Source organism: Neopelma chrysocephalum, unplaced genomic scaffold, assembly GCF_003984885.1.
Source record: "Neopelma chrysocephalum unplaced genomic scaffold, ASM398488v2 Primary Assembly neopelma1_23b, whole genome shotgun sequence".
Classification (NCBI taxonomy): domain Eukaryota; kingdom Metazoa; phylum Chordata; class Aves; order Passeriformes; family Pipridae; genus Neopelma; species Neopelma chrysocephalum.
Window position 1 is genome coordinate 6,267,935 of NW_020897692.1, and position 72,089 is coordinate 6,340,023.

The window sequence follows — 72,089 nt, forward strand, 5'->3', positions numbered from 1 at the left end:
AACACCAAATTAAATGTTTTTGGGGTAGGACATGTGTGTGAAATTTTAGCCCTGTTGACCTTGGCAGGGTCGCTGTAAGAAATCAGTACAAAATTAGTGGCATTTGTTGTTCTGAAAGGCCATCAGACACAAAGACGAAGGCAAAGGCAGGCAGAGGGAGAAGCAGCCTGCTGATGCAGGGCCCCATCCTGGAGATCATGCCAGTGATCCTGCTGCTCTCTGCAAGTTTGGCTGCAGGGTGCTTGCTGGGTAGTGGTGAAATGAGGGGGTGGATGTGTGGCACAGTCAGTCCTACGCTTCACAGTTCCTCAATTGCAGCTGCCATCAGTGGGTGTTTATAGCACCAGGCACCCCACACCCAAACCTGCAAAGTGCTGCAGGAGCTCATAGGTGCTGACAGCTCTTGACACCTCCCGGGAAGTGCTCAGACACAGACAGGACTGGCCAGACACACCACTCACACATGGCATCTCGCCTGTCAGCTACTGACACCGACTTCTAACTTTAACAGATTTTTTATTTCATGGATGGACAGACAGCTCTCCACTTCACCCAGCACATTCATTTTCCTTCTTCCATAGCCTTTGTATTTTAGTGAAAAGCCTTAAATAGCACCTGTGTATATCATGCTTTTCTGCTGACCCATATTCTTAGCACACGTTCAAACCCTGTTGGCAGCAGCTCCAGGTTCAGCTTATTAAGTCCTTCCTGGGTAGCTGGGGAAGCAGAATTAGTTACTTGGGACAAGAACCAGGCATTAGGAGCAAGGAAAGCAAATGTAAAGGACATCCTCCTTCCTGGCAGTGTTGGTGCTGAGCTCCATATATTGTTTCTCTCCTGCTAACGACCTGCAAGGCAGAGCCCCTTGTAGGCATGAACCTGGATTCTGATTTAAAGGCTGTGTGTTCTGCTAGAGATAGGCAAAGGCTTAGGGCTGGTGATGATTTATGAATCCTGATGCTGGATTTTGAGGTTCTTGGCTCTTGAGGTGGCATCCAGAAGCAGAGACAAGGTGATGAGTTCTCTGCACCTTGAATAAAATCCATTTGGGATCTTCCCCTCTTCCTACCTCCTCCCCTCTTGCACAGTATCCTCAGGACAAGCACTTGGGATGGTGAAGATCCCAAGTAAAAATCCCTTTTCTCTGAATCACCACTCCTTCCTCTTAAAACTGGTCACTCTTCAAAACCAGATATGAAATCTATATAAATTTTACTTTCTCCTAGCATGGGGGCATGTGAGTGTCAGTCCTTGCTCCAAGAGGCTCTTTTTTTAGACAAGATTCAAGGGCAGGGTAATCCCTATGAAGGTGGGAAAATGTCGATTTGAACTTCCGCAGGCAGGAGAGGAAACTGAACCTGTATTTGCCGCAGCTAGAGTAAGTACCTTCACCATACAGCTAGGAGGAAAATAATATGGCTCTGTTATTTCTATCCCCACTTTGTGGTAAGAAACCATTTTCTAGCCTGGACCACCTGGAAAATACATAATTTGTGGATGTCACTGGGCTTAAGCATGTGATAAGGGCTGAGTTGCTAAACTGTGGTAAGGTACTCAGGTACTTAAAGATCCTAGAGAACATAGCTGTAAGAAATGTAGCAAAAGATTTTAGGCATCCGCAGGCTCTTACTCCTGTACTGGGTTACCAGAATTTGCCTATATCCTTTTCCAGACTTGAGCCTTGCCCTATTCACAGCACAGTAATAAGCACAGTAATAGGCTTCCACCACCTATCAGTTTTATTAAGTCTACTGAAGTTGTTGAATTAAATTTTGCCCTCAAAGCCACTATGGCATAATAAATGCTTATGTTGTAAACTGGTAAGCCCAGAGTGTATGATCCTTCCAAGGGCAAAATATTTTCTTTTCAGTCTGATACATCGTCTTGAAGTGTATAAACCTAGAGGGCAATCCCATATTTCGACAAACAAGAGATGGGCAAGACTTTTTTTTTTGGTTCTCCAATGAAAAAAGATGCTCAAATATAGACCTCAGAAAGAAGTTAGGCAGCACTGTAGTTGCATATAGGAAAAAGAAGGCCAGTCTTTCAGAAACACAATAACAATGAGCAGACCAGAATGGATCCATTAGCAGCACGAATCCATTACACTTCCTTAAGTATTTCTAAAAGAAATATTTAAAAGCAGAGAGGAAGCAGACCATTAGACACTAAAAATCCTGTGGAATCATTTAGTTGAGCTGGCCAGCTGCTCTGTAGTTACCAAATCATCTTTTTATAAACTGGAGAGGAAATAATAGAGCACTGCAAACACTTCTTTTAAGTGACCCTGCTCTGATGTTGCAGAGATAAAATATATACATTCATCCCTCAATTTAAGGAGTCCAGGGAAAATCTATTCTGGCTTAGCTCTGCTAAGAGATACTGCATAGGGATACATTTTAATTTTTAATGAGAGATTAGACCAGACAATTAATCTCTGTCTTTAATGATGAAGATGTGGATAATATTGCCAGGTTACTACTGTATATCACTGACGTTGGAAGAAAGTTACTATGACAGCAAAAGGTAATGGTGTATTTCTTCCTGGTCAAATGCTTACAGGAAAATGCTTTGCTGACTTGCTGGTCACAATTAGAACTTGCACAGGGAAAATCAAAGTTCTGCTGAACTTCAGGAGTCTCAGCATTTACTCCGAAGCTTCAGATTTTGAAGGAAGAAAGGACAAAAAAAAAGATAATAACATTTTCTTTTTTTGGAAAGAGACAAAGGTTCATTAAACTCTGGGAAAGAGATTAAGTACTTGTTGTGAAGCCAGAACTGTAGTAGAACACTGATAATTTTCTTTTCTTTTTTTTTTTTCACACATTCACTTCCAATCCAAATAAATCTTTCTCTTCTATTAGATACTTTTCTCTCAGGAGTTACTAAACACTTTGAGACTTGGAGGGAAGGTGACTGCTCTGCTCCTGCCTTTTCCCACTTTTTATACAGTGGTGCTATAGGGCTTCAGAAGTCCCTTACCCTCCTCTTGGAGCAGTCCCCCAGTTCAAGCACTCCAGAGACTACCAGAAGTGTCTGTGCCAAGTACTCAGTTCCTCTGCTGAGATGCTGTGGGCATTCAAGGCAGGGCTGAAGACATAGCAGAGCATGGAGGAGATGCCATACTGCCCCCCAGGAGTGCTAAAACACTGCCAAGGACCTGAACACTCTCCAGAGCAGCCAAGTACCCAGAGGGCATAAGTGTAATCCATAACCATATTGGTCACTTCCCTCCCACACCACTCCTTGCCTCCCACACACACTGTGCTGTGGTTTGTGTTCATGCAAAGTGACATTAGGCTCAGACACTTTCTTAATATCTAAATCTCTGAGTCGGACACACAGACTTGTCTGTCATTTCCTAAGCTCTGCCATGGATGGTTATAACTGTCAGTAATTGGCATCTGCCAAGAAGCTCCCTGAGACAGGGACATCAATAGACTTTTGCTGAGGCTTCTATTTTGTACCAAATACCCCAATGAAGCAGCTCAGCTACATAAAACCCCAATATGTTGGGGTTTTTAGAGAAGCCTCCAACACACTGACGGGTACATAGGAACAGTTATGAGCCCCAGCAAGCCAAACACATGCAATTATAAAGTAACTGCAAGGGTGAATAATACATCACACATCACCGTTTGAACATATGGACTCTCAGATTCTATGTAATGAGCAATAGTCTGTGTATTTCTGGGATCTCATAAAGCATGGGGAGTAGGTTATATATTCATATAGTGTGATGTGGCAATCCCTCAGCTTATATGGCCCGCCAAAAACACAGGAGCTGCTGCAGCCCTGCAGTGATACTGCCGGATGTGACGCTGGTTAGAATTGGACAACTGAAATAAATAACCAATTTTAGGTCTTTGTGCATTAAGTCCCTGAGCCCATTCTAGAAACAGCAGTGATAAACACCAGCTCCATGTGGTGTCTAACCAAAAACTGGCACAGGCTGCATCTCCTCTAGTGAAACAGGCCCAGAATACAGGCACAAGGAGTTTCATGCTTTTCTTGGCATTGTCAGACAGATAGTATGGGCCCTGAAAAGGTTTTGATGTGGATTGAATGCGCTCTTCCAGAAAGTGGCCAGGGTCACGGATTGACACAGGTCTAACTATTCTCATGGCTGGTCCCTGTGAGGGCAAAGAATTTCATTACTCTGAGTTATGCACCTGGCATTCCACACACGTGGGACTAAAGCATGGGAGCATCAGCATGGTTCAGCCCTGGAGCTCCTCCATCTCCACCTGCGCTTGCCTGATGAGCTACGCTGCCCTAAGTTAGGCTGCTCCACCAGCACGACGAAGGGCATTGCCTCATCTTGCTAACATCCCAGCAGCCACAACATTATCCTGTGGGGATTTCTAGACTCAAACACACACAGCACCAAACAGCTAAATCTGTCCTAACCCCATGTCTGCAGCCCCACCTTGGCACAGGAAAGCAGGGACAATGAACAGCAATGTCTTCAGCAGCTGTTTTTCTAGAAGGGGGAGTGTTTCTCTGTGGGTTGCTCATGCTGAGCATAAGACATGCACCTCTGTGTCATGCATGGGCAGAGTGACAGCTGTGACAGCTGTGACCCAACCGCTCGGATCTCCCCATGGTAAGTAGGTCCTCGGATTCAGGACTAGGAAGGCCAAGGTCTGGTGCCTCAGCACTAGGAGCAGGTGGGCTTTCCAATGGATACAGAGTTTGCTGCTACAAATGGTAACTTCAAATATCCATTCTATGGGGATTTCTAACCCTTTTCATTCATCCTTAGCACAAATGGCTCCCAGGTTTAAACCTCCCATCTTGCATATTTCTGTGCTGAAAATGAAAATCAACGAAAAGGTTTTGCTTCCATTTTGATTTGGAGAGCTTTCTAAATTTTGTAATTTAATTTTTATATATGAATAGAGCATAACAATGATTTTAATTATAGACAAGATGACATATGGTAACATAATAATTGTTAAGTGTTACTGTAACTGGTATTTGCTTTGGTAATTGGTATTTTAATTGGCAATTGCTGTTCCAAATGGCCATCGGGATAATTCTTACTAGTGACCGGTAATTAAAATAGAAATTTTTAATTGGTATTCTAATTGGTTTGGTAATTCATATTTGGTTTTCTCATTGGTAACAGAAAGAAGTGGTCATTTGTAACAGATAATTAGTTTGGTTATTGATTTAGCAATTGGCATTGTAGAAAGCACAAAACAAGTGATCAAAATACACTAATTTAATAAAAAATGTAAAATATGTAACATTTTGAAATTAAATTTAGTTTATAAAACTGGTAATCAATTGATTTCAAACCAAAAAGCTCTTACTAAAATGTTTAAAAAAAATTGCCTAATTTTAAGAACTTGTTTTTAATAACAGAAATTTATGGACATCAATAAGGTCCTTTCAATGTTTCAAGTTCAGCAAATAGTTATTTTCCATTAAATAAGTATTCTCTTGGAGAATTTGTGATTCGCTGAAGTCTACCATTCTGTGGCATCTAAACCTGCTACAGAGCTGGTCTGCCGCTTGCCTGCTGCCCTTCTGGGATAATATAGCATGGTCAAGCACCTCCCCAGGTACACAGGCAATTTTGTAGCCACTTACATCACTCACAATCCCATGGGATCAGCACAGCTGGCTCTGAAGAAAGTCCTAAGTGTTGCTGAACCAAGTTTACAGGGGTAACGTATGAGGGGTCTTCTCTCCTTTTATTAAGAAGTCTTGGTATGTGTGTGATCACATAGCGGCAGATCAGCCCCATGACTCACCTAGTCCTGCTGAAACCCAGACCCAATTGTACCCACTTGACATACCTAGGACATGGTCCCTGAAGGAGCATTTCCTTGTTATCCTGCTTCAAAACACCCTGTTTGAACAATCATCTGAAAATCACATCACCCTGCAGACACAGCAGAACTTTCCCCAAGATTGCTCTTCAACCAGGACATTTAATGCTGTAGGAAGTCAGATATGGTAAAAGCAGATGGGTCATCAAACAGGTTGTTCCTAATTTCCCATATATACGTCATGATCGTTTTCAAAACTGGAGGTCCTTTGTTTTTCATTCTGCAATACAAGAAATTCATACTGCGATGCTCTGGGTGGGAAACCATGTGACTTTTTTTAAAAAAAAGGGCTTTGGAGTGCTGCTGTGCTAATATCATCCATATAAAGACAGCAAGACTAAAATCTAAAGAGAAGAGTAACTAAAATTGCTCACTAGAGCCTTTGATGCAAAAAAAATACTTGGTTGCTTATATAACGGATGGTACAAATATTCACAGAAAAATATCCAGAACTGCCAGCACTATTTCTGTGCTATTATGGCCTTTGGAAAACTATTGATTTGCTTTCAGATGCATCAAGTTGAGCATCCAATGCACATCCTTCCTCTCCAAAATGCTTTGCCCAAAGATGTTTGAATATCTGGCTCATTAGACTGTGTGCTTCCATGATCAGCATAGAGATCCAAGACAGAAAATACCCTTTTGGTCATCCAACCCAACCCTTGGCACTGTGGAATTGTTCCCTCTCCCTCCTATACACTTTTGACCATTTTATTCAGCCCGGTTATAACTTACTCAGATAATGGATTCCCCTGGAAAACTGCTCACCACCAGTGGCCACCATTATTATGAATTGGGACTGGGATTACATCCAGTTATAAAAAGGGAGATTTCAATGTGACATGTACAAAAGGAAAACAGAGGAAGCAGCCAAAAGAAAGCTAAGAACTGATTACAAAGAACCTGTGTTTCAAAGTAAAAGATCCACTGCTTAACAAGAGAGTATAATTTTTGAGACTGCATCTCTTTCAGACAATTAGAAGGTAATCTGGACCTTTAACTACAAGACAGAAATTCCTCAGAGTTGGGTGAGTTTTTTCCATCAACCAAATGTCCTTTAGCTGGTAGCTGGAATTTTGATGAGAGTTCAGTTGTTAAGACTGACATTTTGAGGGTCTGACCTTCAAACCGTAAAGTTCTGCTTGCAGTTCCACCTACATGGATTCCAAGAAAGATTTCCTTCTGTCTCCTCTACTTCAAATAATAATAAGGACAGGGAATTATTTTTAAGAAGCTCCTTACAAACTGAAATATAAGGGTGCATTTCAAACATCATTTTTGAGACCACCACTGTCCTTCTTAAATTATTTTCAAACTCCATGAGGGTTTCAGCAAAACAATTCAAAATGCTTGTCTCCACTTACCAGTAATTCAAGGCTGATTTGTGAATCTGTCCTAGTTAGAACAGCTGGGACCAATTCATCACTGGATGGGTGTAACCTATAGCCTTCCATGCCATTTCCCAGAAACTGTTATCAATAGAGCATTTACACCCTCTGCCCAGAGCAGCCTGACTCCTCAGGCTATAAAGTAGGCGTTAAGAGGCCTGCGAGACAGGAAGATGTTCCTGTCCTCATGCCCTTTTATGGAATTCCCCGCTCTGAGGGAAGGACTGAGTATTCCTGCCTGAACTGGAGAATATATAAACTTGGAGTTTTGGAACCTTTTTACCACTTGTGGGATCCAGAGGAAGACTGCAGCTCACCGCTCTCAACCAGACTGAGACCACCACCCTCAACTGGACTGCAATCACCACTTTTGACCAGACTGCAGCAGCTCTCTCACCAGCAGGTTTTTCCCCTCTCTCTTTACTTTGGACTTGGGGGGGGGGGGCCCAAGGAACACCACTTTGTTCATGCCCCAGGGTGCCGGGTTATACATTTGGGTTTTGTGGGTTAAAACCAATTGTCTGTCTGTAAAATCGTACTTATTGTATTATTTTATTAAATTGTTATTCTGACTTATAATCTCTCTTTTGAGTTGAGTTCATTTCCCCTGCTGGTTAACTTTTAAACCAGCACAGAATCCTTATGTAATGTTCATGGATTTTATAGTGTGCAATTACATTTTTCAAATGCTTCTCTTTTCTCATATTCTTTTCCTAAGTCTTTAATTTAGCCAAACAAAACCTGTTTATTTCTGATTTGAAAATTGATTAATGCAAATAAAGCCTGGCTGACATTTGCAAGTAATTTGCAAATGCCCCTATAGCCTTCAATCCCTACTCTTACCTCTACAGAAACCACATTTATGAGTGTTTCTGTGTGATTGATTGTGTGTTGGATATACTTTGAGATACATCAAGAATACATGACATATTGCTTCTGGTCAATATGTGTGCCACGTGTTAATTGTTATTCACCTGTAAGAGTTTTGGCTATGTCTATATTGGAGCCCACAGCAGAGACTCCTTCAAAATCAATGATGAAGATACCTGGAGAACTTCCTACACAGCAAAGACACTGGCTGGGGTCAAAAACATGCAGTAGCCACCCTATGCACTCCAATGCCTAATAAAGCTCATGTGCACTATTCTGGTTCCATTCTGTACTGATATGTTGTATTGCTTTTTGATCCAGCACAAGTATTAGTATGGGCAAACCATACCACACTCCTTTGCAGGGCTAGGCTTGTCCTTCATCAATGTACAGGGAGTGTGGGAGGATTTGTTACCTTATTTCTGTCATATAAGTCTTATTAAAAACCCCAGCATTAAAGACCTAAGTTTCTACCTTCCCCCATCTCTCAAGTTCTGAATTAACCTCTCCCCCAGCACAACAAAATGCTCATCTTTTGTCCTTTTGCATATAGTTTTTAAGCCATTTAAAGCTTGAAGTTAATCTTAAAGCTGGTGTTCCTCATCTCCCTCTGGATGGAGACACCTTCCATGCTAGCAGCAGTGCTGGTCAATGATTGCCAATGTTACCAATTTTTTTTTTTTTCCATTTTCCTTCAGTCCTCCCAAAAGAAACTGCAGGAGAAATACAGGACATTTTGGATTGAATCCTGCCTTACATGTTTGATAGTTTCAGCACCAGGTAAAAGCTCACAAGGTTATCCATGTTCCATGGCTAGGCTTTGCAAATGAAGATTTGGAAAGGGCTCTACCCACATTTGCTATAAGTGCGCTGGTGGCTAAAAAGGCCAATACGAGATAGACAAGTCTGGTTGCAAAAGGCACAGCAGAAGAACTCCTTGGGTGGTATATTCTGCAAGACACAATCCCTTCTGTGTTGTCTTTTCTCCTCGAGAGTGATCCTGCGTGTGTTCTCAAAAGAAGCAGCAGCGTTATAGATGGTGTGTCTCCAGACCTCCCGATTGGAGGCCAGAGTAGACCAGTGACGAAGATCAATATGGCCAAGGCTGAGATGTTGTTTCAGGGAGTCCTTGTACCTTCTCTTCGGGGCTCCTCTCTTGTGGCAGCCAGTGGCAAGTTCACCATAAAGCAAGATCTTAGGGAGGTAGTAGTCCTTCATCCTTTAGATGTGTCCTGCCCAGCTCAGCTGCGTTTTCAGCAACATGGCCTCAACAGTTGTAACTGCTGCCTGCTCTAGAACAGACGTATTAGTCCCATAATCTGACCAGTGGATGTTTAGGATTGTACGGAGCCACAAGGTTATATCACCAAGTTAACCTTCACTTCTCCTGCAAAATGCAGTAACCTTATGACTCTGGAGAAGGTGGCTCAACAGCAACTTTGGCCTAAGGATCACGAGTCTTCAAGTGCACTTCCATTGCAGGCAGCAATGCAGCATGAGGATATCACACAGGTATAAGCACATTAGCTCAGGTACTGGAAGTTGATTTATTGCAGAGGCACTGAGCTCTACATGTACTAATTCAAGTTGCTTCTCAGCTAACAGCTGTGTCCTTGAAGTAATTGCTATGACTTCTACCTGTTGTTTTCTAGAGTCTCAATACAAAAAAAGCCAAAGTGGAATCAGCTCTAGATTAAGACACCTATGTTTTGGTACGTACATGCAGGTGTTTAGGTGTTAACCATAGGTGTCCAAGCCCTAGGGCAACTCAGCAGAGAGGTAGTCAGTGCAGTCAGTTGAATTTGGAGAGTATTTCAATTAGCTCCAACTGACAAACATAGAGCTTGAGCAGGTGTTCAAAACTGGATGCATCTGAAGTGTCTGGACACCTGAAATGCCTGCCCTGGAGCAGCTGGTGTGATCAGGACCTTCAGAAGATCCATGCACTTCTGAAAGGGTGGCTGTAGGCAAAATGGGATACACCAAAAATTTAAATACCGGATTGCACCTGAGGTGTGTTGTTATCTGTGTTCAGTAGTGGGTCACCCGAGTCACTTGCCATGATCCCTTGATTGTACTGAGTGGATCTTCACAAACTACCATGGGTGTTCACAGACTACCATGGGAGGTCACCACCTACAAATAGTCAGTTACATTTAGATGTCTTAATATGGAGGTGGTCACTACTCCCAGTACGTGATTATGAAGTACATCATAGTGATGACCCTAAAGGATAGATGTACACTTCAGCCTGTACTGAGGGACCAGACCATAGTAATTTCCTGTTCTGGTCCACAGCAGTATCTCAGTACACAAATAAAGGTACCCCATTCTTCCCCCTGCCTTCCCCCTCGGGCCCCCAAGATCTTTACCAACCTCACCTCTGCAAATACTCACATAGTTTTAGGCTGTACTATAGAGAAAAATTACTCCTCTGTTCCTGCCCTTAATGTATTGGGTCCTTTCCCCCACCTCCCAGTATCTAAAATTTCCCTTTCCTTCCTGATGAGGTCAGGAAAGTTTTGCTTTATGCCCTTCACATGTAACAGCCTAGCCCCCAAACAGAAGAGATGAGAGGCAAATGAGAGTACAACATCCACTAGGAAGTGGGTAGGGGTGAAAAAGGACATAAGTCACCAAAACAGTGATGCAACGCTTCCAATTAGACTGTCTTTGCCAGTGAGGCTCAGGGAGGATGGTCAGTTGTTGGTGGCTTGTTTTCTTTCTTGCCTTTCTTCAGTGTGAGACAGCGGGTGACAAGGCAGCTGGTGTGCTGTGACAGCTGCTTATCATGCTGTTCATAATCACCCCATTGATACCTTGAGCTGCCTCTGGCTGTTTGTTTTATCCACCTGTTGCCTTTGGTCTGAGCTCCTAAACCCCGTATTAAAGGGCTGCTACTTTTCAGTGTGCTCTCTCCAACCCTGCCACGGGGATCCCATGTGCTATCACATGATAAGCAAAAATGAAGCACCCAATTATTTTAGGAGCAGTGCTGCAGAAGTTGGCGAAAAGGTTTAAGCTAAGTAAAGTTGGATTTCTGTTGGAAAGATTTGTCACTGGAAATATTTTTTTATGGTCCTGCGGCTCATTACTGATGTACTATTTCACCATCTCTCACTGCACTAATGTCAATGGATTGAAAAAAAGTAAGGAGAAAAGAATAAATCTATTATGGTTTTGTATGCATTTTTTTTAAGTTTGTATGTCCATATATTCCCAATGTGGGGCTCTGGAACATTTGGAATCATCAGATCTGTAGACACTTTCTAAACATTGCCAACTCAATGGACAGATTGATTACACTTGGGACAGGCAATCACATTATAAAATGTCGTGTTTCATAAAAATAAGACTTCCTCCTACTTCAGCCAAGTTTTCCAGAGCATACGATCCAAAATCATGCAATAAAAGCAGTTACTGTTTCCTGCAAGAGACGCTGGCTCCAGTGGTCTTGCTGCCTGTATTGCACTTTCCAGTTTATCACAAAGGGAAGTGGCAAGAGCTGGAGGGTTTTTTTATATAATGTGAAGCTTCACAGTGACTTTAGACATAGTTTAAATAAAACAATGAGGAAATTGATATTCAGAAAATACTGAGGACTCAACAGAAATGCTCTAGTTTGCCTCAGACAATAAAATCTGAACCTTTCCGTGGAGGGTTTGCTGGTGCCAGCATACACACATTTATCAGAACATCATGTTCCTGAAGAATTTGACCTTGACTGTGGTTCTCCCTGGGTAACAGAGGCCTACAGAAATGAAATCTAAAATAATTAATAATACAGAAGCACAGAAACTCTAGATTGAAAGGGTTTTCTGGAGGTTATCTGGTCCAGTCCCCATTCAAAGCAGACATTATAGAAGGTAGCTCTGGGCTTTCACTAGGCAACTTCTGAGTATCTACATGCTCATTCTCTCTCTCAATATATATATATGTATACATATATTTCATGTGAATTTCCCTTGCTCCAACTTTGCCTTTTTTAATCACTTGTTAAAAAAGACTGAAAAATCATTATCTCTTCTGAGGCAGATAAAGATTACCTGCCTGCTAGCCTGAAGAACCTTTCAGACCTGATAGTTTGTTTCAAGCAAGTATGATGGAATATACCAATCTCCAATAGATTTCTACAAGTTTGATGAAAACTGTTGTGTGGGCAGATGAGAGAGACCATTGTCAGTACCCCCATTGACAAAAAGCTTCAATTTGAAGTCAATTGTTACTAGATACCTGAGGATCCACATGGTACAAAGGCATTCAGAATGTCCCTGCTAAAAGAAAAGATGTGTTCAGATGGCTAGCATTGTATTAGTCATCAGAGAATCCAACCACAGGCTACAAATCCATAGGGAACTAGGCTTCATTAGTTCTACTACTCATGAAATGCCTTAGGTTTTTTACCTTTACTCTTATGCTTCAGTTGAGTGGTCATAAATTCCTACAAGCAAAAAAAAGCTCCTTCATATAATCTCCCTTTATATATCATCCTTCTCTTACATGAGGAAAAGAATGGCTAAGAATAGCTGGTCAGATGATTTACTATTACAATTTTCTGTGGGTATATGGGATTTCTGGATGTCACTCAGCTGCCCTTAACAATAGCAAGGACACAATTGTTTCCATAGTAATACCCATTCTAAAGGAGTGAAGGTGTGTGTGTTGGGGGGGGACAGTACAAAGCAAATGGGAGGCACAGTTACACAGGCTTGCATAAAGGACAAAAATCAGGCACAAGAGAATTTGATTTCTTGCTATAGAAATTCCTTTTTTAAGGTCGTTCGATTACACTGAAAGCAGCAGAAAACTGACTTAGCAAGTGTGCAGGCTAAGACTCTTTCACATTTTAGACAATGAGAATAGGTGAGAAAGCTTTATGTCTTTTGTCACTCTTCTGTCTTGAATAACTTAACCACAACTGCACCAGTCCCAATGAGAGAAGACATCTCTGGTCTGTGGGGACAGAGTAATACACCTCACAATACTGTTTCATTTCTTACTCTGTGCAATAGACAAGTATGGTCCCGTAGGCTAGCCTGCTAAATAACCCAATGGGCTAAAATAGATGGTCTCTCTGTGTTGCTCTTAAAAAGAGTTAACAAAATAACAATTTCCTGGCAAACAAGCTAAATGTGCCTTACACCTTTTCATCTAAAACCACCATCTGAACAGAGAAATTCTGCTGCTGCAGCATCTGTCAGGGCTTTTCTGTTGCATTCTAGTATTCTTGGTCACTCCAAAGGAAACAAACATTGCAGAAACAAAGAAAAGCCAACTCTGAAGTAAACAAAGCACTTCTGCCTCTTTCTTCTATGGTTTAATAGAAAAAGCTCATCACATGGTCTCCCAGCTGCAGCAGAAGCACTCAAGAAGGTTTTAATAAAAATAGCTTTTATAAATGGCTGAGGGAGGTGGGGAAATTGAAGAATTTATCCATGATTCCATATATCCAAGATGGCTCCTGGTGCTGGTGTTAAAAGCTCTGCTATTGACTCAACTGGTTATATGACTCTGAGCTGGAGCCAATACAGACGAGCAGAAGATAAGCTCAGGCCTCAGAAATAGGAAAAGAAAATTGTATCATAGATAATAAAATAGTCCCTAAATGGCCCTGTTGTTTTCTAATATTTTGTTATATCAGCTGTGAATCTAAATATTCAGTAGCTACGAAAAAAAACACATTTCATTTCTAAATCTCCTCCCCAGGTTGGAGTTCAGATGTCAGCTTTCCCTAGCCAACCACAAAGGACACTTTCAAGTCAGTGCTCTCTTAGGGACATATAATTTTCTTGATTTTCCATGTGATAAAACACATACTGTGTCCCTTAATCTTTTTAGTGAATTTATTCTGGAAGTCAACTCCCCCTTCTCATCCACAAAATGATGTGAGAAAATCTAACTCTTCTTAACAGGGCTGCAAGATGGGATTGTGCCAAAACACAATTACAGGAAGGTTTCCTTGGAAGAAACCCTGTTCCACCAGCTGTTGGTCCCGTTTTTTTCCTTGAGTTAATGCTGCAAGGCAAACTGCATGGATTGATCCCAGGCTGATCTGTGTCCAGAATCTCACTGCCATTAAAGCGAAATTATTTTCCAGTGGATCCAGAGACAGTGTGGGGATGTGAACAGTTAATGGCATTCAGTTCCCCCTTGCCCTAGTAGAGACAATGTTGAATAGGCTTGAGCTTTGTGATTTGGGTTTTGTTGTTTAAACAAGCAGTTGTAAAGCACATGCATGCACCCCCTCTGCTTTACAGAGCTCAAAGTGCACTTTGTCACACAAGTGCCACAAGATTTAAGGTGAATATTCTGAAGTAACAAAACCTGATCTCGCAGTCACTCTTTGGCCAAAGTGTTTTATTAAGTAAAAACAAGTACACAACATCACATTTTATGCTGAGTACTATATGCCACTATAATGCATAATTTGTGGGGTAGGAAGGGATAGCATTAGCAATCTTTGACCATATGAACAAAAGTAGCCACAATAATTGTAATAATTGTGGAAAAGGCATAGAAAAACTGGCAGAGGCAAAAGAAATAGCCAGACTGTCTCTTGAGGACCTGACTGGGATATAGCCTGAGGACTGGCACTGGAAGATGAAAGAGAAATTTATATTTTTCTCTTTTGGAGTGGCTGCATGTTTCTCCTGAAATACAGGGGTAAGTGGGTTCTCCAAACTCACTATGCTTCCCTGTGCAGGACAAACCGATGGGAAGACCCAGCCTGGGGACAGAAGGGGAACCCTTAAGTACCGCTGCACCTGTGCACTGAGCAGAGTGTGCTACGGCAGGGAAAAGATCTACTGCAGTCCTCTGCAACCCGTGGGGAGGGATGAGGAAGTAGATGATGAGTTACTAGATCCCTTTTCCTTCTGCAGCAGTAACAGAGTGGTGCACCTTTCCCTGGGATAGCACTTAAACATTACTACATTCAGTGTGTTTTATCCTAGCTGAGGTTTATAGTCATTATGATAGCAACTGAGCTCTTTCCCTCACTCTCCAATAATGGCCTCATTTTATTAAGTGCCATACAAACACATACACAGAAACAGTGCCTCCTCCACACAGCTACATCTCCGAACAAACTTGAGTTAGAAAATGTGCAGTTCTTATCCAAATTTGTAATTGTTTCTCTTTCCTGGAACTGAACATGTATGCCATACAGACTGATATATACTGTCCCTATTTGAAAACTGACATGATGGGTTGTTTTCATATCTAGCAGGAACAAGGAAAATGTGAACAAAAGTCAAGAGAGAAAACAAATCTGTATATTTCCATGAAAGAACCAATCTATTTTAGAGTCATCTTAGGCTGTGTTTTTAGTTGGGCTTTGTTTGTTTATTTGTTGGTTTCTTTTGCCATACTGATGAATGATATTGATTTGCATTGCACAGAAGTTGCAGATACAATGCTATGTCTATTTCCATTAAACGTAGCACTCAGAGCACCCAACATCACTTGGAGACTTTCCTGACTTTGATGCCTCTGTACACTAGCAAAGGTAGAGCACTAGGAAAAAGCTTTGTCATCTTGTTTTTCTCAGTTCCTTCCCTTCACCACAAAGTTTTGTTTATTTATTTATTTTAGGAACCCACTTTTTTTTATACTTTGCTATGCATATTTATAAGGAAAAGATTATCTGTGTCTTCATTATTGCTCAATGACGAAAAAACATGTTAACGAAGGAAAGTGACTTTCAGTCAGCTCATAAAGTTCTATGCAGTTGAACTGAAACTGTAAAGTGTATGGTTTAATGAAAGAAGGTGAGAATATTAAAAAAAACACTAATGAGAGTGTTTCTGTGCATTGAAAGTTCATTTAGGAGCAGAGCAGTGATTTCCTTTGTGTTATAAAAATGCAATGCATAAGGTCCAAAGGCAGCATACCCAAGGTCAAAGAAGCCTATCCTCTCTAACACAGTATATTCACTCTCCTCCCCAACAACCTCCTTCTTCCACCTGTAGCAGTATTTTGTAATTTTCAAATGGTGGAGAGAAAATAAACTCATGTGTCTCAGCCAGCTTTTATCTCTGGAGGAACATGCAAAAATGCCACAGCAGGTGCTTGAAGCTGTATGCACATTAGTGGAGCAACTCATGAAACTTGACCTAGAGCTGCAGCCACAGATTCTAATTGCAGAAAAAGAGACTCCAAAATCATGATCTTTAAAATGCTCATGAGATTACTGCCATTTGCTCTGGAGACTTGCGATGAAGAGTGAGTCAATACCAAGCCACACTGAGCAGAGCATGCAGTGCCGAATGGTTCAAAGCACAGAGCCAATTAGAGCCACTGAAGCCAGAAGGTGCTGCTCCAAATGGGAGCACTGTGTCATGGATTCACACTGAATGCAGCAGCTTCTGTGCAGTGAGCCAGAGCCGAGACTCAAGCATCAGAGAGAGACAAAAAGGAAGGAGGAGGAGAAGACAGTGGACTTCAGCCCAAAGTTACATTTCTAAGACTCCTTCCCCAGGCATCAGCAAATGTGTGACAGGCAACCGACGTCAGATCAGCAATTCCCCACCTCTGAATCTAGAAAAGCCTATGTTTTAAAACAGAGGTTTCTCCATAGCAAGTGCTCACCAATATTCTGGCTCTTCTTCTTTTCTGTCATCTTTGTCAGGAATTAGTGGAAAGAATGTGACATAGCACAGTATCATCGCCATCAGAGCAAAAGAAAAAACCTCGTTAGTACCCTGCAGTGCCACCCACAACAGAATAGGCAAAATATCACAAAAAATCAATAGAGCAGAAGATTAAGCTCAACTGCATTCTGTATGGTATGGCTACTAACACCTGTCAGCAGTAAACTGAGAATTTTTTTTTAAGAGGCATTCATAACTTTGTTACGTTTTTCTCTCCTTAATTCGTTGAGTTCATAACCTAAATTACATAGAACAGCAACTAAATTGGTTCATCGTTGCTCAACTCTAATTTAAAAGCACAAAGCAAAAAGCTGAAAAGAATAATATTTGAGGAGCTGGATAGCTTCGGGGGATAGTTAATAATGGGATAGAGAGACTGGAATGCCTGCATCACTGGTTTTAATTTGGTTCAGGGCAATAGTGACACAAAGTCATTACTGTATGAGAGCTGTTCATTTTCCTGTGTGAGATAAGGCGGTGGTCTTGGCCTATTCCTAGCTGGAGGACATCTGCTTTACAAAACCTGGCAGCACATCTCCCAGTCTCAGCAGCTGGCAGAGACAAAGAGACAAGGTCAGACTTGGGGAAGGAGTAGGACTACTGTACTACCTGAGCAACAGGCTGAAATGTGTGGTAGGGACACTGCTATGTCTCATTAGTGAAACAGTGACTGTCCCCTGGCAGCTCAACCCTTTCAGAAAAGACCAACATTTGACTAAACATGGAGTTGGATAATTAGCAAAGGCCCTGGGTAACCCGCTCACTTTCATGGGTTCTGTCATTCCCTGAAATGATTTTTTAATTTGCTCAGTGGCAGTAAAGCTAGTCCTGGACAATGACATTTCTGATTGGATTTTTATTGTTATTATTTGCAATGTGTTAGTGCCTGCAGGTCACAGACAGGATTATGACTTTGTTGTGATAGGTGCTCACAAACCACTAGAAAGAGACAGTTCTCACTTTGATGACCTCACAGTTTAAACAGAAAAGCCTGAGAGTGATGGAAGAAAGAAGGTATTATCGTCCTCATTTTACAGTGGGGAAGCACTAGCACAGAAAGACAAACAGCAGAACATCCTGAGGGTCTGAGCTCATGGTGCTCTTCCTGAACTCAGTAAAAAGTGCGGGTGTTCAACAGTAATGAAAAAAGGGGGCCAACATCACATAACAAGTAAGGAACAGAATCAGGATTTCATGGGTCCCAACCTGATCTTGCTTGTTTGACAGCTTGCAGAGAAAATGTAGAAAAGCTGAAAAATCATGTTGCCTTAAGAGTACTTGTCTGTGCTGCAGTAGCACCTGAACATTTTAGGTCCTCAGGCTCTATGGTTTAGGAAGAGAAGGCTACCAAAGGAAATGGTCAAGCTTTAAGGTCTTGGTTTTCAATCCTTTGTTCTCCTGGTCCAAAAGAATTTCTATCATGGCCCTCAAGGCGTACAGGGGCAGAACTATACTTGTGGTGAAGACACTCCTCAACTTTCTCCAGACGCTGTATGCCTGTGAAATGGTGGAAGGGTTTGTGTGCACCCATGGTGCTCATTGCTATCCTGGCAGTAAAGTTTCCTAAACTGGACAGATAAAGATGAGCTCTTGGGACAAAGAGACAGTCTTCTAAATTAGGAACTGGACATAAGACCAAATCTTGTCTCTCATTTGAAAATTATTCAAGAAACTGCCACATAAACTTTGTGAAAATCCAGTTGCCTGTGGGCCAGACACTGGATAAGTGTTAGAAGACAGTGTACTTCCAAGTGCATCATTTGCATCTTGTTTGATAGTTTTCTCTACCTATGGATGAAGGGGCAAAAGTGAGCAAAACCTCTAAGTCTACATGAGGCAGCAGCAGGAAACACTCTTGAAAAGAAGTGATGGAGAAATCCTGAAAGCAGCCATGGTGCTCCAGGGTCTGTAAAACTAGAAAGCAAATGACCTCTCTGAGATAACCAAAGCATAACCTAATTATTGTATGGATTTTTGCTAGGTAAATCATCAAGGGCACTCATTAGGCACCTCTGATCAACCTAAATAGATAAATAAAATGCTTAATGGATGGAAAACAACATTCATAAAGTGGCAAAGGTAATTTTTCATAAAAATATAAAATAAAAGTATTTGGAATACAATCTGAGAGGGCAAGAATTTGTGATTTAGAAAGAGTATAGGATCAGCTAGATTATCTCATCTGTTACCCCCTTGTCTCTTCTTCCTGAAATAAGAACTGAAGGAAATCCCAGTTGCTGTATGTTGTGGTTTAACCCTAGCCAGCAACTAAGCACCACACAGCTGCTCACTTACTCTATGCCCCCATAGGGATGGGGAAGAGAACTGGGGGAGGGGGGAGGAAAGCAAAATTCATGGGTAGAGATAAAGAGAGTTTAATGGCACAGAAAAGGAATGGGGAGGAAATTAAAATATATGAAACAAGTGATGCATAATAATAGTAATAGTAGTAGTAATAATAATATGAGTATACAAAACAAGTGATACACAATGCAATTGCTCACCACCTGATGCCCAGCCAGTCCCTGAGCAGTGACCCCAGGCAGCTTTCACCCCAGTTTGCAAACTGAGCATGTCGCCACACAGGATCCCTTTGTCCAGTTTTGGTCAGCTGTCCTGGCTGTGTCTCCTCCCATCTTCTTGTCCCTCCCAGTCTACTTACTGGTGGGGAGGTGTGAGAAGCTGAAAATTCCCTGACTTTTGAGTAAACACTGCTTAGCAAAAATTAAAACATTAGTGTGCTATCAACACGATTCTCAGATTAAATCCAAAACACAGCAGTGTACCAGCTATTAGGAAGAAAACTGACTTTATCCCAGTTCAAACTGGGAGACAATAGTACTCGGGGTGGTCAGCGGATACCTGACAGATGCATTGCTTTGAAATATATTAACTAGGAGCAACCAAAAAAAAGGGTGAACTTCTGCTCTCAGGGTTTATGTCTATCCGCATCTTTTACTACAGACCTCATCTTTGTTAAAGAATGGTTTTCTCTTGACCGGTAGCAAGGCTTAAAGTGCAAGACAAGACTGCAAGTAGCCCTCTACTATTTCAAGCATTTTGTAATTATGCACTTTAAAAAGGCAGCCGTGATGTGTTCTGGAATTCCATCATACGGTTGAGAGCCCAGCAAAATTCAGATATTCTAGTTTAACTAGGTGTTTGTAATTTAAAGTTTTGCTCCAAATCAGAATAGAAGAATTCTTTACCTTGAGAAAGTTGTGGAGAACCTTAATTTCAGATTGATGGTAATAAGTGACAGCTTTTCAAATTTCTGTATTATTTTGTAATATATAATATAAAAGGAAATATTTTGAAACCAAAACTCATTTTGAAGGAAGAAATTGAAATGTTTAGCTTGGAAATGTCACAGCGAGATGTTCCCACACTGTTGGAACATCCCTTCACCACTTACTCTTTTTTAAATTACATTTCCAGTGCAACTGACACAAGTTTGAAAAGCAGTTCGATTTTGACAGGGTTGCATTTTCCAGTGGAAAGCTGTTCTTTCAGAGGTTTTCCAACCAGCTCTGTTAGGAACAGGTGTCACAGGATTGCAACAAGCTTTCCTTTGCCAAATTGCTAAATTGCAAGCAGGATCCTGGAAGAGGGGCTGCGGTGGGCACGGCATGAGGGGTCACAGGATGCCCCACAGTGAAGAAGGTTGAGAACTCGGTGCTTGAATCGCCTCTGGCTACCCATACGTCATGTCTCCTGTGGAAGTGTTATAACTGTAGTCTGAACTGGCAGTAGCAACTGTAGGGGATTTTAGGGGGGAAAAAACCCTCAGTGTGTGGGCATGGTGACATGTTCAACACTACAATTTTCCTCTCTACCATACAAGTTTAGAAGTGATGGAAAGAAGGATTATGCTGAGACTGGAGTAACTCCAAGTTAAGGATGGGGATCATTAGGAAGTCACGAATGTGGAGGCAGGATGAGCAGTTAACACATGCCCTTATATTCTCTCTGAGAGCTGATTTTAGTCTGGTGATGTCCACTCGATGTGACTTGCCTTTGCAGAGGCAATGTGTCCCTCCATGACTGTGGAAGAGATGTTTAACTCGGTAGGTTCACATTAAAAGCAAAAGTATCTAAGTCTTTCAAAGAATTAAAAAAAGAAAAAGTTGTAGTCCTCTGAGGAGGAGAGGTCAGTACTTTCTGAAATACACAGCCAAAGAGAAATCTGATCTGATTTAATGCAGTCTTAAACAAAGTTCTTTCTACACACCACTTCTGAATGACCAAACAGACGGACTAATACCAGAAACTCAAGCTGGGCACAAATGAGTTAGCCTTTTTTCCCCCTCCACTTTTCTCACAGGGTGTGCCAATTGAAATTATCTCCTTTCTTGTTAATTTAACGATTACCATCAGAAAGAGCCAGTGGTGGAAAAATTATAGGCAGTAATTATGATCTTGCAGACTCGCTATGGGACTCAATGCAGGGAAAACACTGAATTGTGAGAATGAGGCTGTACTCCTCAGCAGATGCACTCCTGAGCATCTTCTGGATGGAGTCCTGAGATTTTGGCTGCCTCAGATCTTGGGGGCCCAGCTTGAGAAGCCTTCAAGAGGAAGAGTCAATGTCAGCTGGCAGGGACATCTTGAGTTGGACACCCCTAAAAAATACAGCCACCCAAAACCTTTAACCCTCACTTGGGAAGACCTGAGTGCTTTTTTTTTTCCTGAGAAGCAAGGAATATGGCATATTCTTCTCCATGGGTGGATGGACCAGTTAACGTCTTTAGACACTATGTCAAATGATAAATATTTATCATCTTTCTGTATTAATTCGTGTGAAGACAAATACATATTTATGACACTGCAGAGGCAAAAGCACACGGAGCAAAGCCAGTTGGATATTACACTCTTTAGGAACTGGCTGTTGAATAAAGCTCAGCTTGCCGGTTGTGCCCATTCCCTGTTCGCCTTTGGAGGTATCTCGCCCCTCAGCACTTCTGAGGGTTGCCATGACGGCTGTCGCATGAGCCCCAGAACACCCAAGGCGGGACACAAGGATAGTGAGGAAAAGGGAAATAAACGATGGCAGAACTCTGGTGTTTCACAGGAAGAACTGGGACGGAGAAGGGACGCCCCACGCGGTCAGCCACGGCCGCCAACCCACCCATTCCCTGGGTGCGCCAACCCCGAAGCCCGGGGCGAGCGCGGAGCCGGCCCGGCTCTCCCAGGCCACGCCGGCGGGTGGCCCGGCCGGGCCCCCCGGGGGGGGAAGCGCTGTCCGCCCCCGCGGGCCAGAGGAGGCGCTGCCTTCCACATTGGTCCGGGGCCCGGCGCGCCGCCTCCCCCGGCCCGGTTACCCGCGGCCAGCGGTGGGGCCGCCGCGGCGGAGCGCCAGCAGGACGGGGCTCACGGCCGGTCATCGCCCACGGCCGGCCGGGGCCGCGGGGCACGGCCCGACACAGGCCGAGGCCCGCTCTGCGCCGCCCGCCCCCGCGGTGTCCCTCGGTGTCCCCGTGTCCCTCCCCTGGGGAGAAGTTTGGCCGCCGCCGCCCGTCCGCCCCGGCGCTGCCCGCGCGTGCGGGGCGCCTCCGCCGCTGCCAGGGCCGGGACAAAAGGCACACACTGACACGTGATGGGCGCCGGGCTTCATAAATGGGACCGGAGCGGGGCGGAAAGCGGGGGACGCAGCGGCGGCGTGTGCCGGAGTCGCGCCGGGCGCCCGGCGGCTCCCGCGCTGCCTCCCCGCGCCGAGGCGGCGGCGGCGGCGGGCGGAGGCGGAGGAGGAGGAGGGGGCGGGCGGCACATGGAGCGGCGGCGGCGGCGGCGGCGGCAGGGTGGTGGAGCCCGGCGTGCCGCCTGATCCGGGAGAGCGAGGGCGACGGTGGTCGGAAAGGAGGCGCCGAGGGGAGGGAAGGGAAGAAAGGGAGGCAGCCGGGGGGAGAAGTCTCCCACCTCCTCCTTCCCCTCACCGGCACCGCCTCCTCGGCGCTCCCCAGTGCCGGGGTGGCCGGGCGGGGCGGCGCTCACGCTCCCTGCCTGGGGGTCGGCGCGGCCGGAGCGGGCGGGGGACGCGGCCGGTGCCGTGCAGAGGGTAAGGACGGCGCGGGGAGGGGGGGCAGGAAAGACCCGCGAGTGCCCCGCGGTCTGGGGCCAGGGACCCGTTGTCCCCCTCAAAGTTTGTTGGCGGCGTGGGTAGGACGGGGATGACACCGCCTGCCCCGACGGCGGAGCGGGCGGAGGGGAGACAGCTGCCTGCGGAGCATCTCTCCCCAGGATCTGCCGCCGAGTCCCGCGGCGATCGCGACCTCCGCTGCGGCGGGGGCAGGGCAGAGCGCGGGTTTCGCCCCTACCCCAGGCATGGCCCTGCGCCGCCGCCTCAGGCTGCTGGGACCAGTTGGAGGGTGCCCCGGGACCACCCGGGGAAAGCTGGTGGTCCGAGGAGAGGGGTTTGGTTTCGCGAGCCCGACCGAAGGAGGGGGGACCCGGCGGCCGAGGGGAGCCCTTCAGCGGGCGGGGGTGCGGGAAGCTGGTGGCGTTATGGTTAACACGCGTCTATTCTTCTGTGCGCGGAGCCGGCAGCCTCCCGGGCTCCCACAGGACCTTATCTGACATCGGAGGTTTCTCCTCTCATCCTGACCCACTGGTGCTTTACAGCGGGTGGTATTCAGCCCAGCTTTCATGTGCACTTTTCCTCCCTAAACTCTACCTTTGACGCTGTAACCGAAATAAAAGGCGGTTCGTAATTTTGTGCGCAATGATGTTCCCCTTAAAAGGTGTCACTTAGGAGTCCAGCATCCTCAGAATATCCCGGTAGGATTTTTTGGTTGGTTGGTTGATTGGTTTTTGTCTGAAATTCGGAGCTATGGTGGGGAGACAGCCGAAAAACAGTGAGCCTTTTAAACTTCACGCAGCGTTTGTCATGTGAAATCTTCAGCTGTTGAGACATAATTTTGAGCCAGATGGGCTTATTTTAAATGGGCATCTTTTTGTCTCAAAGGCATCTGCAAATCTCCATTGAGAACACCCCTGGATGAGGTATGTACCAAGCCTTTGGTAGGAGAGAGCTCATTACTGTGATTGCAGTTTGATTAAGTAAAATGGTGTCAGAAGATGAAGTCCGTAGTTTTCCTTCTTTATCTAAAATTATCATCAGTGTTATTTTCCGTGTGGCAGCAAATGATGAGATTAACAGTTTTGGCACATGTTTTTTTTTTCTTTCAGAAGATAAAGGGACATCTATAACATAGAGCCAGATAGCAAAATACTCCTTGAGTATCTGCAAGTTTTTAAAAAAACACATAGTGTGGCTTTTTTAACCTGCTAAAGGTGTAGTAATGTTTCTTTTTTTTTTCCTAGATGTATCATCTTGTTTTCATTGTTATTGTTCACCCTTTCTTAAAGGAATATAACATTCTCTGCTGGGGGTGGCACTGCTGTTAACATGTACCAGGATCACTCAAAGAATCAAAGTGATGCTGAGTATGATATTTAATAACAAAATGTGCAACACTGCAAAAATTACTTGGGTGTGCTTAATTCTTTTCTCATTACACCTCATATCAGCCACCAGCATGGGTTTTCCCTTCCCAAGAAAGGAAAAAAACCTCTGTGACTGTAATAGGAATATTTATTATGCAGGCTTAGAGTTTATTAAATCAGTTGTAAAAGAAATGAATGTAGCATTTTTAAATGGTTCAGAACATGAATGTGTAATTCCTGATTTGCTTGAGGTTAAAATTAGTTTTGTAGCAACCAGTAGCAGCTTTGCTTTATTTTCTGTTGGTCTTTGGAATAAGAAGCAGAACCATTTGAATAAAACCATTTTAAAGCAAAATTGATAAATGCAATAATTGTTTGACTGAGCCAGGCATCTGTTGCCAGGAGGGGAAAAAAAAATGTTGACTAGGTAAGGAAACCGACTTATTTGCTGTGAATTTAGCTTGCCAACCATTCTATGACACCTAAACCCACAGTAATCAAATCAAAATACCTATAAAACTCAAGGTGGAGGTGGAAGCAGGTTACAATATTGCGAGGATGAGCTGGTGGATGCCTTTGATCCTGGCTGTTGTTCTTTGGTGAATGATGTTAGCTCAGTTTCATAAAAGACCCCATTAAAAGCTTTCATGCTCTATTTAGGGAATGGCAGTTCTTAGCCAATACAAGCCTTTCTTTCCCTTCCCCTGTTCACAAGTTTCTGATTGGGAAGTGGAAGTTTAGAAAGAAATAACTTTTTCTTTCTTTCTTTTTTAAGCCATTTCTGACTATCAGTCTTTAATGTGGTGGTCTCAAAGTGCTTGCAGACTGTCATCCCACTGGGAATTTTGGTGCTGAAAGTGTTACGCACTAGAGAGGGAGAGGTGGCATGGTTTTCAGTTCTGTTGAGTAGAGGTAGGTGAGGAGATGAAGAGGCAACGGAGAATCCAAACCCATATATTAATGTAGTGTTGCTTGAGATTTTTACAAATACATTGCCATTCATGGTTCTGCAAGTCTTGTGCACTGTCTTCCACTCACCTAGTTTCTCTAATTCTGCACCTTTAGAGAGAAATTACTGTAACTTCTTTCTCAGATGCAGACTTTATGACCTCTCTAGTCATACAGTTATCTACCTAGGCGTCCACAGAATTCATTTTTCTCTACAGTGATTGCTCTTCATTTCTTTCCAGATGTCTATATTGTCTTTATTTGAGTCTTCTCATGAAACAGTAAATTGTTTTTCTGCATTTTTTTGGTGCAATTTCCCCAATAGTAAAATGATGTAAAAAATGTGTAAAATGTGTAAAATGATGGATGTTCTACAAAACCACTCATCGACCATTTAGGTGAGAATTTGGAGATTTTTCTCTAGCAGCAAATTCACAAGTCTGATGATGATTTAAAATATGTGCTGTGGGCGACCCTAACACTGGGATTTGGCCAAGTTCAAAGCAGCTGTGCAGATGGACACAGAAGACAGAAGGCAGAGGGAAATAGACCCTTTTAATCATAACAAGGCTGCTCTTGTTTTCTTATCTATAGTGGAAATGAACGCCAGCCCCTTGTACCTAAAAGCAAGCTTGCAAATGTGCCAGAGTAGACAGCAAGAGCATTTGTTATTAATGCAAAGTTAAAAATGTGACAACCTGTCTTCTCAGTACTGCTCTTTATGTCTCCGTTTCTAGAATGACACTGTACTGCTACCAAAAGTGCACATCCTATTGCTGTTGGTGGGATAAGAATTTCCCCCCCAGAACTGAGGCCCTTTGAAAGTGTGTGGCTTTGTTAATGTTCGCTGAAACCAGCTATGACCTGTCCTTTTGAAATGGTTGTAATGACTTATAAATCAATTTCTCGTTAGAGAGAACTTTTTTTTCCTTTTTCCCGAAGGTGCTGTTGTTGCTCATGAAAAATGATTGGGTTTGCAACATAAGGTTGGAGCACATTTTATTCTGCCATTTGTGCCTCATGCAGGGGCATTATGGTGATGCACACTCCAAGCCTGGTTCTGCCTCTCTTCAGGAGGAACATCCTTTATTGATCAAGCTAGCAACATCCAAATTACTGACAAAGTAGATATTTCACTACTGGATATGTTAGTATAATGGTTACTTGTTATGCTGTGATTGGACTGTTTGGTGAAACTGGATGTTTTATACAATTCAGATGTTGTATTATTTGTGTAGGTTGAGGCTAGATGGCATCAAGTAGTACCTCATCCTGTGTTAACTGTTTTATGGCAATTGTATATTCATAAGAAAGACGTGTTAACTCACTACAGAGTCCTGAGCAGGAGCAGTTCTGTACTGTCAGTTTCCTTTCAGCCCTCACTGGGGAAGTTTCCATCTTTCTGCATTTCAGGAAGCATTTCAAAGTTTGTGTTTAGGGACTTGGGGGTCTCCCACCTTCCTGTTGTGCTGAATATGTGAAACATGCTCTCAGAAATCATTGGTTTTAGTCAGTTGTACCTCTGTTTTAAGGAATGTAATACTGAAGTCCAGACAATACATGTGCCTGGAAAAGTAAATGGCATATGGCATATGTATATATACATGCAAAATAACTCAGTGATAGATATACCAGGTTTAGATTCCTGCTTTTCCCCAGGAAGGCTGTGTATAAGGGAATTCAAAAGGATATTCATCTTGCCTATATTTTTTATATCTAAAGTTCTAGCTTGTCTGCTTGTCCTCTAGCACTTGAAATTTGAGTTTATGCATGACAAACAGTACTGCAGTGTTTCTTCCTCTAGACATGTGGACTTTTTTCTTTCCGTATTCCTGTTTGTAAATTTATGCATAGAAATATATATTTATATATACACACATACAAATAAAAAGTCATAACTGCCACCCTGAGATTAGCTCAGTTGGTCAGAGCCTGGTGCTAATAATGCCAAGATTGTGGGTTTGATCCCTGTATGGGCCACTCACTTAAAAAGTTGGACCTGATGATCCTTGTGTGTCCCTTCCAACTCAGAATATTCTGTGATCTCTCAGTATATTTTAACTATTTCTCCAAATCTGATGTAATATTGATTGGAGTCTCTACAATTTGTCATTCTGGCTACTTGGATATCAGATTCTGTTGTAATTCTTTCTCACTTCTCCTCTTCTCTTGCTCTCTCATTTTTTTAAAAAAAGAAAAGCATCTGCATATTTTGAAGACATACACCACTGCCAAACAATCTGGTGTGGTGGCTTAATATGCTGGCAAATAATTTCACAAGTTGTTTGTGCATGTGAAGGCAGTATATTTTAATATCATTATATTTTGAATGTAACTATGAAGACAGTTATCTGAGTTTATTTAAATCTTATCAAAGGCCAGGCAGCTCCAGAAATGAAAGAATGCATTACATTTTTTAATTGGAGTGCATATTTTTGTCCTTCACTAATGCTGATGGTGAAAAGCATTTGCGAAAAGCATTTCTAACCTAGCTTCTGAGCATTGCCAGTACTTGATGGCCTAATAATAATTTTTTGGAGAAGTAGGCTCTTGAAGACTGAGGTAGAAGGGATGTTGCTTGCAATGTATTGCTGACCTTCCATGCACTAACTTTTTGTCATTGCATGTAAACCCCCTTTTCACTTCTGGTGTGTTTATCTGCTGTATGGGTCACTCAGTGGCTCCATTTGAGCACTCTCCTCCTTTTCACCTCTGAGGTCCATATCTTGTACTTCATTTTCCTTAAACAGTTTGATTTTAATTAATATCCCTGGCCAAATTTGCTCAGCTGATCTCTCCTGAGAGTCCTCAGCTTGGTCCCCACTGTCTGTGCGTACAGTGCTGTCCTTTTCTCTGACCTTACCAAAGATGGCTTCTCGGAGTCCTTTGCGTCTTCCTTCGTTGCTTGAATACAGATCAGAAATGGACTTTCAAAAGAGCAAGTCACTGCCTGCAGAGCAGTGGATCTGTTCTTTCTTTATGGTGAGATATGAAAAATCCCACTAGCTATATCATTCAGCTTACAGAGGTGTCTGAAGTTCGCATAGCTCAGAAGAGGAGGGAGGGTTTCTCTTGTGAGTTTTCTCCTTCACCCGATCTGCTTTCCTCCAGGTGATCACAAAGGCAACTCTTCTCTTTCTCTGCATCTCTGCCTCACAGGGGCTTCTTCCACTTGGGTCTTCCTCTCTTACCTTTCCCCACTTTGCTTCTGTCTCACCTGGAGATGTCTTATTTCCAGTATGGGGACAATAGTTATCTTTGCTCTCTCCTACCAATCCTCATCACACCAAAAGCTTAACCCACATTACCTTTGCTCTTAGCATCTCCTTGCTATCTCATGAAGTCTTTAATTAAAACTTGTTACAGCCAGTTTGTTGCAGGAGGATGAAAAAGCAGACATACACTCTGTGCAGTTTATGAGCATTCTCCCTGGAGCCTGATGTTTTTGCTATCTTTCTCTCTCTAATCCTTACTCTTTTAATAAAGTTCACTAATATTTTCTGCTGCAACAAATTCTTGACCTTCTCTCTTCTGCTCTGGCCATTACATGGAAGCTGTTTTCTTGGAGTAGTTCTCTCTCTCTCTTTTTTTTTGCTTCCTAATAAATGTGTTTTCCACCCAGTTCCATCCTCTAGACATTACGTTCTTCTGAAGACCTTTAGCATTTAGCATCCAGCGGACTCTGGGTCTTTTATGTCCTGCTCTGTTGTTTCAAATTATTTCTCTCCCTTAAACTACACATTGTGTACTAAACTGCCATTTCTTCTAGGTACTTTCAGGAGCATGAATGTTCAGCTCCCATCTCTCTTGCACCTGGCTGGACTTCTCTGTCCCTGTTTAACATTTATGTCAATTCTGCTCAGCAGTAGTAAGTGCCTGCAGCTTTTAGCATTAGGGAATGGCTAGAGAAGAGGCTGGAAATTATACGCTTTCTGTTGGAATATTGAAATCCAAGATAAACCCTTTTGTGAAAAAGAAAAACTTTGAGAGTTCAAAATTGACCAGCTTAATGAGTTCTTTTCCATTTTCTTTAAAATGTAAGTACCATAGCATTGTATCAAACTTTTTGTATTACCTGTTCATTCTGCTGTATTTGGAAAGGAGAAGGGAAAGTCATTTATTGGGACTCCAGTCCCTAAACTGGAGCTGATTTTAAGCAAGCGACCAGGTCACAATTGCTTCATGATTGCTCAGTTGTTTCCTTTGATCCGAGTCTTACATACTTCAGCAAGCCACTTAATTCTCTTCCAAAGTTTTATCTTTAGATGAAATTAAGATATATAAACTGTGACAGATATTAAAATCCCACATTTTAAGATAGACACCTTAGCCTTCCCTTGTTTCTCCCAAAAGCTGGGCAGAGCAGGTAGCTGTAGTTTCCCATTAATGAGACCCTGATGGTCCCCTTGCTGGTTTGTGATTTCATTACTTCATCTTGTCTCCAACTTGGTAGTCAGTGTGTGTGTAAGGGGTTGTATTTTATAAGCTGAGGGCTTTTGACTGACTTCAAGAGTTTTGGCCATTTTTCACAGGCAGATGGGGCAGCTGTACCTGCTCTTCCTCCCCTGCGCCTGGGTAGGATGCAGGATACACATCCTTGAGTTGCTTAGTTAAGAGAAAGGGCTTCAAGCTGAGCCTCTCACTTTCCAGATGTGCACCCTGCCTCCTGGAATATCAATTGGTGCCTTTATTTCTGGATGGTTAACTCTTGATCCATCATGGAACAACTTCAGCAGTTTAGAGGTGGGCAGCAGAATGTAGAGGCTGCCAGCACACTGACCTGCCTTTCAGGAGAGCAAAGTTTAGGTCCTTTGGCTGCACCAAATGGAGCAGGACTTCAGCCTTGCTTTTGAACCTCTCTGATCTTAGACACACATTTATACCCTGGCTGTCTGGGAGGTAAGGCACAGCCTCCTTTTCTCTGTACATGCAAGTCACCTGTGCTAAAACTGGTACACACATCACACCAACAAAACTTGGGAGGGAGGAAATAGTGTTATTTCTTTTCAAAACGTTGTCCACCACTGACTAACGCCATGTTTTCCCCCTTCTTTTGTTTTTGTTGTTCAGATTGTCGGCTGCTGGATGCTGGGGGGTGTCACGTAGGGGCTGTTTGCCTACAAATTGGAACAGTCCAGCCCTTATTCTGCTAGTGTGCAAACGGTATGTTAATTAATGTAATAACCGTGTAGCTGTGGCTTCTTGCTAATTAAGGTTCAACTTGCCAAAGATATGATCATGTTACATAAGAACAAAATTTGGTTCAGTACTTGCATGCCCTAGTTTACCCCATAGCTGATAGTGCCTTGCTGTATCTAGAAGATAATATCCCTCATTTGGTCCTCTCCTGGTGTCTGTCTCCTTCCTGATCCCTCATACAGAGAAAATTCTGACTGAAGTGACTGCAAGTTTTCCTGAATTAGGAGTGACAGCGTTTTTGCCATTTATAGCCTAGGAGTAGCACAGTGTTGGAGATAGAGTAGTAAACCAGTAAATAGTATAAGAGTAACATTGCCTTCACATTCTTGTCAACATGTGTTTTTTCCTTGCTCAGTGTTACTGAGTCTGGAAATGCCATTTCTCAGTCTGCACATTTCTTTCTCCAGCTTGGAAACCTTGTTCTGTCCTCGAAGCAGTATTGTTCATCGCCATATGGGATAAGGTAATTATTGGCCATATAAATTTTCATTTTATAGGACAGTTCTAATTCCTAAAGGCCAACAGTTACCATGGTAAACCTAATTTCTCTCACACTTTTCCAGCTGACTGCGTACAAGTATAAATTTCTGTTTCTTCTATGATGGTACTTTGTGGACCCAGTTTGGTAGGAGTCCCAGTGTACTGGGCACTATGCAAACTTATCAGAAGATAAAGCCCTTCTCTGAACAATTTGCAACCTTACAACATGTATGCAAGGAGAGTACATTTACCTATTTTTGTCTATTCAAAACTTGTTTCATTTCTACTTACTTGTCCTTTAGCCTGTTCTTAATTAACTGTGATTATCACAGAACAAATGTATAGACATGGAGATCAAAATATTTTCTAAAATAGAAGCTAGAAAGGTTTGATTGTGGATTTCCCTTTCCAGTTTTGATTCTTTTTCTTGCCATGTCAACATTTTTGCAGTTATCAGTAGCATCATTGTATTGCTCATAATTACTTTCCAAGGAAGAACACAAATACTCACTGCTTCTATTCAGGCTATTAAAATTGCTCTATCAATCATCCTGGTTTGAAAATAATAATAAATTCAGCCCTTTTTATAGACAATGATAAAAATTTTCCAGCCCTCCCTCTCCTACAGAACAGCAGGAGAAGATAGGTAATAGCATTTTATTGAAGTCACGTTCTTGTTCCCAAGTGAACTGGTCTTGTGGACCAATAAGAAGTCCATGGGAGGTGTAATTCTCCCTTTTATATACTATGTATTTTTTATTTTACCTAAAATGTATGTATATTCTGATACCATCTTAGCATCTTTTAGGATGTAACCACACAGTGGAGGGCAGTAGTAAGACTTGCCCCCTCAACTCTTCACTAATTCTTTCACTTCAAAGGCAAAGTTGTGTCTTCAACCATCAGGTGATGTTTAAACCTCATATATTTGATCACCGGTAAAGTAGGCTGGGAAAAAGGGCTGGAGGAAGTTGAATACAGGTCTCTGCAGACAGCTAAGCTGGGAGTTTGTCAAAGCCACTCCATCTAGTGGCAGTCGCTTCGCACAGCTGGTCTGATAGTGCCCTTCAGCAGCTGCTGGATGACCCGAGAAAGGTCTAAAATGATGTTCAGCTTTTCCTTTTCTGGTGTGGTCTTCAAGATAAAAGATGCTTGAAATTTTTGTCTGTTTTTTAATTTTTATCTGTAATCATAATTCAGTACTTGCTGTGAATTGCTGCGTGCAGTCGTGGAAACACGTCAAAAATTTTGAGTGCCGGTGTCAGTGCACGCTCTCCCTCATCTTTAATCAATGTTTCAGTCCTTTAAAAGCTATTTTAAAATGAGTGAGGTAGTAGAGCTCATTTAAGGAAGAGATGAAACTGAGAGCTTTGAAAACTCAAAGGTTCTGGTGAAAGAGTGAATTCTGGCAGGGCAGGGTGGCTCTCCGTCACTGCTGCTCTGTCTGTGAGGGGACCTTGCCACAGCACACAGCCATCACTCCAGCCCTATCCAGAGAGGACAGATCTGTGCGGGGGATGCTTGTTCTCTAGGGAGGCTGTGAGAGGCCACAGGGGCTTCTGGAGTATTTAATGTAGAGATCACCATGGGTGTTGAGTAGTATAGGTTTGTGTTCTTGGGCTGCATGGGTTTGGGTTGTGTTGAAGCCAACTGCAAAGAGCAGTGTGGCCACATTGCATGGGGTGTCTGTTTTTGTCTGCAGTGCCTGCTTGCCACGCCAGGTTTGGACAGAAGAGCTCAGAGAAAAAATGTGTGTGTTACTGGGATGTGCACCTGACCAAATGAAAAGACCAAGAACAAGACCACTGCTTCTGCCATTGCCTTTTCAGTCTATGTCAAATCGTGCAGCATCTCAGGCTGTGACCTGATAACCACAGTGCCAAAGGTCCAGTCTTGCTTTCACTAGACAGCCATGGAAAACCTCGCTGATCTGTTCAGTGCGTTTCAGTAGTGAGCTTATACTGGGATAAGCTGGTATCTAAATTAAAATAAATGAATTTCCTGTAAAATGCAATTCCAGATCAGGCAAATGGTTTGTTTTACTGCAACTTTAATAAAAATCAACTGCTGCTTGAATAGGTGCATGCACACATACAGCTAGAAATTTCCAATTATTATATTCCCAGCAGCAAACAAAACCAAAATTAATGTCAGCAGCATCCCCCAAAGCCTAAACTACATCACTAATGAACTCCCAAGTACTCCCAAAGAAAACTCTCTTTGCAGATACAATAAGGTAGAAATTACTGTAATAATCTCAATGTAAAAATACAGAGGAAAAAAAAATCATTGAAATTCAAAGTAAGACTTGCCTCTCCTGATCCCATTAACTGTGCTGTTAGCATAGCATATGCATGCATAGTGATACTGTCACATAACTCACTGCCACCTTCAAAAGAACACACAGGAATTTGTGTTTTTTCATTTGTATTTCAAACAAAGGCACGGCACCTAATTCTGACGAGTCTATACTTGACATGACTCCAGCAGGGACCAGCTACCTCATAACAATTTGTTTGTCTGTCTAGCAGAAGTGCTCAGTTGCATACAATTTTTGAAGCTTTCCTCAGACATAATCTTCTCGACATGGGGCTGTGGCTTTAATCTTTAAGATGGTTGTCTTTCTTCTGTCAAAAATAAGCTGGAATAACAGAGGATACCACAGCCATCTTAACATATTTTTAGAACTACTTGTTTCATTTAATATTTTTGGGTAGTTTTCAAATTAATAACTCATGCTTCACTTCTGATTTTAAACTGGTGTTATAATGCCAAGTGTAAAGTTGCCAAACTTCACCCAAAGCAAATTTGTTAAGCAGAGTCATCTTTGCAACGTGTAGATTCTCTAGGAACTGCTGTAAAGCACCTTTTGGAGGAAAAGTACCTTATCTATTAGATGATTGCTGTTCATTTTTAGTGTATGCTTCAGTGACTTTTCTCTCCCTCATTGCTCATGCCCTCAGAATTAAATTCCTTAATGTTGTCTGTCTGTCTGATAATTATATTGTTACTTGCTGAGCAAACTATATCTGCAAAAGCTCACTCAGCCAGTATATTTTGTGTGTTAAGACTATCCCAGTAAGGTTTGTTTATACTCATCCTTGTTTGCAGCACTGGAGTTGCAGTGTCTCCTGAAGGTCTAAGTTCCCTTTAGTTATATTCCCTTTAACTATCAATGTCCAGGCCTGCTTAATGAAAGGCAAAACTTTAAAGAACTGTGGAAAAAGTCTTGAGTGTTCAGATGCTATAAGCAAGGGCAGGATAAATATATCATCAGCCAAATGATCTCTGCTTTTAGAAATGCTCCTGATTTCTTACGCTTTTAAGTTATTGGTTATTAAGTTATTGGTATGTTGTAGAGAGGAATCCTTTTCTGCTTTCCCATAGTTTTCATGGGAAAACAGAACTGTGGTACCTATTGTGCAAATCTTCTCTTTAGGAGTTGAGGTGATCAGTACTCTGAGTTTTGGCAGATAGTCTCTCATGCCCTTTCTAGCCATTTATTGTCACTTGTGTAAAGTGAACAGGTTAAGTCAGTGCAAGCCTATATATTTCATCTGGGGTTTCTTGAGTGTCACAAACAATTTCCTCCACTCTAAAACCAAGAAGAAGCTTGGTTTTGCTCCTCTTGCTGGTGTAATCATCTAGATGTCCCATAGCAGATGCAGAATATCTGTTACACACAAAAGCAGTAATTCTGACTCATTTATGTTCAGACCACTCTCATCCACTCAGGTGGTAGAAGGGAACCCTAAAGCAGGTGTTCAATCCATATTCAAGGAATTTTCTATGGAGAAAGTACTGCATAGGAAGAGCTATAAGACTTGTCAGGTGCTGATGAGGGTCCTCTCCCAAGGGTACCCTGACCAGGAGTTGCACCTTGCACTATCCATGAGCAAAGGCTGAACATGACAGGACTCAGACCACTGACTACCTGGGGACCTTCTGCTGGGTCCCCCCAGTTTCTGAGGGGACAGAATGTTTTTGAGGGTGTCCACAGCAGGACAAGTTACATTACCATGCTTCTCACAGAAGCAGTGGCTCCTGGTCCCTTTTGCCTGGAGAGTTTTGGCCAGAGCTGCACTCTGCCCTAAAATTGGTTCCATGTTTATGAGACTTCTGGTCTATACAGGGCAGATTGCTGATTCTCTCACTGACTTAGCAGTGCTGATTACCTTTCCTGAAACTGTGGACAGAGCTGTGTAACAACCTGCCTCCCTCATATAGCCCATACATCCCAGTTACCTTAGTTTGATTAGCAGAAGGAAGAAATAGAGTAATCTTTGTGTATGAATGTAATGAAGCTATATATTTGTAGGTTAAATCCCTTGCTAATAAATTTGCAATAGCAAATTCAGGATGTTAGTAGACCTCAGATTGCTGTAATTGGCTGATGTGAATATACAGGCATATTGAGTGAACTGTGAAATTTAGAGTGCATGGCTCTGTCCCCATTGCCTCTCTGTTGTCAAGTTTTCAAAACCCTTGGTGCTTTTTGAAAGAAAAGTAATGAAGGTGATGATTCAGTTTACTGCTGCAGTGGTACTTGGTGTTATCTAAATGAAGCAAACCCAAGGAATATTGGTCTGCAAGGTACTTTGCAATCAGAAGTCAAGTTCAGATCTAGAGAAAAATATCTTTCTGGTGGAGCAGCTCAGAAGGTTTTAATGAGAAATGAGAATTGCTTTCCTGTGAAACACTTGATTCCCTGTGCCTCTGTTTTTCGTGTCACTTCTTAATGTAATTCAGTTTTGGTGAAATCCAGGTGATTTCTTTCTAAGTGTTCAACCCACCCTTATTCCCACAGTGGCAAAGCCTAGACTTGCACTGAATATAAGAGAAGGGTTGATTTTGTTTGACATAGTTCAACTAAATTGTTTATGGAGTTTGTCTCCCTGTTTATGTTAATGAAGTCTGATCTTTTCCCTGTATAGGATTTCCTCCGATGTGTTTTTCTGTCCCCCAAGTCTCTCTGAAACCAACAAGACTGGGGTTATGAAGTCAGTCCTAGATGGCCTCGCAGATACAACTTTCCGAACAATCACGACAGATCTCCTTTACGTGGCCTCCAACGACATCCAGTACGAAGACATGAAAGGCGACATGGCATCCAAGCTGGGGTACTACCCCCAGAAGTTCCCTCTTTCCTCCTTCAGGGGTGATCCTTTCCAAGAAAAAATGACTACGGGAGATGATCCCCTGTTGAGCATTATTCCCTCAGATCAGGTCAACATCACAGAGTTTTACAACAAGTCCCTGTCCACACTTAAGGATAATGAGGAGAATATACAATGCGGGGAGAACTTTATGGATATGGAGTGCTTTATGATCCTGAACCCCAGCCAGCAGCTGGCCATCGCTGTGCTGTCGCTCACCCTGGGCACCTTCACGGTCCTAGAGAACCTCCTCGTCCTGTGTGTCATCCTCCACTCCCGAAGTCTCCGGTGTAGACCCTCCTACCATTTCATTGGCAGCCTGGCTGTGGCCGACCTCCTGGGTAGCGTCATTTTTGTCTACAGTTTTGTGGATTTCCATGTTTTCCACCGGAAGGATAGCCCCAACGTCTTCTTGTTCAAACTGGGTGGAGTTACAGCCTCCTTCACCGCCTCCGTAGGTAGCCTTTTCCTCACGGCAATAGACCGATACATATCTATACACAGGCCACTAGCTTACAAAAGGATTGTTACTCGACCAAAGGCTGTTGTAGCATTTTGTGTGATGTGGACCATTGCTATTGTAATAGCCGTTCTTCCTCTGCTCGGCTGGAACTGCAAAAAGCTCAATTCTGTTTGTTCGGACATATTCCCTCTCATCGATGAGACGTACCTGATGTTCTGGATTGGGGTCACCAGCGTCCTCTTGTTGTTCATTGTCTATGCCTACATGTACATACTGTGGAAGGCTCACAGCCACGCTGTTCGCATGCTTCAGCGGGGCACACAGAAAAGCATAATCGTTCAGTCAACAGAGGATGGTAAGGTACAGATCACTAGGCCTGATCAAACTCGTATGGACATCAGGTTAGCCAAAACCTTGGTCCTTATTCTAGTCGTTTTAATCATATGCTGGGGCCCTCTCCTCGCCATCATGGTGTATGATGTCTTTGGGAAAATGAACAAGCTTATCAAGACTGTCTTTGCCTTCTGTAGCATGCTCTGTTTGCTGAATTCAACAGTGAATCCCATCATCTATGCTCTGAGGAGCAAGGACTTGCGACACGCCTTCCGCAGCATGTTCCCCACCTGCAAAGGAACAGCACAGCCCCTTGATAACAGCATGGAGTCTGACTGCCAGCACAAACATGCCAACAATGCGGGGAACGTGCACAGGGCTGCCGAGAGCTGCATTAAGAGCACAGTTAAGATTGCCAAAGTTACCATGTCTGTCTCCACAGACACAACTGCTGAAGCATTGTAAGTCAGAAACTTCTCAGCTTGGGAGAGAAGGAGTTAGTTTTAAAAAAAAAATCAACAACAGAGAAAACCAAACCCATGGCTTAACGTGTTTGTACCCTCCTGTAATATTTTTTGGTTTGTCATTGTAAGCTGAGCAATGATTGTGTTAAGAGCATTACCATCAGCCAGTTCTTCAGGTTTTACAATTAGGTGTTCAAGCTAAATTTTCACAAGTTTTTTCTCAAAAAGTGTTTACTGAATAATAATGTTTCCTGAAAGAGCACAGAGAAAATACCAGGTTAGCAATGGTTTCTTTTGGGCTGTGAAGAAAAATTGTGAAACCTAATTGAAAAATAATGCATTCTAAACCAGTACCATCAAATAAGAAGAAAAAGCCTTGTAATCATGATGTTCATTTCCATGTAAAGTGTATTTCATGTCTGTAATAGGAGTTTCTGATTTTTTCCAAACGCGGCAGTGCTGAGTTTTAGAGGTTTTGTAAAATGTGTCGTGTCCTGTGAATTGTATGCTGTTTTATTACGTGTTATTGATATTTGTCTAATTAAACAAAGTGATAAGGTAGACTTCCGTGAAAATAATGTGAAACGTGATATGTAAACCCCATTGAAAACACTTACTGTATTTGAAGAATTCCTATGAAATTTTATACTTTTAGTGGTCTTCTGTGGACTTAGAGGAGAGGCTTTGTGTTGTTCTACTAAAATTATTTCCCAACTACCTTTTATTTTCACATGCATATGAGAGTAACAGCAACATAGGAATAGAGGAGGAATATGAGAAAGGAAAGCACTGGTTCAGACTTTTAAATACCACTGCATTTATGCAGAAGGATGTTTATGGTTGCACAGACTATTGCCCTGTTCTTGGGTGTTGCGTGAATACGAACACTGAAAAGCAAATGTCCCGGATATTGGCTCCTTTAATGGGTAACTGGTTTTAAACCACATGCTGGTGCTGGACCACTGAAGACGGCATGTGTCAGACTCAAAGTGCCATGTTATCACTGTGCAGTTGATGTATATTTGAAGTGTGTCACATTCCTGTATCTCAGGTTTAAGCAGATTCAGAGCCTGAGATGCCAAACTTCCGTCTTCACTAAAAGAGGAGGAAATATTGTCAGACTTAGACATTTTCTTATTGTGTGAGCGTGTATATAAATAAATATCTGTGTGTGTATGTGTGTTTGCGTGTGTGTGTGTGTAAGTATACTAATCAGTGTGAGTCACGGTAGCATAACTAAGATAGGACACTATAACCAAATGTAACTGTATTTCTTGTTGCACGCTTTGCACATGAATTCTGTTTCTAAAATTGAGTTCTTCCAACTGATTACTGATGAAAGTACCATATTAAGAACATCTCAATCCACTCTGAGATGTATATCAATGTGCTAGAGAAAGCAACCTTTCAGTTGCTCTTGAGAATAAGGGAAAAAAGAGGCAGAGCATGGAATGAGCCCACACTGACAACTGCTGTGGCTGTCAGTGGTGTTCCTGAAAACTGAGAAAGCCAGAAGTAAATGATAGTTTGTTTTAAGGCTGTCAGTAGTCAAACCTGATAGCTTGAAATGAGGCGAGTCTCGCTGAAACCAGTGACAAGGTTTGACACTACCAGCTTCAAGGAAGAAACTATTGAAGGAAGATGGTGACTCTGTTCCATGGTGGGATAGTTTCTGCCGCCTGAGACTGTCACAAGGAACATATTACGAGATAGTCTTTGAGGCATGGATATTCTGTAGTTCTGTTCTGAGTCAGAAGGTCTGGGGTCCTCTTCTCTGCTGCCTTGCTTCTTTGGACTGTTCCCTCACCCTTCTGACTGATTTCTGCCAAAATAGCTGCAAACACAGCTTAGCCTTCTAGCAGCCTGACACTTGCCACAACAGGGGTGACTTTCTCCATGGCACAGGGTGAGTGGAACAAAATCCACGCTGCCCTGCCACTCGTCGTTGGTCTTACGTAGAGGGGGAGGGAGGGCAGCAGCCCAGGGTCTCCGGCTGCCATGACATTCCTGGGACATTTCTAATGCCTCAGTGCAGGCCAGAGCAGCCCAGCCCCTTTCCACCGATGACTCTGCAGGGATGCAAGTGGCTCCAAGTTCAGGCTTGATGAGTGGTGACATTTTAAAGATCTGATCAGGTCACGTTCTGAGCAACAGCTGGAAGAGACAGGGGTACTTTCCTCCTCCACCCACCTCCCCTGCAGCTTACTTGGGTGAGAGGGCAGGGCACCATGCTCTCAAGAGGCCCACCACACTCAGCCAAAACCTGTGTATTGCAGAGGACTCCCAGAGGTTGTACAAGTCCTCCTGAAAGATCTTTCTTATATCTAGGTCTAATCCATCCTAAAGAAGTCCTCTGGGAGGAGGGGGGGGAAGCCCATTTGAAATGTAAAGGTATTTTAAGAGCCATTTTTGAAGCTGTCTTCTTGTGAATTAAATGCAAACTTTGTGGACTTTCATTGTGCATTCAAGTTCTAAATTTTACATGATAAGTCATGGGACAATGGGGCTGTCTTGGCACTTAACTTGGTGCTTACTGATATAATAAGAAATAGCATCCTGTGAAACATTAGTGTCTATCATCATCATTTATTTGCATAATGAGTTTTTCTAAAGCTCTGGGAACTGCATCGGTTCACTTAGAACCATTTATTAAGAGTCGGCAACAATTTCCTTACATGTTGCACACTAAGTAGAACTATTCTTTCATTAGAAAAATCTGCTGCCGTTCCAAGAAAAGCTGTACTTAAACTTCAGCTTTAGGTAGTCCTACTTTGCAGTTGCCTACCCTCACTTAGTGATAGCACAGCCAAACGATATTGTGTTCCATGGCCACCCACACCATCATCATCAACCAACCAGCCCTTGTTGCAGTTATGTCTGTGTACTAACTCCAAGTGTTACGTATCTACCGAGAAGACCATCTGTGTCACACGCGTGCAGAGTTAGATTCTCAACAGTCTGATTGTATATTTGTATAATATAATCTCCTCAATGCTGTGCAATCATTATCCGCATCTTCTTGCACTGGCCTTTTGATGAAAATTTTAGTGTGTCTATTGTGAGATAGGCAGTGCATTTTACCTGCTGTTATTGGGCTGAATGTATGTAAATAAGTGAGAAAAAAAAAGTCATCTCTACAAGCAGTGGCCTAAAAAGTCTGTAATTGTAGACTAGGAAAATTGTGGAAGTTGCTGTGACATCTCAAATACTACCTTTGAATAAACTGTTTCCAGGGTCTCTTGGGATGCTATTTCATAGTGAAAGGAAAATCTTTCCTTGTGATAATATGAGGTAAAGAAATAGAATTACCTGAGTTTTTTATTTCCAGTGTTTCGAAGTGGAGAACATAACTTTATTGTCTGTAAATCTAACATTATTACTTCCTCTTAGAAGAATATTGTATCATTAGATGTTTGTTTCAGCTGGTAACATCCTTGCAACTGTTGGAATATTTTTCATTAGCAACCTGTATAATAGTTTGTACACAAGTACTGTTCAGATTGTCATGAAAAGTAGTTTTGACCATTTACCTACCAATAGCAGAATAGTACTTCTGTAAGATTTTCAGTGTATTCCCACCATATCATATTTTATTTCTATAATGTAATTAAACTGTTATTTATTCAAGGACAAAAAGTATTCCTCTGCTTTTTTGTTTTCTAAATTTTGAGATAACTGAGGAAGCCATGTGATAATGCTGCCTCATTCCACAATCTGGTGCTCTACGTTTTGTTTATAAGTTTGTCTGTCAGATTCTGAAACAACTGCTTAAACAACTTGACAACAGGTTGTCAAGCTTTGTGGGTTTTAATTGTACGTTGATATGTTTGAAGGAGGAGGTAGATTATATATTTTATATTTGTGTATTCAGTACTATGGAGATGAGAGAGAAATGACACAGTTAAAACTGCATCTCCTGTTTCATTATGTAGGCAATTTCCCCTTTCCTCTGTATTAGCCAAAATGCAATAAATTTCTTTTGCCTTCCTTAGATGCATACGTTTGCACAGAGATATCACATTAAAAGAAACCCATATACTTTAGAAAAACAAAACACAAAAGAGCAGAAGAAAGGAATACAAACTAAAATAGTGCTGCCAACAGCAACAACGATCTAAATTAGTTACTGGGGTTTGTGAATGTACTCAAGAACTTGAGACAACCAGTCTGGTTTTGGCCAGTGCCAGTGGGGGAAGAGTTATGGGTGTAGGGAGTGGAAGATGAAGTGGGATGCACAGAAGCTGTGCAGGGAGAGCAAGCTAAGCCTTGCCACTGCCTATGGGTCGCACTAAAGTGCTCTTACTGCTGCTCATCCACAACGGAAAGAAAGGGTTGAAAAATCCCACTAAATGCTGTAGAAAGGTCCCTGCCTAATTCAGAGGATCAGTTTTCCGTATGACATAAACTCAGATTCATGTTAGTTGGGCAATTTTCCTTGTTCACATCTGTGGTCTGAAAACATCCTTAGGGGATGAAGTGAGCATGTCATAGAATCAGAATCATTTAGGTTGGAAAAGACCTTTAGGATCATCAAGTTCAAACATGAACCTCACACTGCCAAGGCTTTGGATCATGGCTATGTCACAATATTTTTATTTTTAAAAATTAGGTCACTGGTGAATTGAGAAAGTCTTGGCAACGCAAAAGCAACTAGGAATAGAAGATTAGCTCTTAATCTTTAACTGCATACTACATTTAAGAAGTCTGAATATTTCTGCTAAAAGCTGTCACTTTCAAGGCAGCCAGGAAACAATTCCCACTGTATTTCCCTGCTCACTGGAAGACAAGGGTTATACTGCCACAAACTGTCAGCTCCTCCTGATGGTAACACCTGACTGCATTTATAAGTCTATTCTAAACAACACAAGAGGAAATAATGACAGCTTTCCAAGCAACTGCTTTCCCATGCTATACCGGCTCAGGAAATGTGCAGGCAAATGTACTGTTGTTGTTTCAGCCTTTCATATTAACATCTGTTATTGTTTCCACTCTTCTGACAGATGTTTTAAGAAGTTACAATATCATCATGCACACACATCATCAATAAAATATCTTCATTTTGTTGGTGGGGTTTTTTTTTTAAAGTTTTGTCTTCAGTGAAAGTCCAGCTTTGACTTGATTGAAAAATTAAATCATCATATCAGGGAAGAGAAGAGAAGAGAAGAGAAGAGAAGAGAAGAGAAGAGAAGAGAAGAGAAAAAAGTAATTTTGCCTGTGTTTAAGAAAGCATAGGGTGGGGAGTTTTATTTGACACTTTAGAATACGTCTTCCTCCATTCTGGTTTTGTGCATTTGTCTTTTTAGGTGGTCGATATAAAGAGTTTTCTTTAAATAGCAGTATAATATATGAAGCACGATTGCCTTTAACAGGACTCCTTAATATGAGCGGCCGTCTAATACTGCTCTTTGAAATTCAGTTAAGAGAAAAAGTGATAATGAGTCCAAGGTAATCTTAATGACAAGGCATGACATGCCCTGGTATTGCTTTCCAATAAATCTTTGGTATTTTGAGCAGTACTCAGTTTAATATTAAAGCATTTTAAGGTATTGAATCCTGTCTCAATAAAGTCCGTTGGAATTTTTTATTGACTTCAGCAGAGATGATGTTTTACCCCAGGTTTCTGAACTATGAGCTTGCATTTAGAAAGTGCAATTTTATATTCCAATGTACTTGCATTTTCACTGACATTAAAACAAAGATGGGACAGAATAAATAACAGCTTCTGTATTCAATGGGGGGTTTTACCTCCAAGAAAATCCATTTTGAATTTTGGTGGGTCAACTCAGAATTCGAAAGTCTGGTAGGAGCTCAATGGACTTGTCATGGGAGTGAAACAGTTTATTTATCCATATGTGTGTAGATGGGGTAGAGAACACAATGAGCAAAACTGCTTTCACTGTTGCTGACAGTTGCTTCCTGACTGCCTGCACTGGTGCTGTTTTGACACTGCTTTCTTCCTTCTCCGGTATGCAGATATGTGTATGCAGAGTGAAAACAGCCCACACACATTCAAAAGCTTTCCCCCAAATAAGTATCTTCATCTATATTATTTTTTGTTTTATTATAATAATAATAATAATTATGATTATTGTTGTTGTTAGTATTATGTGAAGCAATGTCACAGCCACTGATTTCATTAAAGGGAAATCTCTTCTGCCATTCGTAGCCATATCTGGATGGATCAAGCCCTGACATTGTTATCTGAACCACTTCTTTTTCCTGATGGGTCTCACTGAAAGTCCTTCCAGGGCTCAGCACAACAGGGATACCCCACTTTCCATCAAGCTGAAGAGAGGGAGAATGGAAGGGAGCTGGAAACTCCCTGGTTCTTGTTTGTGCCAGGCTGTTCCTGGAGCTGCTGTGTGTGTAATGTTGTGAGGGTCTCTGGGGACTCCCCACGGTGCCTCTGTCCTCCAAAAAAGTGATTTCTGTAACCTGGCTGAGAGCAGAAACCACAGCAAGAGGAGTGAACACTAATCTTCTCTGGTTGAAACTCTGAAAAGAAAGGAATTAAGACTGTAATGATACAGAGGTGGGGACCTGCTATGCGTCATGTCTGAGTTACGGAACAAGGATTAGGGATATCATTTTAATAGAGGAATGTGGGAAATTATACAGGCTATGGATCCATCTAGTAAACACTCCTCCCAAAACTTCAGAAGGGTAATAATAAATCCTGTAAGGCCTTTCATCAGCTGCCTGGGAAAAAAATATAATCATTGTCTCTGCAATACTTAACTTGCAATATAATTCAAAGTCATTTAAAATTATACACCTACCTGCTATCAATGTAGTCTGAGTAGGCAAAATTAATAACAAGCATGCTCAGTAAATCCAAGGTTTAAATCTTTAACTAGAATTTTAATGTCTAAATTGAGTAATACTATCAGTCATGAGAATTATAGTTATCTGCCTCCTTATCTTTTCCTATTTATTTGAGGGGTTTTACTTCTCATTCTTATTATAGCCCTTGCAAAACCTGATAGCTCTGGCAGAGGGAGGGACTGACTATCTGTCTGCGTGCAGCCACTGATGCTGCTGAGCTGCCTGCAGAAGCAAGGTCAGAGCACCCAGGGACTGCAAAACACTGATCTGGACAAGGAGGCAAAGAGAGAGGATTTGCTACTTCATAGCAAGCCTAGGAGGAGATTAAAGAGCAAAGCCTTCTGGGGTGCAGCTCCTTACAGCTTGGGAGGTGCTGGGTGGACGCTGTCTCAGGGGAAGGAAAGCTTCATGTTCAAACCTCCCGTTCACACTCTCCTTGGCAGTTGTTGCAGGGCTTCTTGACAGGGACATGGCCAAAATTGTTGTACCCAAGAGTTAGTTCCCATGATGAAGCACTTGCAAAGGGATCTGGATGCTTCCTACCTATACTGAGTGTGACTTGTGCATAGCTTAAAAGTCTGCGTTTTTACCCCAAATTGTTCTTTAAGAAAAGCTTCCCCTTTGATCTTTGGAGTTCCTCACTCGGGATCTTGAAGCTGACCAGTATGTGCCTATGTCCATATGATGAAAAAATACACATGTCTATTGTTCTTACGGATAGGTTGCAGGAAGAGTAGCTTACCAGCAAAAGACTCAAAAAAGACCACATTATCCACCAATAAATTAGGCATTTAGCCCAAATAATTTTCTATGCCAATGATATATACAGGTAAATCACTTAACTCATTTTCCCCTGGGAAAGCTAAGGATCTAGTTTAGCTTAGTTAAAAGACTGAGTTGCCTCAATGGCAAGGCAGAAAATGGTTTCATCTGGTACTGGGAAGGACCACTCCTATAGTGACCAACACCTGACCTCCTAAACAGATATATAATCAGAGAACTATTGGGTCTTTCATTCAAGAGATTCAGCCCTGGTTTGAAATGAGTGTCCATAATTTCATTTCATTTTTTAATCCCATTCAAAATACCAGTGGTCCTGCAGATGCTTTATTTTATTATTGCAGACATGATGAAGCTACTGGCTATCATAAGAAAGAACAGAGGCGTTTGAACTCAGTGCTGCTCTATTCTTACACTTTAGCTCTTTGCCCTTTCTTGCTGGTTCCATGAGGCTTTTAAATAGTTGTTTGGGATCTAATCTTAGCGGCTGTGTCAGCTGGCCCCTGCTGAGACTTAAATCCTTTTGCTGACCATGAAAGTGTAGAGTGAAATCTCGAAAAGGAACATGTCACTTGCCTTCTAGAGAGCAGTGTGGAGGTGGGAATGAATAGGAAAGTGTTTTTCATAGGAAAGTGAACAATGGCAAAGCATGAGAACATGGGCTGATGAACATTTTCTGTGGTCCCATGCCCTCTGGCAGTTTGTTCCTTCTCTCTATGCTGCCTCCTCTGTAGTGCTAACACAAGTGCTTGCATGCCTGCCTGATGAGTCAGATCCGGTTGAACCGATCCAGCTAAAAAACCTTTTTTTTTTTTGTTTTGGACATGTTATGCCTTCCAGATCATTTCCAGACTGCATGACCTGGATTTCAGAGCTGGGAACTGGTGCAGAATTTGTCATACAGGCAACTCAACAGCTCCATCAATTGTGGTTCCTGCTGTGCCAAGCGTGTTATGGGACTTTCAGGGTCTTGTTGTTCATTATCAAAACAATCTAAAAGTGTTCTGCACTTCCAACCAGGTGCTCTGAGGGAAACTTGAGTTTCAGAACCCATTGAAGCACCGAAATTATAGGGACTGCATCCGTGTCCTTCAAAGGCAAAGTTCCCAACAGAGGAATGGGCAAAACATGCAAGTCATCCCTCTGGCTCCCAGCCACATGGCTGACACGCCACAGGCACACCTTGCTCCAGGCCTGCCATAGTGAATGCCTCTCCACGTTGGTACACAATGTCCCAGGGCAGGCAGGGCCAGCTTGGTGCAGCAACCCTTGTATCACAGTGTGAGCACCCCTTGGCACAAGCGCCCATCACTTCTGCAGCAAACTCCTTTCACTATCTGCTTCATGTGGCCTCTCTCTGTACTGTTGTACCTGTTTCTGTGATGCTGCTACTGGGAATCAAAGTAGTACATTATTGGGAATTGAAGCAGTTAGTTTCTCATCACTGCAGAGAGACGCAGAGATACTTTGCAGGAGCTGCTGACCAATTGGTGGGCAGTTGTGGAAGCAAACTACATCTCAAGTGTGTCTGCAGCACTCAGACATGACAACCACCACAACCTTTTCAGCAGCATGAACACTTGGTGCCTTTTTGCTTCTCACATTTAAATGAATCCCTAACAATGACAACACGAGCACTTGGGAAATGTTCACTCTTAGGGAAAAATAAGTCAAATTGTGATTATACAGGCCTGTATTGTTAAAATAAGAAACTGCCTAGTTCTGTATCAAAAAAGTCAATCTTCTCTAGAGGCTGGGTTGGTAAATAAATCAGGAGGAAAAGCTGCTGTAAATTAGAAGAGCTCTACCACATTCACAAGCAGAGAAATAGAGGCAAAACATGCATCAGTCAGTCACACTGCTGAACTGTGGCTGTGTTTACTCCCCAAAAGTAATTGCAAGTGTATCCTTTCAGAGGAGAATAAAGTACCCCATATTTTCCCTGGGCTGCAAAGACTCACATGGGAAGCTGGTAGTCATCATCATCATCCCTGGCAGTCCAGACTGCATGACTCCTCACATCAACATATGTGTGTGTACCTTGTGTACCTTGAGCCATCCTAACCTAAACTGGGGACCAAATGAGTCAGACATTGCCAGTAACATGTAAGCTCTCTGGCCAAGGAGGATTAGATTCATAATATTGTCCTTTGCAAGTCACTGAGTTAATGGCCTGTTTTTACATATATTACAGTTACACCTGGCAACTCATGATAATAGAGATAATAGAGGCTTGAGGTATTAGCAACAGCACCAAAAAAAAAAATCACCAGCCTATATTCCTATGAGGGCAAAAACCCTAGCATTGAATATGTCAAAGACTGTATTATTAAAGCAGTATTTAGTCTGTAGCTAAAAGGCCACACAAGCCTTTACTTCTCACTGCTAACCCAGGTCTCCTCAAGAGACTCGACTGGGATTTAAAGGGTAAGTGTTGTGGAACAGTCTGCAGAGGAGAGAGTAGAACCTTAATGCTGCCTTTTCTGGACATTATTCTTTCCATTTTTATAGAGACAATTGCTCAAGCTAACCTGCCTGTCCTGTACCCTAGGCAACCTGACAAATTAAAACTAACTGCCTAATCCATCAAACAAATGGTTTGTCCTGGCTCCATCAAAAGTAAATAAATAGCTATCCCCCCTCCTTGAAAAACAAAATGTTTCAACATTAAAGAAAGCTTCTTTCCTGCCTCGTCTTTCCCTCTCCACATGCCCAAAGGGAGGACCTTACAGCGTGGCCATGAGCTATGCAGAAGAGCAAGATCTAAGGACTATCACTTAGCACAGATATTTCTAATAAATCCATGAGCTGAGGGATCCAAGGGAGACTTGGCCATGACAGCCAAATTTTAACCCCTCTAGTGTGATTACAAGATTAAAAAGAAACCTTGAGGCTGATGGCTTGTCAGCCAGAGACAGGTCTTGCAGAGCACTCAGCATTGCCTCCTCCTTCCCCACTGTCTTCAGCAGCCTGCAAACACAACCTTTTCCAGTGCTCCTCAGAGTATCTAAATTTGTTTTGAAAGTCTGAATGTATTTACTGCCTTTGATTTCCTGGCTGGAACCTGCTAACGAAGCTCGAAGAGCAGAGTGGAAGCACTTTCTCAGTGCTGGCTGGCACAGGTGGAAGGAAGCTGCCCAGAATCAGTTGCCATCCCTGCATGAATGCTAGAAGATAATGCCATGAAACACTGCATAGCAAGGACAACCACAGGGCTGGTTCTGTGCACCCCTGCACAGGCAACTCTTCCTGATGCTTTCCTTGTCCTGTACTGCCATGAGCCATAAGCAGATCTAAATCCCACCATATGCCAGGCACCCTAAGCCTCATTAATTCATCATGGTTTGGCAGCATCTAATTTCTAAAGGCACTTAAAATCTTTAGCAACCACCATTAGTACCTCCATTATGGAGCATAAAGGTTTATATGCACCCAAATAGGAGCTCTGAGGGGGCACCCTGATCCTGAGCTGAATAGATGGGCTGCCTCAGTCATCTACCCTTCATCTTAGACTACAGGCGGGTCTAACCTCTTGCCGCAGCTGCACTGTGTTTGGCAGCAGGCATGATGATGAGTATCACTAGCTGGCCAGGATTTAACTGAACACAGATGGAACTGAGGCAACCTGAGCCTGATACAAAATATTTCCAGTCCTTGCTTCTCCTCAGGGTCCACAGTCTGCAAAACCAAGTTTTGGTCATGAAACTTCCTTAAAGCTATTTACTGTTTGTTTTTTGAAGCAAAGCGTTCATTATCTAGAATAAACATTCAGAGACACTCACGACTACTTATGGCTAATAAAAATAAACATTAGGCCTTGACAAGCTAGGTGCATCAGTGCACTTGTTCAGTAGCTGCTTCTACCTTGCCTGAGCACCAGGTGGGAATGGCCACTCAAAAGCTTCTTCTCTGAAAGTACCATTATTTGCAGAGAAGTTGCCAGTTCTTGGGAGAGGAAAATGCAACACAAAAAAACCAAAAGAGATTCACCATGATAGATACCTGATGGACCATACCTGGGAAGCCCCTCTACCACATCACGGTCTGGTTGCTCATCCGTCACCCCATGCTTCGTACCCCATTAGAGTAGGCTTGCTTGCAGCAGGGAGGGTGAGGCCCCTGGTGCATACCTGGTCAGTGGAGAGACATGCTGTCAGCTCAGCTCAGCCATGGGAACACACAGCAGCATGGCCCTTCTTGCCAATCTCATGATGAGCTGGGAGGGTGGGAGGGAGGATATGCATCTGGATAAAGACCGTGTTACTGTCCTGAGCAGGACAAGACTTAGTTTTCAGGTTGTGCTGGACTGAGAAAGCTCATCACGCCCCAGGACTGGACCCAGGACCATGTCTTGATGGCACTTGGACTATATTCTAAATGGACTGAGGAGAAGATAGCAGGGTTCCCTGCTGGAGATCACGACCAGACACATGAATGTTATTTCTTGTGAGGGAAATTTTGAAAAGGTTTCAAAAAAACCATAGAAATTATTTAATGGCTTGAGAATCCATTTTTCTATAGAGACCTAGCTTGTAACATTTGGGTTTTTATCAAAGAGGAGCTTGAAAGATGACTGTCCTGTAGTATGTGAAGTATTTAGTAGCTGGAAATACCAGCTACTAAAAGGCTCTTTAACCAGCAGAAAAATGCATAACAAGAGCCAGTGGCTGGAAGCTGAAGCCAGACAAATTAAAATGGGAAATAAGGGATATATTTTTAAGAGTGGGGTTAATTAACCACTGGAACAAATCCTCAAGGGAGACTGTGGATTCTTATCTCTGGAGAGTTTCAAATCATGGCTGGATGCCTTTCTAGAAGATGTACTTTAGCCAAAGAAGCTATTAGGTTCAATACATGGGTAGTTGTGTGAGATGTAATGGCCTGTGATATACAGGAATAAGAACAGATGCTTTAATATTTCTTTCTGGCCTTAAACCCAAGAAGCTATTCATCTAGATGGGAGCCTTGTGCCTATAGCTGAGAATTTGATCCAAGGCTCCGACTGCAACATTTATAAACCTGTGAAAAATGAGTGTATAAATGCACTGAAGACAATAGAATCCAACAATGAATGGGGAGCTAAGGATGAAGAAACACACCCATAACATAATTTATTTCTATTTTTTAAGGAATTATATTGGAATTCAATGGGCACCTACAGAAACCAGGACTGTGAGGCAGTAATTTCCGCTGGAGAGATTCAAATGAAATAGGAAGATACGAGACTATGTTTGGAGCCTGTCAGGTTTCTGTGATAAAATTGCATTAGTAATTAATAATCTCACAGAAAAAAAAAAGAGAGAGTGAGAGATCATCTGCTACCATGTGTCTATTAACAGATAAATCCAAAGTGAAAGATATCCCCTCTGGGACTATTTGATGGATTATATTAAATTTAATGATAATGGAAGGAATACTGTAATTGGAAGATGCTGGAGGAAAAAGAGATTGTGGGAGCAAGAGGAGATGCACTGGTGATACAGAAGAATCCATGGTACAGGCACCATGGTACAGAAATGCACTCAGTTCCTTGCAAACTGCACCAAAAGAGCAGAAGATGCTCCATTCCCCATAGGCAAGGACCAGAAAATGTACAGGATGATTTCAGCTAATAGGAAAGCCAATCTGTATTATCCCCCAGGGAGTTTCATTTGGCAACTGCAGTGTGGAAAATAAATATTAGAAATGCCAGAATTTTTTGAATCTCTGAGAATGTTTTAGAGGTATAAAATGACAAGTTCAATTAGGTTCCTCGAAGCAGAGGAGAGAAACTGATTAATCAGGCATGGAAGTTCCTAAGTAACCAAAACAACTGTGTGGGCTTTCTCCTCTTGACTCATGTTACAGGAGGAGGGCGTATCTATTTGAAAATGGAATATATTTCCACATGCTCTATAAAGGAATGTCCAAACAAACCTATATAGAAAATCGTCCCTGTTATTTAGGTCTCTCCAGAGCCTCTCATATGTTTTGCAAAGCTCTGAAATATGTACTGGAATTTTAGAGTGTTGTCTTTGAAGATAAATTGGCTTTCAAAAGAATATGAGGACTCAGTGCCATCATCCCAAAGGGGCAAAATAAACTTCACAAGTAAACTTGTATTGAGCAGAAAGATAACTATACCAAATGGCAACCTAGATTAAAATACGACAACAAAATATTTATAATATCTGAACTCCAAAGGCTTCTTGGAAAAATAGCTACTTCTGTCAGAAACGCACAATGTGAAGAGCCATATCCCTGCAAATTGCCAGCAGAATAGCAAGAGTTATCATCCTTGGCCAGTGAAACATCAAAGTATTATTGCATCTGAGCTGGCTCTTTCCCAGAGCATTGGATACTGTCTCTACCAGCCTCAGAAAGCTGCCTTCTGCAGATGGGCTTTTCAGAGATGTCGTACACCTCACTGCTTACAGGAAGAGACAAACAAAAGCCAATGCATATGACACACAGCTGAACCGTACAAATAATATCATGCAAGAGGATGCATCCTGATCATAAAGCTACAGGATGTCTGTAGAGAAATTCAATTTTCCCGTAGTGCTCTGTTTGCTCACTTTGGCTGAAGGATGAGGGAGGAGGAAGGGTGCCCCCACTAGCCTTATGTTTTGAAAAGGGTTTGGGGGTTGTTTTTTATGTTAATTCTGGTGATGGCTGATTGAATTTGATCATGATGGTGAGTAGGAGGGTGACCAAGGTAGGGCTGTACTCTTTGGTCATGAGCACGGCAGAGCGGAAAGCTACTGATACAGTTGCCACGCTCATCTTGTTTTGGTCTTTTTCCATTGCCCAGCACCCAGCCCTCCTCTGCACCATGCTCCCTGATGCTCTGGCATGCGGATACCCCTGCCCACCGCTGGAGCATGTGGGTGTGTGGCCTCCCGGTGTCACAACACATTCGTGGGTGTTAGTGTCATGAGCAATTCAAGCAGCATCACTTATCTGTGTAGCATTGCCTCTCCTCGACAGCACCAGTTGCTCCAACCTGGGGACTGCTAGTTTATTTTTATGGAATATTCTGTTCATATGGACTCTTAGCTGCTTCCCACAGAAGAATGTCTTGGAGTAGGAAATGTTCCAAATAACATATGAGCTGCTACATACATTCACTGCAGAGAAGTGGGAGCTAATAGATGAAGCACAAAACTCGGCACCTAGACCTTGCAGCACTTAACCCTGACTCTGCCAGTGACTTGCTGCAATAACAGGGGTGAGCTATTTAGCCAATGCCTCTCCGCCCTGCCTGCAGTGGTTATTATAAGGATGAATTATTTAATGTGTGTACACAGCTTTGATGTTGTATGCATCATTTCATATGTACATAAGTGCTAAAGATAATTGGCTGGTTCTGCCATTGCTAGAACACTAAATATGCATTTCTGGGTTTAATTAGGTGTGGAAAAATGGTAGCACACAACCACACTGGAAAATGTGAGTCCTGATGTATAAATAGTTGTAAGGCCATGGCAAAATGGATCTCAACAAGAGAAAACCCATATGGATTTAACCTTAGCCAAAGCCTGTTTAAGTGCCTTCACTGGCCTCTAAGCTCCTAGGGCATCCAGAGAGGATTCCCATCTCAGTTCTCTCCTGGTCTTCCCAGTGTGAGTTTGAGCTGAGCAAGATGATTATTTCATGTTAAAAAAAAAGAAAAGAAAAAATCAAACAAAAGCCCATGTGTGAGTCAAGCCACCCTGAAGCACATTTCACAGCTTGACTGTTCTCTCCACTGCTTTGCTTTAGGTGTGATATGTCGCATCCGAATATGTGCTAGCCACTAGCCTTTAGTTGCCCTGGAGAAATGCTCCACTTGCAGAGGCAATGCATTGACACTGAAAAAACCTTTTATGCAAGTCACAGAATCATAGAATGGTTTGGGTTGGAAGGGACCCTAAAGATGACCTAGTCCAACCCCTTGCCATGGGCAGGGACATATGTCAGCAAGGCACAGCAAGCTCTGATTTGCATTTGTGCAATTTACTGCTGTTTGGTAGCCAGCTAATCTCCACCAATGCAAATAGCAGCTTTGTCTGTGGGCACTTGGGGACAATGCTGACAAAGCCCCATCAGTGGCTGTCACCAGTGGATATAATAAGGCAAAATCCCCAAACCAAACAAGACCTTAATTTCTCATTGAGTTTTGAGTTTCCTGAAATCTAAAGTTGAAAGAGGTTTTATCCCTTGCTCAAGGGGTAAAATCCTCTGGTGAGAAAAGGTAAATAAAGGTTCACAGTACACAAGCTTTCTGCAAATAAATGCTTGAGAATCTCACCAGTTGGATCAGCGTGATGTAACTGCAACAGCCTCTCAGCCTCATCTGTGTTGCAGGACCTTGGGAAAAGTAAGTTCAACTTCTTCTGATGAACCTGTGTCATCACAAGAATGTTTTCAGAGTACATTCTTCATATGTTAATAGTTTCCACATTATTAAACTGGATCTAATTATGCTTGGTTTGCTAGGAGCAACAAATCATATTCACAATCATGTTTTCATTTAAAAAATATTCTATACAAAGATTTCATTAAGATGTTAATTGCTACCAGAACTATGTGCACATAAATAATAAACAAGAATACGACCCATTATTAAAAAAATAATTCCCAAATATATCAAGCAATTTAATTTGTTTTAGATTTTAAGTAGGAAGCAGTCTGCCTGGCTAGAACTAGCAAAAGATTCTCTGTTATATGGTTTTATTTCCTTCTCTGCAGAAGTGCCACTTGCCAGGCCACAGCAAAAGAAGGTGATGTCCTTTTAGCATCAATAAAAAGAATGTCTATCCGTGGACTCTGTATTTTAACCGAGCAAGGGTAACCTCCAAAGCTTCAAAGAGGTCTTGATGAGGCAATCCCTCTGAATTGGATGGTCTTTTTTTGCAGAGGATTCATTGTGAGATAGGAAGTCAACCCCCTGGCCTGTGTGTGACTGCCATCCCTCAGATAGCAAGGGCAGCAAGGACACAACTGTGGCAAAATCCTGACAGATGTCCTTCCTCCACTGAGGTGGCAGGAGCTCACACAGGTGAGCTCAGTCACATCACAGGAAAGCACCTGTGCTGTGCCTATTGGTCTCCAGATGTAATGACAAGATGGGGTTTATTTTTGGTCTCTAGAATGAGAACCTCTTGCTCTTACAGAGCATATTGAACATTGAGATCAAAGATGCCCCATGTAAGGTCTGCTGACATGCCCTGTTGGGCAACAGTTGACTTTAGTGACACAGATTGAAGAATGAAAAGGAAAATACAAAAGGTCTGGCAGTAATTCTCCTTTCTGTGCCTATCCTCTAACACTGCAAGCTGACTAAGTGTGCAGGAACAGAGAGCTTTCACTCAGGAGAAAAGTGGAAAAGAGCAAGAGGAATGCAAATACAGTGTAAAAACACACCCAGAATTATAAAAGTCTCTTCTTCAAGAGGAGCCACAATAGAAACCTGAAAGCCTGAGCAATACAAACTAGGAAATAGAAAAAGGAAATTAAATTTTTAAGATGGTGGATGTTTAAATGGTGTTACCTTCAAGACAACAAACAGCAAGGGGCCCGGAAATTCCAAATTAAATCGAACACACTCCTTATTTCCTGATTTTTTTCTTGTTAAGGATAAAAAGCACAGTCAGGATCAAGTTAGCATTACATTTTCTGCCATGTGACTCTATAGGCATATTCTTCATTGCTAGGTATGCGCGGACTGACCTACTCTGAAATTTGAAAAAAAAATTAGTTGCCTTGACACACAGAGAGAGGTGAGACAAGAATTTCAGAGCTGTAGTCCACAAGAAACATAACAAGCCCAACTGCTGGTCCCACAAGGTTTTTTGTAAATCCAAGATGAATGTCATGGATGGAGTTCATGGCTGATGACAGATTCTTTTGTTATTAGATGACATTTATTGATTAGTGTGAGCTATCTGACAAGTGTTTATCTTGACAGAATTTAAATCATGTAGCTCATTGGTGCTTCTGCAACACAGCTGCCGTCTTCTGAAGTGCAGTAATTCCCATGAGTTGCAGGAGGAAAACATCATGAATTCACCCCACACTCCTCTGCACCCACTAGCTTACTAGGGCCATTGGTTACTTGAAGTTCTCGGCATGCCCTGCTGCAGGGATAGATCAACTAAGGTACAAGATGACAATCTGACTGGCAGTAGGAACTCCTGAGGTGAGGGGGTGACACCCATGAGCCCAAAGAGTGGTGCAAGGAAACCTTTTCCTTCCCCAGGCTCATCCTTAGCATGGGGTGGGAGGATGCCCGAGGAGGGAGGATGCCCAGTTTGTGGCTGTGTCCTGCAAAGCTCAGTGCTAAGAGCAGCATATGGGGGACAAATATGTGTGAGTTAGTGCCAATGCAGATTATTGGCCAGGCAAAGGGGATTTTAAAAGCACCTGTATTCGGGGCTGAACCCCCACACAGCTTCCCAGAGTTACCACAGCTGGAATAGGTAACTTTGGTGCCCAAGATGAAAGATTCTTGGGTCAACCACTCATTCATATACCCCATAGCCTTAAGCTATATAAGGGGTATACACGGTGGAACGGTCTCCTGACACAACCAAGGACTAGCCTAGTTGATCAGGAGGCGTCAGTAACCGGGGTTGAGGCCGCCCTAACTGGCTCGGGTTGAGCACCCACACATGCTCGGGTTGAGCACCCACACATGCTCGGGTTGGAAGCCTCCCTAACAGGCTCGGGTAGAGTCACCCAAACAGACTCAAGTAAAATTTAATTTGGAGATTTCTCTTTTTATAATAGGAACATAAATTATAAAATAACCTGATTTCCCAAGTTCAATAAAAATCGTCTTACTCACTTTCTCATTTTTATATCAACTTTCACCCCAGGTTCAACTAAAAAATCTTCATTGTTATATCCCATTAAAATTACAAATGTTGTCTTTATTATAAATAAGAAAGGGTGAGATGCCGGGGTTTTGAAGTTGTTAACTCACTTGTCTACCATTGGTTTCTGTGTTGCCATAGTTATTATATTGTCTCCTTGCATTGGCTAGCCAAATGGCCAATCCCCTCCTTTGCCCAGCAGCCCTTATAAGCTGCGGGAAATTTGAATAAAGTGCTCTTCGCTGCTGGATTCCTTGCGTGCTACGTGGTCTCTGTCTCCTGGCTTAAGTACCTCCGCCACCTGTCCCTGCCACAAGGGCCGGGCGGCGGGGGGGTGATCCCAGCCCTGAAAACCTTCACAGAGTGGCCGGCAGTGACCCCCCAGAAACCCCTCGAACAGCAACACACCTGTGTGGATTACTGACCCCCAGCTCGCCAGACACTGGTCAGCACAGGCTTGGCACAGGCACTAATGTGCCCAGCTACAGGCTGGCACTGATCCTACCCTACTGCTATCTCTCTGCTGCCAGGGTCCTCCCAGCCACCAAAGCTCAGCACAGTCTTCCAGTACCTTCCTTGGGATCAGGAAATAGTTTGGACTCAAACCTTATTAACAACAAGGTTTTGCCCCCATGGGCACCAGGGACTCAGCAGCCTCAAGCTCTAGGGCTTTTCTCAAGTGCTTCCCCCTGCATTAATGCTGACCCTGGTACAAGCCCCTTCTTTTGTATTTTGAGAGAAGTCCATCACTGGCCTGAGGGCAAATACCAGCCAGGAGATGTTGCAGATCCCACAGGAGTAGCAGATGCTGCCTGCTTCCCTCTAGCTTGACCTGAGCCCTCCTCCAGCTTCCATGCTGCCAGCATCCAGAGGCATGTGGGTCTCAAAACACAGCCCCGGAGCTCCGCTGTGGTTTTCAAAGCAAAGAGTTATACTTTGATTATTCTTTGAGATTATTGTTATGGAACAGTTTTAGTCATCATGACCTGACTTTTCCCTGCTATCTATGAGAACTGACCCAAACTTCCAAGCTAATTCTGTGCTTTCAGAAACTATTTTTGACAATCCTGGAATCCTCAGAACTGAGACTGAGAGGTGGCAGGATTTTGTCCTTTTCACTATGCCAATTTTAATTTAAAAAACTTCCTCTTTTTACTCAGAGTCAATAGCTTTGGAAAGGAACAAGATAGGGAGGGAGGGAGAGAGGGAGGAACAGAGGAGCATAGGAAGGAAGGAAAAGGGGAAGGGGGAAGAAAGAAAAGGAACAGAGAAGGGGGAAAGGGAAGGGGAGAGACAGAGAAAGACAAAGGAGGAGACAGAAGAAAGAATGAGATAAGGAGAAGGAAGGAAGGAAGGAAAAGAAAAGGAAAAACAAAGAAAGGCTGGGCAGGGGTGGACATAGCCATGGATCATTATTCATTTTATTTGTCCTGATAAAAGAAAAGAGAGAAAGAGATGGAGCTCTAACTTTCTAGAAAAGTTGATTTTTCATTAGTTAAAATGCTGAATTTTAATTTCACACTCTTTAGAACAAAATATAATATGAAGAATCTGTTCTAGCCCCAGACAGAGGCAGAGGAGAGCTCCCCCAGATGTGTGCATCATGAGATATTTTATGAGTCAGGAGAAAAGGGAGTAAGAGAGGTCTCCAACAGAGAAGAGACAATGACAAAACACCCAAAAGCACTTTTTCTTGCAATTTAATGGACTGTCCTCTGTAAGCTAACTTCCTGTTCTTCTCAATTGTGCAGGGAACAAAGACCCGGATCCATTTTTTCAGCTGAAAGAAAGAAAGACATGTCTCTCAGGAAAGTGCCTCAGCTCCCAGGCTAGGGTTTAACATACAGGGTTTCTTCATGCATCCCACACTCCACTCTCTCTACTCAAGTTGTACAAATCTGTAGAAATGAGACATTCCTCGATATGGCATGAAGGGAACCAGGGACCTGCCCTCATGCAGCCTTGTTGCTAAGAGGCTGCGAATGGTGAAACAGCAGTCTGTGCTCTTATTTTATCATTCAACTGTTTAACGTAAAATGCAGCCATAGGTATCCCCTTCAAATGCCACAGGATTCAGGGTTGTGTTCTTACTTGTACCTTTGCACATCAGTTTAACAAATCTTCAATTCTTCTCTGAATAGTGGCTGCGATCCTCGCGAAGACATGATGGGTGGAGGACATGAAGACAGATGAAGCAGTGAGTGATGCTGAGAGAAACATATGAAACAATTAGGAACATATAAGAACAGCTCTTACCCCTGTGTGATTTACCAGGGTCAAATGAGAAGTTGGTTCAGGAACAAGGAATGTGGTTTGTATCTACTGAATGAAGAGCTGCATTTAATAAAGACATGACTCTGTAAAGTATTTAGTTTGGGGCATAGCAAGCAGCTGAACACAGACATTAGCGTCATAGGGCATATATGGTTCATGGTTGAACCAGATAATGCTGAAAAATTAGAAGCTGTCAAAAAGAGTAAAAAAAAATACCCAAACATGAGATAAAAGTTTCGAGAAGACCTTTAAGAAGCTTAGTCATAAAAGAAGACCAAAAAAATTATTGATTGGTGTGTGATGGTCAAGAAAATATTTTCCATGAATAAAAATATGAAGCACTAAAAAACCGCTGCCTTTAGCAGAAACAGAAGCCAGTGGCTGAAAGATGAAGGCAGATGTGTTCATATTTTGAACGAAGAGAAATTCTTATTCAGCACGGAAGGCAATATACCTCTGAGACAAATTTCCAAGGGAAGGTCTGGACTTCCAGTCTTTCAATGACTCCAGAGCACGGTTGGGTGCTTTTCTGGCAGGTATTGTTAAACACAGACTTCAGTTGAGTTACCAGCCTCAGCACAACAGTAGTAGATAGACAGGGAAGAGTATCTTACTGGCACAAAATCAGTCCAGATGATCTGATGGGTTATTTTGGATGTGTGCTCTGTGAACATGCAAACTTAGGGTCTTTAAAGCTTTCTTAGAGACTTACAAATGTCTTTCCCTCAGATTAGCAAGTGCAGCACATGGGCAGTTTGGAAAAAATCAGTGCTTTAACAGTAAAAACGAGAGATTCAATTATACATGACTTACCCCTACGCTATTCAAAGGCAGTTGGCATTTTGACTTCCACTGGCTGAGAACCTGCTGTGAATACCATTTGCACCAGGAAGACTGATGACATTTTGAAAGAACTACATCATTCACCTGATGAACTTTTTATGAGACAAGGAATTTTTCTTTATCCATTTATCTACAAAGATAAACGTCTGAAGGCTTTAAAAGTGAAAAACATGTAAAACAACCTGACTACCTTCTCAGGACCTTTTAAGATGAAGTAAATATACACTACCCTGCCAGTTTATAAGGTTTGTGTTGCAGTATGCTGTCCCATTATATTCCACAGTGGTCTCTCTTTCTGCTTTTTCCATTGTTTGGATGAAGTCCGAGCCCTACCTCAGTCTATGACCAAACTTAATGTCGGAAAATGAAGACTTTCCTCCTCTCTTTTGTCTTTAAAATGCCTTCCTGCTAATCTGCTTGGGTTCCCCAGGGTTGCTTAACCAGCCCTGCTTATCCCAACAACTTTAGCGGGTCCTCTACTCTCTTCTGTATGAGTGTGTTGTGGGAACAAGCCTGCACCTACTCTGTCTTCAAATGTGCACCAGAGGCAGGGGCTGAACCAGTGCTGTACAGCCCACATATGCTCATTTCTTAGCACTCACACTTTCAAGTTTTTTGCAACTTCCTATACTCCATACTAAAAATCCAGGTGTTCTTCCAGGTAATAGCATGCTCATAAGAACATGAACCATGGACAGAGTTGGGATTTTCAGCTCCAGAACAGGGCTTTGGACACTTGAGCTAATGCAGTGAGATATTCACCCTTCAAGTTAACTGCAAACACAGGAGCCAATAGACATATTTTGCTAATAGGTTTCCTGAATGTTTGCTAGCAGCAGAGAAGAAGCTCAGAAAAACCGTTCTTAATTCAGGCTCATGATAGAAGAATATTCAAGTGGACACAGATACCTCCAAAAAAATTCTCTGTTGTGACCCTTCTGTCTTGTCCCTTCAAAAACTGGGTTTGCTGTAGAATAACATCTCTCTTGCTTATTCTTCCAGTCTCTTCTTGTCAGTGACTTCCAGTTTCCATTCTTCAGCTTTCTCATCCCAGTTTCTATTTTCTTATCCCTTCAGCCCTACTCTTCCCCTCCACCTTTGTTCTTCATCACTCCATTTCCTCGACTCTCCTGTCCCAGCATGTGAGGTTGTTTCCTCGGTTTCAATGTCTTCATCCTGCCTTTTTTCTCTCCATCTGTATGTTTAACATGCTTGGCTCCCTGCTTCATTGCTCTCTCTGCCTCCCAGGGTCTCACAATCCCAGTATCCTTCCCTATGTTACTCACAATTCCTGTCTGGCTTTCTATCCAGCCAGTTTTTCCCCTCAGTGAAGATTCTGCTCACAGACACTTCTCTTTTCACAGTATCTGCTCCTTCTTCCTACTCCCATCAGGTTTCTAAGCATAGTCTCTTTGTCTCACCAATCTCAGGATGCAGCTTATTTTCTTTTTCTTCTCAACCTTCCTTCCATAACCGCTGCTTTAGTACTCTCAGTCTCTGATTCCTTCCCAGTTTCCCCACTTCCCAGCCTGCTTTCACCAGCTCCTCTCAAAATACTCACCCAGCCTGTTTTAGAATTCTTGCTCTTTCCTGCTTCTCTTACATCATCTTCAAGTCACAGTGTCATTCCTCTCCTGTTTGGTCTTAGTCTTACCACACTGAGGAAGACCTGTTAATGGGAGAGTAGGCTGGGAGGAGGGCAAACTGGGATGGAAGCAGAAACTAGGAATGCAAGTGAAATGGTCAAGATGGGATTAGCAACCTGTTTTTCCATTGAGTGAGTCCTCAGAAAAAAATAAAACTTTTGACTGCGCTTTCTGTATACCCAGAAAGAAAGATAGTAGCCTGAAGATCACATATTCCTTATGGAAAATTTCTGCCTCAAATGCTAAAATTTGGCAGTTATAAGTAGCAAAAATCTCGATAATTGCAATTATTAAGGGATCTTAATTAACAATTTGTCATTATTCTAGGTGTAATACAACATAATGGTATCCCAAAATAGTAACTGTTTCATCTGCATGACTTCATACTATTATTTAATTTTGATATTGTGATAACATGTGATACCCTCAATAAGGATCAGGACATAGTGCTAGAAGATTTTGTAGGCACGTATACTACAAAACCATCTCTTTGGGAAAGGCCTTACAGTCCGAAATGAAGATTGAATTGGCTCATGTCTTTCCACTTTACCCAGTAACTTTTTGATTATAAGAACATGAAGATAGAGGGCAAAAGACATATAGGTTATTTTTAAATAACCAATTATCCATATATAGCCATACTGGATTTGGGGTTTAATTGCTTCAGACATGCAAGCTTTTTCTCTAGCTAACTTTTCATAGACTACAAGCATGATTTCCTGTTAAAGTAGCACTGTCCTGAAAATGCATCATAATGAGTTTTCCAGTCTAAGCACTCTGACCCAGTTCTAAGTCAAAGGTTTTTCTATATAGCTAAGTAAAATCTTAGTAAATCATAAGTGAACAATACTGGCCTACTATAACAAGATTCTCATATTGAAGTAGAAGCTGAATGCTCTGCTCCTGAAAAATCTATCTTCACACTCAACAGACAAACAACTGGAAAAGGCAGAGCTCTATTTCGAAAACCCATACAAAATGCTGTACATTTGACTTAACAGTTAGGTGTAGCCTTCTGATTCATAAAATCAAAAATCAAACTCTTTTCTTATTTGCTCCCTATAATAGCCTCATGATGCTGAAATCTTGCCACCAATCATGGAGACTGAATCAATTTTCAACTAGCAATTTTATTTTATTTTATAGACCATCAGGTTAAAAAATTACCATATTTTTCTAGAAATCTCTCTCCTCTATGCGTAACAGCAAGAAAAAATGTGAGTACTTATTATTGTGCTGAGCGTGTTTGATTAAATGAGGTTACAAAAGAAAAAAAAGGAAATCTCTGCAATTCAACATAAAAGTTTCATTTCAAAAAAGAGTCAGTAAAGCTGTCAAAGAAAAAAGTTGTTTTATATAACACATACTATTAGACCATGCGTAAATTGAACTGCACATACATCAAGATTTAAATAACTATATAAATGCATCCTAAATTTCCCAAGGCAGAGGGTAGATCATACACAGACAAGATATACATTCCAAAAATATTTTTCTGTAATACGAATAAGAAAGGGAAGATGAAAGAATAATGGGTAAATATTTAAAATACTGTTAAATTACAGTAAGCTCAAGAAGATTACGCTGCAATATTAGACAATGCAAAGCAAATTAAATCCAGGTCATTTTGGCCCTGATTCAGGAAATTGCTTAAACACATGTACGAGGACATCTTAACTCATGAAAGAGTGTATGTACAAGCTTAAATTTGATCATGATGAGATTTTCACCTTCAGTCTGGCCCCTGAATCTTGGGTCCAACAGATGGAGTAGTGGGAGGAGATACTAGATGTCCTCTGTACAACAAAGGCAGGTGAAAAGGTCTGCTGGCAGCTGATCTGAGCTTGATGGTCCTTAAAGGTGTGGTGTAGGAGGGTGTGTGAAAGAGGGTAAATAGATTTGCCCTATGAGCTCCCACAGCACTGGGATTTCTGTACAGATCACACTTTATAGACCATACTGGGGAGGATGCCTAATCTGCATTGGCCAAAGGCTCCTGAGACCATGAAGATATTTTTCCGTGATCTTTGTCCATTCTCATAGTTATTCTGTGCTTCTCCCATTAGAAACGCAGCAGATTCTCACTTCAAGAGCTTGAATACCACTGGTTTAAACAGGAGTCGGGCACGTGGCTGAGGTCTGAGAACAAGAATACTTTTGTAAGTTGGGGCAATCAGTAAAGATAATATCTCCACTGCAGTCAGCAAGCAGGAGACAGAAATATTGTACTTAAATCTGTGGAAAAGGATAAACTCTTATTGGTTTTCTTAATTAACCCAATACCAGAAAGTAACAATGAAAACATACTTCACATTTCTCAGGCACTGCAGATAAAAGAAGTTATATCAAGTATCGTTACATCCCCCATATGGTGAATACTTCCTGTCAGAAGAGTTGAAGCAGATTGTAACATGTACTTTATCTCTTTAAAAATACTTCAGTTAAAACACTTACTTCTGCATGTCCTTTATCTGTCATGACTGTCCACCCTGTTACCAAACCAATAAGTATATTACACAGATTATGGGGTCAAAAGTAAGGGAAGGTTGCTATGGGTTGTGCTAAGATAATAATTTTGTTCTTCCTGTGTGTTTTATACTACATCTAGTACAAACAGCAATTTTGTAGCTAATATGCGGGGTAAAAGAATGATAATATTGTGATTGTTGATGGCTGCTTGAACAAAGTAATCTTAACTTCAGGAATTTCCTCACTTATTGAAGTTTCTGCTTGTAGCTTCAACAGAACAGCCTGTTTACCCTATCAGTTGACCAGCAAGGCATTCTTCCCCATTTTATGATACAGTAGTTTCATCAAATTTTCTAGCAATTTTTTTCCCCTATTTTGTAGGTATCTTCTAGGTGTTATAAGAACACAAAAAAGCAGAAGACAACAATATATTACAAGATACAAACCAATAAAAAACAAAACCTTGATCTACCCAAAGGTCCCCACAGTCACCAGTATGGATTAGTTCAGTTCTTTCCGAATTTCACTTTTGGAACTACTCTGCTTATGTATCTATTACTTTTTGCTGGATTTGCCAGCAGACCATGGAAATTTAAAATCCTCAAAATATCAACCCAGATAAGACTGGAAGTTCTTTGCAAATGTTACTAAAATAAAAAATTGTTGTGTAATACTACATGTTTGCATCATTACGGAAAAGCATATTCTGGTTCTCCCTCTTTCTCCTTCAGTTATGCAACACCCTAATTACAACACAAAAGCAAGAGTTCAAAAGTCATTTGCAGAGCTAGTGGCAGGGCTTCATATTCACCATACTTTCAGTGGAAACATTTTCCCAAGTAATAAAAACTTGTTTGGTCTATTTTTAAGACCAGCATTCCAGATTTAATCCCAGACTCACCACAATACACTCTCTCTCATTAGATGGGATCAAAAACTCACCTTGAAAGTGTAAGATAGTTTTGCTAATTGCAGAATTGTTTTTGTCTGCTTTTTCCTTCTCTATGCATTTTCATCTTAAAGTTGCAAGATTTTTAAGTTTGTCCACCAAATGGTATAAAACGAGATAGCTAATTATAGTGTTACCAAAGATAAAATTTCCTTTTTTAAAAAAAGATATTTTTATAAAATTAACTGTACGTCATTTTTGAATATGATGTTTTATTGTGAAAATGTAAATGATCTTTTCATTAAACAGCAAACAAAATGATGTATCTCTGAAAAATATGATAATGCTTTTTTAAGGGTGCGCAGATGGTGTAGTTAGAACATCTGCAGCAACAGAGGATATGAAGAGAGTGGGAATTCTTTGAGAGGATGAGTTACTGCCTCCAATCTATGTCCAATCTATGTTTTTGCAATTTTTTTGCAGTGTTCTTTACTGAGAAGCATTCTCTACACTGAAGTGCTCAATATTTGGCCTCTTTTCAGAGCTTCTACTAAACTCAAGAGAAAATCTTAATCATAAAATCTATTAAACATTTTATTCAGTTCACAGTCCATTCAGCTCAGCTTTTCCTATTTGCATCAAACAGTGTTTATTTACACAAACAGAAAGCACCTTCATAAAGAAGATAATAATGCAATGGAGGAGGTCTAGAGAAGATCAGGAAGGGTGATCAGAGGTATAGTGTGGTTTCAGAATGAAGAATCACTGTGAAATCTTGCACTTTTCAGTCCAGCAAGAAATTAACCAGGGAACATGTTAACAAAGGTGTGATGAATGAAGCAAGCAGGAGGTAGGTTCCACTGGGACAAAAGATGCGATTGGGCTGTGAATCTCCTTGCTGTAGAATGTTTTACATAACAGAAGCTTACAAAGGTCCAAGGTCACACTGAATAAAGCCATGGAAGAGAAATCCATTCAAGATTGCTAACTGCTTAGAAATTGCATCTGGTTTAGAAAACCTGCAAATGCCTGGAAGGTGGAGGAATACATATGGAAAACAGCATATGGCCTTGTCTTTTTTTTTGTGCTCTTTCCTAGACATCCTAGTTTTGTCCATGGATTTTTATTAGAGAGGCAGATGAATCCTTGGTCTGTCCCTCTGGGTTTGCTTTTCTGTTCAGATACTTTAGTACCTGCCCTTGATGGCAGAAATAGTTACATGTGCAAATATGCAGGTAAAAAATTAATGAAACCTATGAAGCAACTTCTAATGATCTTCCCTACCATTATATATCCCTCCATGTGACAAGAAGAAAATTAATTATAATGATTATATGGTAGGTGCTGTGCTGGAGGATCATGGAGAAGATAAGAAGCACTTATGGTCTCTGCCTAGACTATATGATTAGTTTCATCTAGTGTAGATTAACATCTTTATAAAATTAAGACAAATTAAATATATAATTTTCAATATCCTCACTAAAATCTGGCTTTGGTTCTCCAGTTCAGAGATGCTCAGACTGTTAAACTACCTGGAGAACGATGACCACCTTAAAATAGAAGTATTTTTGCCCATTTAACTGAAAGTTCAGTAGTCCAAGATGGTGAATGAACTGTAAAAAGTACTTCTTAAAACCAGTATTTCAAGCCTATTTTAGTCTACTTCATATTGTATTTCTATGTAATTAATTTTTCTTTCTAATTCTGTTCATTTTGCAGGTCCTGGAAGGGCTTATGTATATGTACTTCATCCTCTGTGGGCGAGGGCTCTATCACTTCTTGTATTATGGCTAATGCAAATATTGAGATCACTGTAGCTTCAAGTCGAGACTACAACACCTTGAAAGTTTTTCTCCTGAGGAGGATGTTTGTCCCATGTTACACAGTGATCTTCCATTGGCTAGCTTTTTGGTTGTCATGCTCAGATTTTGATTTCCAAATAGATTTTACAACAGCCCTGAAATGGAAAAAAATAATTAATCAAAACTATATTTTTAAGTAGGTTTATATAAATTGCTCTGAATCATTCCCTTCCCATCCCCCATCAGTGTAACAGCTTTGCAAAGCACTTCTTTCCAATTTCTAAATACTTCTTCCTGTTTTGTCTAATGGCAAGACAAATATTAAACTATAGAAAAAACTCCAATTCACCCCAGGTCACATTTATCATCAGTAATACCATAAATTAGATCAAATAAATTGTAAATCACACTGTATGCTGTCAACCTACCAGCAAAGAATCATCAAGATCACAGCAAAGATCACACCAACAGTCACAATTATTCCAGATATAAGGCAAAATACCAGAATGGGATCTGTCATCATTCTTCTTTAGAGTCCTGATTCTATTCTCCTTGCTTCTTTTGTTTGCATTTCCAAAGAAAAGAAATACATGACCATTATTATGTTCAAATTTTCAAATGAATTGGGCAGTTAATCTGATGAATAGGACTGAAAAGGAGCAGGGCTTGATTATTTACGGTCTGACATCTTTCACGACCTTGGAGCCTTTACTGTATCAGCAAAAGTTAGAATAGTAACTTTTTGATACCTTCTTTACAAAGGCATATCTATACCAAGGAAGATGTGAAGAAATGGAGATCAAACTGATACAGAGTGGGAAACATCATTTAACAGCCATGAAACACAAAGAACTGCAGTTCCTAAAGAAAGGCACAAAGTATCTATTTGATACACGTTAAGAATGACAAATATTTTTGCTTTAAGTAATGCTTTAATGTAAGATTTCAAGACATGTAAACCTAAGACACGTGAATGAGAAAGACAGAATAATTACCAGAGGTTGTCTGCCACTCAAGCCAGGTTGACTTTTTTCTGCACCTGGTACCAGGTGCTGTCACCCAGAGCTGAGATACCAAGGTACTGCCTTGCTACAGAAGAATCCCAACAACTGCATTTGCTGCAATACTAACAATAATAAAGAAGACAGAAGAGAGTATGCTAACAAAAGACTAGATTCAAGGACTTAAGTGCTGCTTTTCAGTTCCCTGTCTCTATTGAGGTCTTCAAAGCTTTTATTTGAAGCAAATAACAACTAGGCATGGAAAGCAAGTTGTTTTGCATGGCCCAGAAACATTGAAGTGAGGAGCAGCTGCATGAATCTGGGAAGTGAAAACATAGCAAGGACATCAAGTAAGAATGCATTTTGTAATGCTGCAGCCTCTTCAACCATTCACCTAAGGAAACTGAGCCGTTACTTAGGCTGTTTCTCTGAGACCAGATGCACTAGTTAGGAGATGGATCTAACAACCCAGGAAGAGTGGAAAATGCTGAAGATGGTCAATCAACTTCCTCCATCTGTTTTTTGACAATACATAAAGAAAGCACCTGGAATCCAAACCGAGTAACCTTGTTCTGAAATTTAAATGACTTCATGTGTTCAGCATCATTCAAACAAATCAATGAACTGTCAGGCGTCTTCCCAGATCCCTCCAGCTTTGACAGTTTTACACAAGCCAACACTAATTTCTCTTTCATTTTCCCTCATATAGATTCTAAAATTACAACATACTATCTTGTTGCTAACTCATATGCAAAACTCATGTTCACACTGGTAGGAATCCTGTGTATCAGGAATTCTATGTGCTGGAAAACCATCTCTATTTCTATTTCTGTTTCATTTCTGCCTCTGTATAAGGTCCTGTGTCATTGTCATCACCGTAGTATCTAAGCAACTCTTCCATTGCATCATTTGAGTTTCATTCTCCTGCATCACAGAATCTTCATTCTGATGTTCTTAACCACAGCTCATCTGTAGGATTCTCCTGATTTTTCTGCAAGATTCAGGACAGGTAAGAATGGCAAACTGTCTGAGAATATCATACATAGTAAGTCTGAATATTGGAGTTTTCACACAACATGGAGCTACCTGCTTTTAGACTAATTCACTTCACTGACTGTACTGAGTCTTTATAGAATTACTTGCAGTTGTGAGGAATGGACGTTAATGAAAATTATCTTTGATTTATGCAATTTCATTTATGTGATATAGTGTCCCCTTGGCAAGATGTGAGTTTGGAGCCCTAAGAACACCTCTGTTTACAGGCTGTAACTGCAGCCTGCTGAAAAGAAAAGCAAGTTTTGTGTTGTTCACAGTTAATCTACTCAAGTTTTCTTCCTAGGCAAGAAATTCTTCCAATAATCAAGAACCAGAACTGCCCAAGAAACAACCTGATAGAATCAGATAGAAAAGCAGCTTCCCAGTAAGCTGGTTCACAATGAGCAAAGTGATTCACATCAGGTGCACTTTTAAGCCCCTGACTGCACTCCTAAAGTCCAGCAGCACTCCCATTTGCCAGTGAGAATTTTGCCACAGCCAGAATATGCCTTTAAAACACCTTCAGCTTACAGTTACAGGTTACAAATATGTACTTACATTAACTTCAAAAAAATCTACTTAGCTTAGTAAAATAGAAAGAAAATTCTTCTTCTGAAACATGCAAAGTCTAGTTCAATGACTTTCAACTTGAAGTCTATAGCCCACTAGAGATCTGTGGACTACTTTACTATAAAGAAAGATGAAAAAAAACATTCTTCTATACATTCCACAATTACATTGCACACCCCCTGCAGACTAAAATTTTATGCACTCCACTGGAAATTTTCTACAGTTTTACAAACAAAAAATAAATTGACAGTGTATCTGACAGTTGCAAGCAGATTGCCTTCAACTCTACCCAAAACTTAGCATATTCACTTTACCTGTTCATTATTTTTGTTCATGTTTGCTAAAAAAAGAATGCTGTTAAATGAAATGCAATTTCTCTTCATCTTCCCCTTCCCCAAGTTTTTCATTAAGCTGGAATTCCTCCTAGATCGTGACGTGGGCTGTACAGTAGTGCTCCATCTGCAAGCAGATGTTCGACCAATTGTTTATACAGTCCAGCAGCCAACAGGAGTTCTTTCCATCAGTTTTCAGATCCAGAAAATAGGTATCAGTTTGGCAGAGAGGAATAAGATTGGTGGTTTTTTCCTCTTAATATAATGGTGATGCATAGATTTTTTTGTTTCCCTTATAGATTATCTATAAGCCTTTTTCTATGCCTTTATATATATTTGAAAATGGATGGATATGATAATTGGAGAGCAGGATTACATATACAGAGAGATGATCTAAGCTGTTAACCCTGGACACTGGGATTCCCTATTTCATTTCTGTGCAAATGCAAGGACAATGTGGCTGTGCTGATTACATGTTGGTACAGTAGTCAGTTACAGGGACATGCCTTTCCTGTCTCAAGGAAGCTTTGGCACTGAAGGCATCGGCAGAAAATGAACTTAAATGAAATGTGGGCTACAATGGCCTCTGAGACAGAGAAATGCTATTGCCTCCATCTTCTCTATAGAAGTGCCACTGGATGCACAGCCCAGTTTGCGATTTCGCTCAACAAAGATGGTGAAGGGCCTTGAGGGGAAGCTGTATGAGGAGCGGCTGAGGTCCCTTAGTCCGTTCAGACTAGAGAAGAGGAGACTGAGGGGAGACCTCATTGCAATTTGTGGTGGGTTGACGTTGGCTGGACACCAGGTGCCCACCCAGCCGCTCTATCACTCCCCTTCCCAGTGGGACAGGGAAGAGAGTAAGGTGGAAAAAAAACCTCATGCGTTGGGATAAGGCAGTTTATTTAAAGCAAAAAGCAAAGCGAAGCTTGCACGTGCAGAAGCGAAGCGAAAGATAGCAGGGTTTATTCTCTACTTCCCACTAGCAGTGATGGTCGGCCTCTCCTGAAAAGCAGGATGGTTTCTCAGCAGGCAGCCATTGGAGACAATGAATGCCCCCCTTCCTGCTCCTTGCCTTAGCTTTTATATCTGAGCTGACATCATATGGTATGGAATATCCCTTTGGTCAGTTTGGGTCAGCTGGCCAACTTGGGTCCCCTCCCAGGATCTTGCCCTCAACTAAGGAAGGAATACTGCAGTGTTGGTGCTGTGGTTAGCAGTAGCCAAAACACTGGTGTGTTATCAACACCTTTCTATCTACCAATGCAAAGCACAGCACTGTGAGGGCTACTGTGGCTCAGCCAGATCAAATACACCGTCACAACTTCCTTGTGAGGGGAAGAGGAGGGGCAGGCATTGATCTCTTCTCTGTGGTAACCAGTGACAGGACCTGAGGGAATGGCCTGAAATTGTGTCGGCGGAGGTTTAGGTGGGGTATTAGGAAAAGGTTCTTTACCCTGAGGGTGTTTGTGTGCTAGAACAGGCTCCCCAGGGAAGTGGTCACAGCACCAAGACTGACAGAGTTCAAGAAGCATTTGGATGATACTCTGAGGCACATGGTGTGACTCTTGGGGATGGTCCTGTGCAGGGCCAGTAGCTGGACTTGATGATGCTTGTGGGTCCCTTCCAACTCAACATATTCAGTGATTTGTGAGAAGTGTAGAGCTTGGAGCACAGCTGGGATCTCAGTAGGCTGACATCCTTCACATAGCATCCTAATGAGGGTTGTTCTCTGCATTTGCATTCCTCTCTTGCAGAGTCCTCCCTCCTGATAGGACTATTATTAGTAAATATGAACAAACCCCCTTCCAGCTCCAAAGTCTTCACAAAACACCAAACAACACAAAAGATGGGAGTGTAAAACACTCTTCAGTATTTCAGAGTAGTGGTTTAGTAAGAAAGACACATGGAAATGTCAGTCATTAAAAAATGGGATTTTCTTCACAGGAATCCCAATAATTTCTGATGAAGATAATTTTTCTTTTTCCATTACATTTTTTCTTTCTATAAAAAACAATGAGAAATTTTAGGTCTTGTGAGAAATAAAGAATCGGTTTTATTACAAGCAAATGAATTTAGCAAATCACTAACATAAGAGTTTTTCTTTACTAACCTATAGGGCGTATCGCGGAGCTGTAAGACGCCGGATTCAGCCTGGAACCGGTGTCAGGGAAACATGCGAACGGGAATAGGCAACTGTAAATGAATATTGGTAAGGAAACCCCTTATACCACATGGCTGGTCCTGGAAGCTGCCATGCTGCTGGACACTCCACCTCCCAGCATGACACAGCCAACCAGAAAGAGGGGAACGCCTCTTCTATGACGTAAATGGGGTTGAACCTTAAGAATGTTTAAAAAGCGGGACTTTTGAATTGAAGGGTGTGTTCCTGGGAATCTTGCGTACCTAGGACACCCAACACGTGTTGTAATTTTTCCTTTTTGTTTTATTCCTTTTGTTCTGCAAACTTTTGCTGTCTTTCTAAATTCAATAAATGAGATTTTTCTCACAGGTCTGAACAGCTCTGGAAACAAAAGAAGAGACAAATTACTAAAGACCACTCACTTATGCAAAAAGATCATTATGCCTGTTCATCCAAAGGTCCCTGAGGAGCACAGTGATCACGGCTAGAGGACACGTGAAAATTCTCCATGCATAGATTTAAAAATTACTCATACAAAGTTTTGACACATGGAAAATCCACACAAATACCTGTGAGGTTTTAACTGACCTTTTGCAATATCTTTTCTCTACCTCCCTCCCACCTCCAGCACCTCAAAACCTGAAGCACAAAGCGTCACACTGTGTATTTTCAAGTGGTGATTTTGGGGTCAGGTTTGCAGATTGTGTTGCTGAATCTGACCACTGCTGCTCAGGTGGGTAAAACATCAGAGCACCGGAAAGAGGGGGGAGGATGAGACATCCACCCTTTATTAGCTGCATTGATAATTTTTAGCTCTGTTGAGGCCTTCAAGGCCTTCTTTCTAGGAAAGTACCAAGAAGAAAGGTCAGCCACAGAGCAAACACATTTCCACTCCCCATCCCATCCTGTAGCTCTTGAATGAGGAAATATATCTCTGTGGAATAGTGAGAGGAACGATCTAGGTGATGAAAAACACAAAATATACAAACTTCAGCTTACTGATTTATGTGAGGCAGAGAGATGGTCAGAATAGTCTCAGTTTGATTTTAAAAAATATTAATTAGGAGGTAATAGAGAGAACCTGTTCTTTTCCTGACTAAAACTGATTTGTCCATTTTGGGTGGTTCAAAGACAATGCTGTACCAGTTGCCAGGGCCCAGGCAGGGATACTGCAGGGCAGCCTCTGTGAGGAAGGCCAGGGGCTGCCCATGCCAGACACAGATGGGTCATGTCAGCTCTCAGTGACCCAGCCAGGGTCACCCCGTCACACTGGCCCAGCTTGTACCAATTAGAAATCTCTGTGGCCAGTTTTGGATGCTGGAAAAAAATCCATCTCAGTCCTTTAGATTACCTGAAAGGGGAGATTTTTGTCCCATTTCTGATACAGATTTTATGATTCTGCCTTTCTTT

The 72,089-nt window shown here is 41.9% G+C and overlaps 1 protein-coding gene across 7 annotated transcripts; it reads left to right on the forward strand.

Annotated features, from left to right (window-relative positions):
- Positions 1-22,460: 22,460 nt before the first annotated feature.
- CNR1 (cannabinoid receptor 1) lies at positions 22,461-40,871 on the forward strand. 7 transcript variants are annotated; one of them, XM_027695551.1, is made up of 5 exons: positions 22,726-22,804; positions 23,711-23,748; positions 30,211-30,303; positions 30,695-30,802; positions 35,754-40,871. In XM_027695551.1, exons 2-5 carry the CDS (start codon positions 23,744-23,746, stop codon positions 37,234-37,236), a joined length of 1,689 nt encoding a protein of 562 aa, XP_027551352.1. In that variant the 5' UTR covers positions 22,726-22,804; positions 23,711-23,743; the 3' UTR covers positions 37,237-40,871. The 7 variants fall into 7 exon arrangements, with proteins under 7 accessions (XP_027551365.1, XP_027551384.1, XP_027551405.1 ...); XM_027695564.1 differs by lacking the exon at positions 23,711-23,748 and having other exon boundaries at positions 22,461-22,804; XM_027695583.1 differs by lacking the exons at positions 23,711-23,748; positions 30,695-30,802 and having other exon boundaries at positions 22,461-22,804.
- Positions 40,872-72,089: the final 31,218 nt, after the last annotated feature.

Bases quoted from the DNA above. Each gene is read 5' to 3' on its own strand.
- CNR1 (XM_027695551.1), top strand. The intron at 30,304-30,694 runs GTATGTTAATTA...TTCCTTGCTCAG, and splicing joins ATTCTGCTAGTGTGCAAACG to TGTTACTGAGTCTGGAAATG. The intron at 30,803-35,753 runs GTAATTATTGGC...TTCCCTGTATAG, and splicing joins TCATCGCCATATGGGATAAG to GATTTCCTCCGATGTGTTTT.